Source organism: Ixodes scapularis, unplaced genomic scaffold, assembly GCF_016920785.2.
Source record: "Ixodes scapularis isolate PalLabHiFi unplaced genomic scaffold, ASM1692078v2 PGA_scaffold1__304_contigs__length_218370807, whole genome shotgun sequence".
NCBI lineage: Eukaryota > Metazoa > Arthropoda > Arachnida > Ixodida > Ixodidae > Ixodes > Ixodes scapularis.
In genome coordinates, this window is record NW_024609846.1 from 192165294 (window position 1) to 192237382 (window position 72089).

A 72089-nucleotide genomic window follows, 5' to 3' on the forward strand; every position below is an offset into this window, starting at 1 on the left:
ACTCAGGCTGCAAAAACCTTCGACATTGGGGTTGAAAGATGCAAGCCCATAAAGAAAAAGAAAAAGAAAACACAGTGTGGCCAGTCAACAGGTTAAACAAATTATGGATCAGAGTCTTGGTCACCTTGTCCCAAACACTTCTTTTTGACTCTTGAAGTGTGAGTTGCATCCGAGCTGGTGCTTGCAGGTAAGATGGAACGTTTGGCGTCCAACCGGTCGCAAGGCATGTCGGTGTCTTCTGCCGATGCAGAGTCTGTGGATGAAATGCCGGACGTTGCTGACACTGGAAGAGTATGCGTGGGAGGGCGGGTCACCCTGACTAGGGGTGACCCGCCCTCCGATGACGCGTTCCAAGTCGGTGTTGAGGACATACGTCTTGAGAGCAGTCGGTGGCGGCTAGGGCTGACAGAGTGGCCTCGGAGCTTGAGGCTGCATATTCGGCCTCGCCGGACGGGGGGCTGGAGAGTTGGTCTGCTCAAGGTGGTAGTGGTACCCGAGTAAGAACCGAAGGGTCGGAGTCGACAAGGCTCTCGGGGCTCTCGCGGGCTTCAGGGACGCATGTGGGTTGCGGCCCACGTGGCCGGTCGTCTCTGGGTCGCACGGTTGTGTAGCTTTTCCGCTGGGTGCTAGGCGGTGGTCGCATGGCCATGGCCGCACCGGAGGCCGAGCACCGTGCAGCCGGCTGTTGCGTGGCCGTACACTTCACATCAGTTGCAAAGCAGGGTTTTGCACACGGGTCGAAAATGGCCCTCCGGGCCGCACCGGCTGAAACTCATCCGTGACGCGGTAGTCTACCATCACCCGGTGGCCTTGGACGTGAATGAAGTTGGAGACGGGCCATCTTGAACTTGACCACCTGCGTGCCCGATCGGATGTCTGGTCGGTTGTGGTAGGTGACATGTCTGAGGCCCTTCACCTTGGCATACTGCCCGAGGACCTGGACGAGGGCTTCCTCTGACACGTGCTTCGTCGAGATCTTGGTGTTGCAAAGCCTACATTCCCTGGACTTGATGCAATTCACCCTGCAATGCTTTCTCATCTACCATTCTCCTCTAGTTTTTTTAACATGATCAGGGAGAAACGAAAATTGCCTAGTACGTGGAAACAGGCTATTGTCATCCCAATCTTAAACAAGGAAAGGACAGTAGTAAAGCCACGAGCTATACAGGCAGATTGCTCTTACTAGCTGTCTGGGGAAAACTTTTGAGCAGCTGGTTAACAACAGACCTATCTACATACTAGTATGGAAGAAACTCCTAAAAAAATTTCAGTGTTGTTTCTGCGCTTCCAGGTCTACTGTTGACCTCCTGGTAGGCCTTGACACGACGGTATGTGAGGCTTTTATAAATAAGCAGTTTTGTCTCTGTATTTTTCGACCTTGAAAAAGCCTACGACACCGCCTGGCGATACGGCATACTCCAGGACGTTATCGCGATGGGCATAAAATGGAGAACGCTCAACTGCGTTGCTGACTTTTTGTATTAGTAGCTTTCAGGTACGCCTGGCAGCTACAATCCCGAACCCTTTAACCTAGGGGAGTGGCGTGCCGCGGGGTTGTGTCCTGAGTGTCACTTTGTTCATTAAAGATAAATATTATATCTCGAGTAATTCCGTCCGCTATCTTTCCTTTTCTTTAAGTACCATACATATCTTCCAGTGACGGACTATAAAACTATGCTACGAAATAAAATAAAACATTCCTGGCAAGTAGAGTAATACTTTGAGCCTTATAATAAGCTCTATACAGTTAGCCTGTTTTAAGTGAATGGAGCAGTGCCAGACACTGGGAAAGGTTTTACGAGGTCATCTTATGCCAACTATGGATAGGTCACACGTACTGGACTCATAGCTACCTTTTAGAAAGCGAATACCCACCGATGTGCGATAGTGCTCAGAAACCCTAAGTGTACTTTATATCCTTTTAGTGTGCCCACAAATTCATGATAAACGCCGCTCCTGCTTTGATATTTTTTTTCAGAAAAAAAAATACGTTTCTTCCTGTCACTTTTGCTTAAAGGGGCACTGACACCCGAAAGGTTGTATTGTTTTTATTGTCTAAAACGATGCAAGTTGCAGTTATAGACACGCAAAAAAAAAACGCATCGCGACAAAAATGTTTTCGCGCGCGCGCGCCTTTTTATTTTTGGCGTTTGATTCTCCCGCCTCTCGCCTCCTCGCTTATTTTGATTCGTGACGTCAATAATCATGAAGTTTAGAAACTTGTAGGCGACATCTTTATAACATTTAATAACGGCAATCCTAAAACATGTTTTTTAACGCAATAGCGAACACACTACGGCCCTTCTTTTTGAAATACCAAAAATCGGAAGTTCGTTGTGGTGCCGTCTCCTGGGTTTGTATCCTTTCGCGGGAAACAGGCGACACCGCTCAAAACCGGTTCGCCGGCGCTACCTGCGCTCGCTCCTTTCCTCCTTGCCTTGGGTCGCCATGGCAACAGCAGGGAGTCGTGAAAGAAAGTGGACTTTCAGGACTCTGTAATATTTGACGTCAACGCACCGGCGCGGATAGCGCGGGAACTTCGAATTTGGCATTTGGAAATTGTTTTTTTACTTTACAAATACTGAATTCCCAAACTTCGAATTTTGAGGGTAGAGTGGATTCTCTTCTCGGGGAGAGGGATGCATAAGCCAACCCTCCCTTGCACTGACTGAGGCCGAGTTGGCGTTTCTAAAGACAACGACACGTGTCAACACGTAAACATCGTGATTTTACAGTTTTTAAAGGGGCCCTGCAATCATATTTAAGCATCTACCTTTTTTGCGGTTTCCACGTCTCTTGAAGTTCGGGCAAGCCAGCGGGCACGTAAAGAGTAACTAAATATCAGTGCGTCATATTTTAACCGGACGACGGGGAAACCTCCTCCACCTACGAGGGCGACCCGCGGTACCGAAAGCGCGCAAAATGTGACGTCTTTGGTCCTGGGCTTACTACTGGTCAGAGCCGCTAAAAGCTTCTTTTTAGTCGAAATACAAAATATAAGTGTCGCGACCCGTTTCAATTACTTATAAAAGTAGTTTTTGTTCACTATTTTAGATGAGAAAAGAAACAAATGCAGTTTATGAAGAACGGAAACAAGAAATGACCCGTCGACATACCCGCCACCAAGCGGTGGAAAAGGCGGCGCATACTAGAAAGAAGTAGTGGGATCAGGCGCCGACACGGAAAGGTCCCGGATGTACCCGGCAGCGCTGCGGTCGTATGGGGAGGAGGGTCCGACCGGCTCCGAGCCTTCCGAAGGCCGTCGGCGAGATGCTTTGTCTTGCGGTTTGGCCGTTTCGCCGTATGGCAGCGCGAAGTGGCTTCCATTCTGAACTGATCTTTACCCCGTGTTTGCTGTCGTTTGTGGCCAATGAAGTGCCATGCCGAATTAGTGTTTAATCATGCAGCAAAGGCAATGAGAGCCGCTCTGGCTGCCCGCTGCATACAGCCTGTCCAGAACATGCTTTAGTAGCACCCTCTCGCGCCGTCGACACCGAATGCGGCAGCTGTGAGCGCTCGCGATGAGCTCACTACCCCTCCTCTAGTTCACGGCCGCTCAAGCAACCAAGGACGTCATGAGGGAAATTATTTTTTGCTTGTTTTTGTAATTTTGATTTGCCTATAACTTTTAAAATAAAGCGAATTTCAAGAAAATAAAAGTTACACTAAGTTACTACGTTCAGTGCGCTCAGGTTTGGTGCAAATAAAAATTAGCAAAAAAGTGCTTGCAGGGCCCCTTTAAGATGTGTAGTTTGACAACAAGGAGCTGCGGTGCGCATGAGCGATCTGGGGGGGGGGGGGGGATGCTTTTTGTGTTTTTTGAGGCTCCAATAAAACCTATCAGTTGCGAGTGAGCGCTCGACCGTCGTTTGTGTTTCTTACTCTGTCCTTGTCTTCTGTGCGCTTTTAAAACCAAGATGAATAACTACCAACTAGCCCAACATTCCACTCTACGGCGAGTTGAAGCCATCTTATGGCGGACGTTTCACATTATTTTAAAGGACCCATGAAACGAATTTTGGGTTGGGATAAATCATTTTCGATTGGGATTTTACTAATAGCACATCGTTCAGCGGGCCAAAAGAAAAAAAGATAGAAAGTCAAAAGCCTGACTTTCATTGCGAAAATTTGAAAACGCAGCGGACTATTTCGTACCTCCTCCCCTTCGTAACATCTCTGCCTTTTTACTGTGATACATCCGCGGTCCCAAAACCGCGTCATCGGGTCCAAACGCACGTCACACAAAACCGGACCTCACATCGTTCCTTCACCCTTAAGCTGACATTGTGGTGAAAGCTACGCGCTTGCCGGACCAATCAGCCGCCTCTCTTTCATCACCTGACCTCATTCTCTGCTCGTGGCTATGTGGGTATGAGCGAAGGAGCGTGATCACGTGGCAAGTCTGGCTTTCCCAACGAGCACGTAGCTTCCACAGCACTGTCAGCTTCGGGGTGAACGGGTTGGGGAAAGCAACTTTTGTCTGAATTTTGAGCGACGGGCTAATCTTCTAGGAGGACAATGGCTCTGTCCGGGTACACAAACGAGATCCCGAGCAAGAAGGGCCCCCTCTTTTCTTCTTGAACTGTTTGCTGGAATGCGCGATTTATGAGTTGAGGAGGAAAGCTAAACAGAAAAGAGTTGGAAAAGTGTTTCATGACCCCTTTAAGATTGCCGAGCCCATGTGGCGGAGGCTGAAGAGGTCTAGTCTGTGTTTCATATTAAGTCTGGCCGTAGCCAAATTTACAATCCTATAGAGGCACTCAAACAGCACCAAAGGTGAATCATCACGGCGCTCGTCTACGATGTGTGTTCTTTCCATCACAATCTAAACACAAAAAAAGCGCAGTATCATGCACGTATTTGGTTTAGCCGGTGATAGACAATGTACAGACGACTGGAGCCATGACGATGCTTTTCTGGCGCCTCGTGATTTGCGCCACCAAATGGCTTCCAGACGACCTACTGTAAACAAAAGTATGGTGTTGTACCGTATAAAAGAGGGCATCACAATTATGTGCGCGCGGCTGTCGAAAGCAGTGACTTTAATGTGTCATAATGGCAAAGGGCGCCGTTCCATGAAGAGCTTCATCCGCGATGCACGAGGTTTTGTGAACGCGTGCTTGAGCACCTCGGTTATTTGATGTGTAAACTGCAAATCAGACAGAAGGGCGAGCATCAATTCCTCGTCCAACTAGGCACATCTGGAAAAGACGTCTTTGAAATAATTTGGCAGGCTTATGGGGAAAGCAGGAGGACACTTAAGCTTCGCCTTTGAGAATGGAACGCGAAAGCCGTACAAGCGCGTCTGCGTAGGCAGTAGTGCGTCTGGCTCGCGGGTTCGAATGCCACCTAAAATTTTACAAACTTTTTTCTTTAAGTCAAATGGATTACTTTGTAAAGTGAAATCATTTGAAACAAGCGGTGACCTTTAATTTCGCATTACATGTAATGTTTTAATCACTTTGCTCCACGTGTGACGTCACGTTAGACGTGAGTGTTGTGGGTTTGAAATTCTCGAGCGTGTGGCGTCATGACCATAGAGACCGATCAGGATTATCCCGTCCCACCGACGCCGACATCGACGCCGGCTTTTCAGGGACACGAGCACCTTAACGCTCTCACGTTAAAAGCAGTGAGTCGTTCGAGGAGTTTTGTGTGACACCTACGCTTTAGGAATGGCAGAACATCACTAAAAATGCGGAGGGGGTGGGGCGATCTTACTCAAACTTACAGTGACTTGAAGCAAAATGTTATATATCCTATAAGCACAGTAAAGATTAGAAAGCAAAATATGTTCACACAAACTTCACAATTACAAAAAAGGTAACACCATCTGTCCAAACAAAATATCTTGCATTTCCTTAATGCTTAACTCCTCCGGGATTGGAATTAATGACAAGTTTGAGACTATCTGTAAATAAAGTGAAGTTCAGTTTTGTCTCGTAATAGACCGATCTCACCAAGCGTTTGGCGTATGCGTGACGCCGCCATGCCTTTAGTTCAGAGGAGGCACGCGACCATGCACGAAACGAAATGTACAGTCTCACGTTCTGCACGAGCGGAGTTCCAGCCAGGTGGCTGCATCTACAATAAGACTAAAGTTCCCCGAATGTATCACGTCAGCAGTGGCATAGACAAACTGACTGGTGAGATCCGACTGTTGTTATTATTTTTTAAATCTACCATAAAAGGAACTAGTGCGTTCAATACTTTATGAGGAACGGCAAAGACAGGTAGAATTCATATCAAACATTTGAAGCTGCACTGCACGGGTTGGGCTTTCTATTGTTTATTGATAAAAACAATTATCGTAAAAGTAAGAAACAGGTATTTTATTTGTAAAATTATATCTTGGAGTTGTGTTCTAGTGAATACGTTTACGATATTTTCAATTCGCAAATTATGAAGGTAATTGAGCTTAAAGTGAGGATTTGTCAATAATGCACAGGGTATTTTATCTCGCATTTCTGCAGGTTGCTACGAACAAAATCTATTATAAGAGACATCTCAAATAGCGGTTATCATTCTTCCCGCAAAATGAACTCTGAAAAAGTTGGCTTCCAACTGCTTTTTCTTTAATTTTTGTTGGTTAGATTATATTCAATTTTAGCTGTAAGCCGTACAACCAATATTGTAATATGCTTTGTGAAGCGAATGCAACTTGTTGGGCATTTATTGCGCAAATAATATAAATCGTTAGGTGTTATGGTACGAAAAACGGCAATAAAAAACTCAAGAGTACAATCAATCAATCAATCAATCAATGTTTATTTTTCTCTTGTGCTAACCAACAGCTCGAAAGCCTACTGGGTTAAGCACACACAATTGAAATACACCCAAAATACAGAGTAAACAAAATAAAGAGTTGTGAAAAAAAAAAAAAAAAACATGCAAGCACACAAACGTGTATATATGCCAATTAAAAACACATGCATCAAAATGATCGTTCTCCAAAAGACAGGTTTGTACTAAAAATATCGACGTCAGTAAATTGCGTGTTTAAAACATGTTGGATACGCGAAACCGGTGATGCGTTTCGAATGAGGTCTGGGTAAAAGACGTACTCTAGGATTTCTAGAGTTCGTTCTAAGTGGTATGCGAAAGTGAACACAGATGAGGAGAGTAGGGCTGTCTATTGCATTATGAATTAGCCTATGTAAAAACTGAACATCCCGAATGGACCTTCTTTTACCTAAGGTGCCCAATGTTAATTTTGCTAAAATCGAATTATATTCATAAAAACACTTTCTTCGAAAATATCGGTCGTAAATGATGCGCACAAATCGCTTTTGTACATGTTCTATACTTTCACTTGCTGTTAACGATATGCAGTTCCAGACTACAGATGCAAATTCTAGTTTCGAACGTACATGGGTACTATATAATAAGAAAAGATTGTTAGAACTGCACCATTCTACCACTGAACGAAGATCGTCCTGCAGCAAAGTACAGTCAGTGACTGAGGTGACCTCCCCAAACAACTTCACGTCATCTGCGAACATAAGTAATTGAGAGTGTTTTACGGACGACACCAAATCATTTATAAAAATAAGAAACAACAAAGGTCCAAGGTTTGAGCCTTGGGGCACTCCTGATATAGAAATGAATGGACGAGACAAGAAGCCATATACCCTTACACAGTTCTGCCTTTTATGAAGATAACTCCTAAACCAGGTATTGTACTCAGGACTCAGGCCATAGTCCCTAAGTTTCAGCAATAACAGCTCATGATTGACCTTATCGAAGGCTTTGGACATATCCAGATATATTGCGTCTACTTGGCCCCGAGACTGAATAATTCGAAAAGCAAAATTTAAAAATGTGCACAGATTTGTCTCGACGGATCTGCCTTTGACGAAACCGTGCTGTACAAGAACAAACTTTTTTTTAAATAATTATACAAACGATTGTGCACCAGCTTCTCAAAAACCTTTGAAAATGCATTGAGAAGGGAAACAGGACGATAGTTACTAACATCACAAGAATTACCTGACTTGAAAATCGGGACTACTATTGAATATTTCCATTTTTCTGGAAAGACACCACTCTGTATAGACAAGTTAAACACTTTTTCAAGAACAGGAGCAAAACATTCGGCACATACTTTTAGAACGAAGTTGGGAATACCATCTGAACCTGTGGACAGTTTAGAATTCAGCTTTCCAATAGCTAAAAGCACTTCGTGAACAGTACATCTAGTAAAAGGTAAATAGTCATCAAAAGTAGTATTACATGTCATGGGTAAAAGGGTGTTGACATTGGAAAAGCATGAACTGAAATGATGCGAAAACAACTCACAAACAGATTTTGGGGACGTTTCAATAAGTTACCCGTTGCTCAGCGTTATATCGTTAAAGTTCTTCGTGGTATGCTTTTTCACATAGCGCCAGAATTCTTCTGGTCGCTTGTTCAGGTTACGCTCCATCTGCCTGCGGTAGTGATATTGGTCGTTAGCAAGAAGCTTTTTTGTTAACTCACGACAGATGCTAAATTTTTCATACCATAAGCCGAGCCTCGTTTTTTTATATAATCTGTGGTAACGTAATTTTAATCTCAAGTAATATCGCAAATCTTTGGAAAACCACTTAGGGTACTTCTCTGGGCGGTTGGTGCGCTGGGGAACAATCAAGTTCATGGCATCATTGACTACCGCTGTGAAACTATCCACCATCGAATCTACGTCAGAGCATTGTAAGACATCAGTCCAATCATATTGTTCAAAATATTTGTATAAACTAAAGTAATCGCCAGCGCTGTACGCGTACCGTAGTGCACCAGACGAAACCCTTGACCTTAGAAACATAGAAAACGAAACCGTAAGGGGAGGATGATAAGCATCAGGGGTGACCAGCGGATCGTCTACACGAGCCACTTTCGAAGTAGGAATGTCAGATAAAACCAGATCAAGAATGTTACCGGAACAGTTCACGAACATGTTGTGTTGTGTAAAATCATTAAAATCTATGAAGTTAAACAAACAAGACGCTTTTTGACGTGTGCAGGAGCTTTCACTGTTAATACGACCATTAATCCAGTCAACTTTCGGTAGATTAAAATCCCCGTATAGTTGCACGCGATATTTAGTAACGTCTATTTTATTTTCAAGAAAATTAAAGTGGCTTACAAAGAGAGCCGCATCTGAAGCGGGAGGGAAATAATATGCTCCAATTAGAAAGTTGAACCCGCCACCAGACGGTATCTCGACCCAGACGGATTCTTGATAGGTTTCCAAATCATTTCGCCTATGTGCATTCAGTGATTGTTTGCAAGCGAACGCTCTGCAGACGAAATAGTCTGCATAGGTAAGCATAGAAGAAAATAGACTAGTCACAAGTATATTTATGTGTAAGAAATATTACACATGGTTGAAAAAACCCTGATACTGCGGGTAAACGTCACAACATTAAAAAGTCTCTAACACAGCTGAAATTTTTATTTTCCGAATCCTGGTTATATAGGCATTTCGATACAAAATAAAAAGGAGGGAGGGTGAGAGCCTTAAATAATGCCTCTTTCCATCAACGTATCATCTGACTAAACAACAAGGACAACAGACTCTGCGTCATGCACTTCTCTTATCTTTGACCTCTCGCTTCCCGACCACTAAACACACTGGTAACCCCAAGCCCGTTAACACACATACAAAAAGGTTCGACCCATCGTCCCTTCTACCCGGAAACCTACAGACATAACCCTTGAAGATAAGAACTTTTCACAGCCTAAGAAAACACCAAAGTTCGTTGTCCAACCCAAACGACGGCTCATTAACTGCGTTCCCGTGACCTAATATTGTTAATGACTCTTTTATCAACCGCTTATGGTCATCTTTTTCCCGCAACTCTACTGAAGTTAAATCCCACAACGGTACACAGTTCCTGCATCCGATCAGATGTTTTGACGGGTCTTTTTTCTTCATACAACGTTTGTGTTCTGTCAACCGCTCATTTATACACCCCTTAGTTTTTCCAATATAACAAAGGCCACAATCAATGGGTATCTTGTAAGTGACACCCGTGGCACACTCCACGTCCTTCTCTCTGTTTCATCGCGCAATCTGAAACAGTCGAGGCAAAGGGGGTCAAACGGCTCAATCTATAATGTGTAGAAAAGGCAGTGCCAAGAATAAACCTGCTGGCTAACGCTTTGATGTTGTGAGATATTGTATGAAAATATGGAAGGGCTACTCGCTTTAAAAGTCTAGAATTTTTCTGAATTGACTTCTTTAGAGATATCGTATACACCAACTGCATTAAATTATGATCCTGAGGATATCAAGCAACCTCGAAACATTTTGTCACACAACGAAGAGAAGAGCCAAAAAATGTGAGCCAGACTTCTGCACTGTTGAATTGACGAGATTCCGAATAATCCCCAGTTTAACATGCTTATAATGGCAGCTATTGAAAGGAAGAAGATGCTTTGCTACTAACTTTCCGTACTCCCAACAAAGGTCTGATATAGTCCTAAGTTGAAGATCGAGATATTGTAAGCGGTCGTCAGTCGGTCTCTCTTGCGAAAACTTTAATTCGGGTGCTGCTTCGAACACTACTTTCTCCGAAGAATCCGCTAAGGAGCCATCTCTAGATCAAACCGAAATATCGTGTACGTACCTCCACACCAGAATTTCCTTAGGGGACCTATGGCTAAAAGACTCTAGAAGACGCAGATCTAGATCTCTTAGATAAACATGAGAAAAAGCTGGGGCTACCGCCGTTCCAATACAAACACCCTGTTCCTGGATGTATCTTTGACTTATGTTGCACCATCGTAGAACCTAGGTACACCTCTAAAATCCTAAGAACATCCTGAACCGATATCCTTGACTGCGACTGGAAACCGACCAAATGTTCTTCCAAAAAGCTGCTTACCCTAGCCAATTAAGTCTTAGGTTCTAAAGAATAGTACAGATATTTCATGTCAACTGAAAATATTTTGCACCTCTTCCCGTGGAAAGGTTGCATGTCAGCCGCTAAATCATCAGAACACCGCAGCGACAACGGGGATCGTGTATCCAAAATTGTAAGAGTCATCTGAAGAAATGAGGGCACTATTTTCTGCCATGTGCCACTCTCATTTATGACAACTCTGAGAGGAAGATCCACCTTATGATCTTTACTGAAAAATTTAATGCCAACCGTGTCTTTAGAAACATTATTAATTCTGGTGTTCAAAGCGGCTAGATCTCTGTCCTTACAAACCCTCACAATTTCCCTTTTGGACTTTTTCAAACCATCGTCAAAAGGTCTAAACAACCCCGACATGGCTTCGTTTGATTTCCTCCAGAACTCCAACATTGGTAACACTGAAAACACACCCGACTTATCAGTTTCTAAGAGAACTGCTTCTTTCTCATCTAACTCCTCCTTGACTGATACGATCTTGCTGAAGTCCGTACGGTCGCTTTTGTACAAATGGTCAACCAGATCCGACATCATTTTCAAAGAAGACGCCATCAATGCAGTTTTTTCCGCCGGGTCATAGACGGCGCTTGACACTGTGTGAATCGGAGATACAATATCCATCCTGGACAGTTTTATATATACACAAAATTTAAGGCCGTTAGCAAGAATGCATTAACAATATTAGGTCACGGGAACGCAGTTAATATGCCGTCGTTTGGGTTGGACAACGAACTTCAACGTTTTCTTAGGCTGTGAAAAGTTCTTACCTTCAGGATTTATGACTGTAGGTTTCCGGGTAGAAGGAACGATGGGTCGTTCTTTCATTATTGCATTTGGTGGTGGGGAAGCGAGGGACCAAAGATAAGAGAAGTGCATAACACAGAGTCCGTTGTCCTTGTTGTTTAGTCGAGGATACGGTGGTGGAAAGAGGCATTCTTTGGGGTTCTCACCCTCTCTCTTTTTTTCTTTTGTGTCGAAGTGCCTATATAACCAGGTTTCGGAAAATAAACATTTCAGCTGTCTTAGACACTTTTTAGTGTGGTGTCGTTTGCCCGCAGTCTCGGGGTTTTTCAACCATGTGCAATGTACACCAGCTCGTTTGCGCCCTTGCATTTTGTTGTTTAAGAAATATTTTTTCTACGATAAAAGTCCCATTCATATTTACCCTACGCAGGACAATATTCAACAAACAGTAGCCATGCAGATATGATGACCAAAAGTTGCGATTAAAGGAAACTGTTTGTGTATGTGCGAAATAAAAAAGTTTACTTTATTGAAATATGCTACTACATGAACACTCACAGTATCATATGCAACATTATTAAAGTACAGAGTCACTTGAAAAAACTGCTTTATTGCGGATCTAGAAAACATTCGACAGCACTAAAGAGGTTAAGCCATCTTCAGATATTGCTTTAATTTAGTCAACTACGTCACACTTGCTTGTAATATGTAGATATTAACACCAATGTTTACGCAAAAAGTCCTTCGGACAGCGCATTCGTCTAACAAATTCACGCAACAAAATTAATTTTCTTAACCGTTATTTTAATTAAAGCATTAAGAAATGTTGTTTCAGACTATCATTAAGTAACGCGCCCGAACAAATATGTTTCATAAAAATGTAATGATATATCGATACACATCCTACGATAAGCACCTGTAGGAGGCTACAGTCTATTGATATTGTTCTAAGCCCCTTCTCCTGACACGAACGAGCTTAAGAAATACCAAAATCGAAATGTTTTATAAACTCAATATATAAATCTGTGTAGCTATATTTTGTTCAAAGAGTGTGCACGTAGCGCTCTGCGCAACGTGGTGTCGAATTGTGACTAAACACATTTCTTCCAGGACCGTTGTACGGATTCCTCAGCGAGTTGCTACCCTACCACGTGGTGCTGGTCGGCTCCACAATGCTGACTTCTTTTGGGATAATGCTCCGCTACTTTGCCCCATCTGTATCATTCATTACTTTCTTCTTTGGTGTTGTACAGGGTAGGGCCTGTTCTTACAAACCCCTATAACATATTTAATTATGATAAAACACCAACAATAAGAAGCTCAAAAACGACAGGAAAATGTGCAATCGCTTAATGTCCTGTAAGTCAATAAGCAAATAAGCATGCAGACCTCACATTCGAAGACAGCTACTTGTTCTTTTCCCTGGTGTTTTCTTCTAAAACGTTGCATCATGTAGATCCTCGCAACCCGTTTGTACAAAAAGTCACACGGACCAAGAATGTATACAATATATAAGTAATTATTTAATTAGCTAATAACTAGTTACACATCAATCAAATGTACACTGCGAACAAGAGGATGAGCGCCCATTTTTATAGAACGTTTGTAGTTTCCCTAGTTAAACAAGGTTGCGTCACCAGATGGGGGCTCTTGTGAAGGAGTGCAGATTTGCATATAAACAATGCGTGGGACAAAGCGGAATCTAGAAAAACAATCGCTCTACTTTAACGGTTTCTTTTCCTTCAGGCATAATTGTGTCATACATATCTCAGTCATGAAATTCACCCATAGAAAGTGAAGTTTGTGTCCCACAATGCCGTCGTTCAAAAACACCTTCGATTTCAAGTGCATTCCTAACAGTAATATATTTTCCCGAATGGCAGGAGCAGGATCGGCGAAAATCCCGTTTCAAACGAAAATCTTAATTGGGCAAACTGGTACTAAACAGCATAAAGGACGAGCGTCGAGACAGCTGAATAGCGGGTGGCGATCTGGCGGCATTACACAAAGCGAGAGCGAGACGCTTTCGTCTACAGCTGCTTCCGCTCGGGTTTCAGCAAACGTTAGTTCTTATTGTCTTTTTGAGTTTGAGCATGCATGTAGAATTCAAGGCCTGGAATAAAATTATCATAACATTTTAAACTGCATTTTTTCTATACTTCACAGTCATTGGGGCATCTATAAGTTTGATGGGCTGAAGAGCTTTGGCGGTCTGACGGCCTGAAGGGTTTTGTAAGGCTGAGTGATAAGGATCTGCTCTTGTACTTCGAGTACTTGTACTTATCCTTGGTTCTACTTGGCATATGTAAACTACCATTTGCCTATCTTTGTTAATAGTTTTCACATGCCATCATCACAATGTCTCGTATTATAAGCAGTTTGTGCTGAGCGATGGACTCTAATCCCAAATAAAATAATAAAATTGTACGTTTTTGTTTAGATGGTGTAAAGTCGGTCTGCCTTTGAGGTGTGGCAACGCTGGCTTATGCTGTAGATAGAAATTTGGCGAGTGCAGTACCCTTACTAGCCTGAGGTCTTTACCTTGCATCACGCAATAGTGATACACGACCGCACGCCGGTACAACGCACGTCCAAATCACATCGGGCAGAGGGTCGGGGGAGGGGGGGGAGGGGGTTCAACCCAGGATACTTGGGTTCTGGAACACGAGCTTTCGCTCTCTGAGCATAAACTAGAGGGACGCACAGCACGTATAATCTCTGTCAGGTACTTCGTTCCGACAAACATTTATGTCTATGAAAGATTTCAGTCGATCTCCACTCAGAAACGTTGTCTGGTAGAAGAAGATCAAAGGGCATTCTTATTTTTGTGAAATAATTTACGGTGCTTGGGCTCGACTGCAAGAGGTTTATAAGGCAACTCCTTTTTATCTGTGTTCGTGATCGGGAGATAATGACACCATGTGGCCCTTCGTGTTGACAAAAATATGCGGGATCAGCACTAAAACCCTTACTTTTACATCTTTGGGTACAGCTCACGAGTCATAAAACAATACTAGAGATGTGGTCGTTCAGTATTCTTCGCAAATAATTTAAGTTTGTTTAGTCATTTTTTATGCCGGTACCTCAGCTGTTGTTTCACATTAATAATACCACTGGTTGTCTTTGGGGACTCACAATAAAAGCATATAGATAGTGTCTAAGTTACAACGCCTAGACAGAGCAGTATATACTGCCTCTTTTATATTTTCATGACCTTCGTTTGCAGGTCACTTCAAGGACCACATGGGAAAATATGACGGCCTTCTGCATGTCTTTTCCGCCACCAGTGGGATCCTCTGTCTTATCTGGCTTGGAAAGACCATAATCAAACGTCGACACATACCGACCAAAACTAGAAGTGAACACTCTCATGTAATCAGAAATGCTGAATTAAAGATCTGCGAGTAACTTGCCGAGTGCCTAAATAAATGACAAGAGACAGAGACAACATAAACACAGTGATGAAGACTACATCAAATCAGATAAGTTGAGCGGAAATCTAGGACAAAACTTTTGAATACGTGTACCTAACCTTAAAGGGATACTGAAGCGAAACTTGAAATACACCTATTATGGTCAGAAACAGGTTCAATATGATCAATGATATTCATAAATCATAATCGCGCGTTTGTATTTTGAACGGATGGCTATATTTTTCACCCTGATGGGCCCGATTGGGCGCGCGCTCAAAAATCGGCCATCGGAGAGCGCGATGCGTCTTGGGATAGTGGGCGCATTCGTGACGTCACTTGTGCCGGTCGGGAAAGGCTACGGCGTGAATGTTGTGGTTACGAGCGTTGCCACTTGGTGGCGCGTCGACGGTTTACGACCTGTGACAACGTGGCCGTTTGAGATGTGCAAGGGCTGCACGCACGCTGCACCACGGGACCACGGCAAGTCGGCAACCACGGCAGCACTGACTAAACCAGCTCTGAGGCCGGATTCTCAAAGCGAATTCACGACGAAAAAAGTGCGCACGACAAATTTGAGAGAAAACCCGTGCTCTCGAAACGAAATTGTCGTAACCTTTGCGCAGGTTACGACAGAATCCTACGACAGCTCCGAAGCTGTCTTACGCACTTTTTACGATCAAATCAACAAGGCCGACAGCGTCGCTCAGTTACTTGGTATCGGCCACCAACGGACATTTATTTTTCTTCGTGCTCTTCTCGTGCGTCCCGACTTCAACCAGCAAGAAAAAAGGAAGGAGTACTTAAAACAGACCACGACGATCAAGAACGCAGGATCCACAAACACACGAGAAGAGCTACAACAGCCACGATTCTGCCGACCGAGCGAGCTCGGCAGAATATAGGAGGCCTAGCAGCAACATCGACTCGGCGCACCGTTGCTCCGGCGGTCCTTGGCCAAGACCGTCTGTCCATGACCGGCTGGCCTGCTGAATGGAATATGCCCGCGCGACCCTTGTGGACCCTTACCGGATGAGTAGTTTGATCCCTGAACTAAATTTCGGAGGTCAATATTTTCCCCTTGTCATCTCGATCTCCTTGTTATCCGAGACAGCGGTGACGAACGCTGTCGTCGAAAAGGGACTCTCATTGATTCTATCTCCTTGTTTTGCGTGATATAGAGCTCAAATAAACGCCATACGGATTACCTTGGCAACTCGGTATGTACACTCTGTTATTAGTATGCCATTTTATTCTGACTCGACGCTACGTCAGTGTCGAGCTACGCGATGTCGGTCTAACCTTTCTTTGCCGAGTGTCATGTCAGTATCGAGTTGCAATCGTAAAAGATCGGTCCAGAAGCGCTTACCGAAGCGCGGTCTAACAGAGCGAATCCAGCACTTCGATCAAACGCGCGTGTCCGCTCCGAGTGTGAACAGGTATTTGGCATTTGCGTGGCTCTTGCTGACACCCTCGTAGTTCAAACATATCCTTTTTAACGTCGGCTTGCAGCTCGCGACTCGCAGCAACTAATACCGGCCGTGCCAGAAGCATGCTCGGGCCGTGTCGTGCAAGGAGCCGCAACGAGAACGAGCTCACTGTGGCCAACTACGCTTTGGTTTTCTCCGCCAAGGCTTTGCGAACGCGTTCAGGCCTAGGCGAATTCTGCCGGCACGCCGTATTGCCGCAGAACGGCGCTGCTATTTTGGCACAAGTGATGTCACGAGAACTTCCCCCCATCCACCAGATGAGAATTTGAAATCGTTTAATTATGTTTAAAATTAGTTCTCCTGTGTTTTACAGCGCAATATTTATATTTCCGAGGTGGTGCCTGTCCCTAGCCCATATTTATGCAACAAGATCGGCGCTAAAATTTCGTTTCACTACCCCTTTAAGTACATCTTAGGAGCATCGATTTTTACATCGCACTATTTTTATAGAAACATTTCGTAAAGGCGACATTTTAAACTTGTTCTTCATGGTATGGTTACATTGTGCCACAAAGGACTGCTCTTTTGAATTCTACGTGCATTTTGTTCGATAATCATGTGTGCAAAGCAGCCGAAATCTGGACATGTAAATTTCAGTCAAATTTCAGATTAACAGATAAACATATATAAGCTCCGTTTTAAAGCAGTTAGTGTATCATATAGATGAAGTGCGGCAGTCTGCTAATTTCATGTATCTATATATTTGCCTTACACGTGGTAAAAACTGAAATACACTTTTCACAGTGCCTATATAGATTTAAACCTAATACACATCAGCGCACGTTTCGATAGAAAACACGCAATTCAAGCAATACTTCGCAAATTGAAATCACGAAACCTGTGGCAACGCCGTCTGATTGATATTTTCTCCCCTTCATTTTCTTTTTATTTAGTCTAACTTTATTAGTATTAGCATCCACATTAAAGCTTATATTTAAACACGCTACAAAAAGTCTCTATACTTCGTTTCACCTTAGGTCCGAGTGCGGCCGATGTTATGAGCGGAAGGGCCAATCAAATGGCGCAAAAGGCGCACCGTCATGGCGTGCTCTTTTCGTTTGATAGGACAAGCCGGCGGACGAGCACGCACAGAGAGACGGCGAACAACGGCTGGTCTTCTTAGGTGCAGAGAGCACGCCATGACGTTTGCCTTTTTCGCTCTTCGATTGGCCCATCGGGTCGTAACATCGGCCGCGCTCGAATCTTAGGTGAAACGAAGTATACATATGCATCCTCATTTGTTATCAGGGATAAAGCTCATTGTGTTTTTTTTTTATTGTTCTCCGATGTGAATAACTTCATGACACCCGAATGAAAAATCCATCAATGTAACCCTGTTTGGCAGTCAATGTTTTCTAGTGCACCGCTGACTGTGCCTGACTCTACGTCAAGCATACCCATACAAAAAATGATCTATGGACGTCTATAGAAAATCCTATGGTGAGCTATCACCTTCTGTGGCCCTCTATGGTCCGCCATTAGAAACCATAAAACACGCTATAGCCTCCTATAGGAAAATGTATGTCTTCAAAGCTTTAGAATCTCGACCATTCCGATTTCTATACCTGGCTTTAGAATAATTTATGACTACGCAGCTATAGACTCGCGACTATTCAATATTCTTTAGCGAGCTATAGAAATATGTATGTCCTTGATGCTATAGATTCGCGACTATTGAATGTGCTTTAGCCCGCTATAGAGCGGTGTATGTCCCTAAATCTATAGAATCGCGACCATTGAATTTTTTTTAGCCTCCTCTATAGCGTTTTATGTCACCAAAGCTATAGGCCTTTGACCTTTCAATGTTCTTTAGCCGGCTATAGAGCGGTGTATGTCCTTAAATCTATGGACTCGCGACCATCGAACTTTCTTTAGCCGTCTCTATAGTGTTTTATGTCACCAAAGCTATAGGCCTCCGACCATTCAATCTGCTTTAGCCGACTATAGAGTGGTGTATGTCCCTAAATCTATGCGGAGGGCAAGTTCGTCTGCTTCTTGCGCAGGGGGTAGCGGTGACGTCAGAACGCCGAGCCCTGATTGGCTGATCGCGACCCCCCATCTGAGCGTCGTCTGCTCCTTTGCAACGTCGTCTGCTCCCAACGTCGTCTGCGTCTGTCTTACCTTTCCTGCGACTTTCGGAAGTGCAGAGGCATGATTCACGCAACGATCTTACGCCAAAAATGTGCGCAAGACAAAACTTGAGAAAAATTCGTATTCACGAAACGAAATTTTCGTAAGTTTTGCGCAGGTTACGACGAAATCCTACGACAGCTCCGAACCTGTCTTACGCACTTCTTACGATCAAATCAGCATGGCCGACAGCGTCGCGGTCGCGACGACCAACGGACGTTTATTTCTCTACGTGCGCTTCTCACGCGTCCCGACTTCAAGCAGCAAGAAAAAAGTAAAAAGTACTTGAAACAGACCACGACGAACAAGAACGCTGGATCCACAAAGACCCGGGAAAAGCTCCAACGGCCACGATTCCACCGACAACGACCAAGCGAGCACGGCAGATAGGCCTAGCAGGCACTCCAACTCGGCGACCGTCTGCCCGACCGGCTGGCGTGCTGAATGGAATATGCCCGCGCGACCCTTGTGAATCCTTCCCGTCTTGTACTTTGATCGCTGACCTCAATTTTAGATTAAGAGGCCAATATCTTCCTCTTGTCATCTCCTTGTTTTCCGAGGCAACGGTGACTCTCGCCGGTGAAAAAGCGGTGAATCTCCGACAGACGCAGGAAAGGTAAAGCAGCCATCGCTTTGACTAGCAGACGTAAAGCAGACGACGTTAACTGCGCGAACCCGCCGACGCCGTTAAGGAGTGCGGAGTCTCGCCGCACACTAAAGGAGGGAAAAAGTATTTGGGGGGAACTTGCGGACACTAACCACCCTCACCTCTCGGTTCTTAGCAAACAAACCTCGGCGCCTCGGGACACCTCGCCAGTGAGTCCTTTGACTTCCCTCCTTGATGCGCGCCTGCTAGTTGTTAAACAAAAACAACGTACCGCTCGAGTTATTTCGTCTGCCCTCTCTGAAAGGCGAAGTCGAGCTCGCTCGTGAAGACCTGCACTTCCGAAAGTCGCAGGAAAGGCAAGACAGACGCAGACGACGTTGCGAGCAGACGACGTTGCAAAGGAGCAGACGACGCTCAGATAGGGGGTCGCGATCAGCCAATCAGGGCTCGGCGTTCTGACGTCACCGCTACTTCCTTTCTCATGCGCAGAACACGAAAATGAGCCCACTTGCGAGGCGTATAGAATCGTGACCATTGAATTTTCTTTAGCCGACTCAAAAGTGTTCTATGTCACCAATGCTATAGCCTCCGACCTTACAATGCACTTTAGCCGGGTATAGAGGGATGTATGTCTCCCGAGCTATGGACTCGCGACCATCCAATTTTTTTAGTCGGCTCACTGGTTTGCTTAGGCCATAGGCCCGCGACCCTCTTTTTTTTTTTTTCTTTTCTTTTTTTACTGCAGATGTACGAAAGTGGAAGAGAGTCATTCATGCGCTCGATCGGGGCGAGAATTTTCTTCAGCCAGGTTAACGGGGCGTACGTCGCCGAGGTTATACGCCCGCGATCACAAAAGCGTCCTTAGCTGCCTATAGGACTATTGCAGTTTTGCCGGCTGCTTTCCCTGCGCATTGCCTTATTTTGGCGTTGACGCCATCTCAATCTTCCGTTTTTTAGCTCTAATTATCTGTCGTTTCTAGTGTATTTTGTAAGTATATGTATTTCGTAGCGCGCCTTCTACGTTGTCCGTGTCCCTGCCATGTTTGTATTTCTTTCTGCCTGCTGTGTTAAATATATTTAATGTTTTTTTTTTGTGTATATTTCGTCGTTCTCGACGTGGCGTCAAGAACGCTGCTTACGCCACTACAGAGGTGAGCTTTACTCTTGTCACGACGGTTTATCGCGCTATAAAGCCGTCTATTGGACTCGTATCAAGTCTCGAGAGGGCGGTTTTGAATGCCGGTGCACATGTCATCGGTGTAGGCAGAGCAACGACGTAGCAATCGCGACGCGAGTGCTGACTGCGCCTCGATCTGGCCGGCCGCGCTCGCTCTGTGGAAATTTAAAGGGCCCATGAAACGATTCTTGGGTTGGGATAAATCATTTTAGATTGGGATTTTACTAATAACAGATCGTTCAGTGGACCAAAAGAAAAAAGGTAGAAAGTCAAAAGCCCGACTTTCAGAGCAAAAATTTGAAAACAGAGCGGTCTATTTCGTACCTCCTCCCCTTCGCAACCTCTCTGCCTTTTCACTGTGATACATCCGCGGTCCCAAAAGCGCGTCATCGGGTCCAAACTGACGTCACACGCAACCGGACCTCACTTATTCCCTTCACGCCTAAGCTGACATTGTGCTGGAAGCTACGCGCTTGCCGGACCAATCAGCCGCCTCCCTTTTATCACCTGACTTCATTCTCTGCAGCCACATTTGCCACGCTCACGTAGCAAGTGTGGCTGGCCGAACAAGCACGTAGCTTCAACAACACTGTCAGCTTCGGGATGAATGGGGTGGGGAAAGCAACTTTTGCCTGAATTTTGAACGACGGGCTAATCTTCTAGGGGGACAATGGCTGTGTCCGGTTACACAAACCAGATTCCGAGCGAGAGGGGCCTCCCTTCTTTTAGTCTTCTTTAACTGTTTGGTGGAATGGGCGATTTATGAGTTGAGGAGGAGAGCTAAACAGGAAAAAGTTGGAAAAGCGTTTCATGACCCCTTTAAGCTTGGGACTCTCGAGCCCCGTTAGCTTACTGAGGATGCAAGACACTACTTGGTCGTCGCGAATCCTTTGCCCTTCGAATGGCTTCGAAGCCGTTCCAGCGCCCGGCGTATACCCTACGCAGCGTCTTCCAAACACCGTTCGCACTGCATCGGAACCCTCCGTCTGCGAGCGCCGGCGATTCGCCGTCGCGGGGATTATGTTTGGGGGAGTTCATGTTCGCGGTGTTTCATGTTCACCGCAGGAGTTCACAAAATGCTTCCATTCAAGTCGCAACGATAAATCGTCGGCGCTCGCAGACTGCCAGTAGGCTCCAGAAAGGTTGCGATGCTGCGCGGGCGGTCGCTGACAGGCGCTGCTGCCTAGCGTACACCGAGCACTGGAACGTTTTCGCCGGCGTTCGCAGGACAAAGAATCTCAACGACAAAGCAGCGCCCTGCATCATCAGCAAGTTAACGCTGCTCAACAGTCCCACGCTCCAGAGTCCCACGCAGTCGTCTCTCATTTCGCGATTGCTGCGTCGTTGCTCTGACTAAACAATTCACAGTTCTCTCGAGACTTCATGAGCGTTAAATCGACGCGCCTGTAGCGCGATAGAGTGTCGTGACAACAAAAAAGCTTACCCTGGCAGGGGCGTAAGCAGCGGTGCAATGTCCGTCAAAGCCCATGTCGAGAACGGCGAAATATACAAAAATAACAGCCGAAAAAAAATTAATATCATTAGGCACGCGCTACCCTAGGTGCGTCCTATTATCTTTTTGTTCTGCGAATTCAAAAAATCAGCAAGCGCTGTGGCTAATTTTTCGTCTTTTTCTTTAAATTATGAGACATTAAACTCATTGGAGCTTCCTGGAACACACATCCCCACCATGAGTCATCATGGTGCTCAGAGATTGTAATTGATGGCAGTGATATAGACTGAACTCACGGAGGAAAAACATATTACGGCACAAATTTCTTAAACCACGCAATCATAGATGCCACAACGATGCAAAGATTCCCAAAATCGACGTTTAAAAATGCGAACCTAACAGTGTACACATAATTCAGAAGTGCTTGGTAAAAAATATATGTATATATATATATATTTATTTATTTATTTATTTGTTTGTTTGTGGACATCCTGCGCAAAGAAAAAGTATTCGCCATTAATTATTCATTTTGAATTAGAATGTGGGCTAAAAGGCGTAAAATATGATATCTTCAAACATGCCTCGTTTTGGCTCACTTCTGGGAAGTGCAGCTTTAGAAAGAAGTCCAAAAGCTGGGGGGCCTTCATGGAGCTGTCCTGTTCACTCGGTAGTGACAGCAGAGTAGACGCTATGCGTGTTTGAGGCCAGTCATGTCTCCGGTTAGAGTCCCGTGACAACTGTCTCGAAGCTGGTGATAACGCTGGACACGGCACCTGCCTTAAGCCCAAGGCCACACACATAGCATCCACTGCACTATCAACCTTGGCTCGAACTGTCAACAGGATATAAGTGACACATTCTCTCGCTGTGTTCATTGTTGGCATGCCCCTGAAGATTAGTCTTTGTGATCGCACCCCCGTTCTGGCCTTGAAGGAGCTCGGCTTTTAAATTCCTCTGTTTTCTCTCTCTCCCTAAGCTAAAAGCATTGCAGAAGGTACGGACTCGGCGGACCAATCAACCGTAGACTTTCTATCGCTTCACTCCGCTCTCTGTGCGCATGTAACGGAAGGAGCGTGATCACGTGGTTTGACGGATGACGTAACAGCCGCTGCCAATCCCGGAATGAGGCTGCTTGCGGACCTAGTTTCGCGTGTCGTGCGGCCCGCGGGGCTGCTGTGGATTTCGCTTCTATGTTAAAAGGTGTCCCGATGGAAAAGTCCTACCCGTGTGTCGGCAACAAGCGATTTCTTCAAAGAAGCCCAAGACATTCTTGTGATGCGTTCAGTGTTCGGTTCGGCAAATGACAGCTTGTGCTACATCGTGGTGAATCTTCACGGATCCCTTCCTTCTCGGTTTTGTGTTTGAGTGGTTGGTCTGCAGTGCCCGTGTCGACGTATATTTCGGATTACGTCTTTCAAGTCCGGTATTTTGAACGTAAGTGCGCTGCAACCTACTCGGCGACAATTGACCGTTCTGTAGTGTCTATCTCCTGGCAGGGCCTATCTTCTGACAGCTGGGATAATAATTTCCCCGTAATTCTACCGCAGTCGCCTGCCATTAGCTCTCTGAAATCATGTGAAAATTGTAGTTAGAATACTGACATTCTTATTCTCTCTGCGTTTTGTGAAAATACGTTTCATGGACACCTTTTCGTGGATAGACGCTTCATGGACACACGTTTAGTCGGCATTCGTTACGCGAATTGCACGCTGCAGGGACATTTCGTCGCGCCTGTATTCATGAGGCGCGTGCTCACCGACTCAGCCCACCCGTTCACGCCACTTCTTGGCAAATCATTACAAAAAAACAAAAAAAAAACATATTTTGAGTTGTTTATAAACGTCACGTGTTGATGAAACGATCTCGATGAAACGTCTTTTGATAAACTGATTGCAGCGCCAATGAGTGGCGACTGGCATTAGAATTTCGGGGGGAAGGGGGGGGGGGGGGGGGGATTCGGCCGGCTGCCGGGGGACTAGACACTACCCAAGAATTGCCTTTGGTTCTTGTTTGCTTTACAATATTCTCAGTTGTATAACAGCTCAGTAGTACCTCTTCACATAGTAGAGATTGCTTAGTGTGTGCTTATCTACAGAATGGGCTGTGTGTAATAAACTTCTAGGAGATTTGAAAACAATACCTTGTGTCTGTTTACCTCTGCTTTTGCAAACACCTGAGTGAGTGCATTTGTTTATTGTTGTTGTTTTGTTGAAATGTTAGCTCTTTGTTTTAAATGGGGCTATGAAGTTCGGCACGTCCCACAAGTTTTTTTTTAAAGATGTCCAGTGACAACAAATAATTTGTTTCACATTTCATACGATTGCGGTAAAAAGAAAAACTACAGGCAGCTGTGGCACGGTGGGTATAGAGAACCATAAGACGAGCTATAGAATGAGCTATAGCGGACCATACAAAGGGCAATAGACGGCTGAAGAAACCATAGGAAAAGCAATAGGCAGCTATAGCACGGTGTCTAAAAAGATCCATAGAGTAAGCCATAGAGATCTCTATAGCAAACCATACAATATGCTATATGCGGCTAAAGGGACCATATGAAATGCTATAGAAAGCTGTAGCACGATGGGTATAGAGAACCATAAGACGAGCTATAGAGTGAGCTATAGCGGACCATACAAAGAGCAATAGGCGGCTAAAGAAACCATAGGAAAAGCCATAGGCAGCTATAGCACGGTGTCTAAAGAGATCCATAGAGTAAGCCATAGAGATCTCTATAGCAAACCATACAATATGCTATAGGCGGCTAAAGGGACCATATGAAATGCTATAGAAAGCTGTAGCACGATGGGTATAGAGAACCATAAGACGAGCTATAGTATGAGCTATAGCAGACCATACAAAGGGCAATAGACGGCTAAAGAAACCGTAGGAAAAGCCATAGGCAGCTATAGCACGGTGTCTAAAAAGATCCATAGAGTAAGCCATAGAGATCTCTATAGCAGACCATACAAAATGCTGCAGGCGGCTAAAGAAACCAAAAGAAAAGCCATAGGCGGCTATAGCATACTTTCTAAAGAGACCCATAGACTAAACCATACCGAATTCGATAGCGAAATTTCCATTGAAAAAGCTATAGACAACTATAGGGGAGACCATAGGGAAAGCTATAGACAGCCATAAAAACGGCTATAGCTAATTAGGCCAATTTGCTATAGCCGGCCATACAAAGGATTTTCTATAGCCGACCATAGACCATTTTTGTATGGGATATGTCTGATTGGCCAACAAGTTAGTCTAACCGACAGTCAAACTCCAGTCAGACTCCGCTTGCCGGCTTTCTGATGATTTTCTGGCGGCAGTCGGCCGCCGCGAAGTGCCATCGAGATGTCTTGGTGGCGATTCTGATTGTACATCGATTGTCTCTGACTGTACGTCAAAAATCTTTGACGTGCAGACAGACGTACGGTCAAAGGACGTAAAGATCGTTCGGATACCACTACTACGTCAAATCTATGAATACGAAAAATAATCTATGCACGAGAAAACGATTTCGGGACGTGAGCACATAAAACCGCTGATGTTAGAGATATGACAGGCAACCGACCGACAACCTTGATCAGAAGCCCGCCGAAACGCCGCACACGCCACTTTCGCTTCGCCCATAGAGGCTTCGCCGAGCTTCCATGAACGATCGCCCTCGACTCGTTTTGTTTGGCCGCTTGTTCCAACCTGTCGATCCTGCCCGGGCTCTACAATGTCTTATGTTTTAGTAGAATTTCTACTCGACAAGACCCAGCCTGTTGCGAGTTCCGACGATGTGAGGGACTTTAGCAGTGTAGTTGAAGACGACAAGGTGTACCAGGTCTAGTGGGCCGGAGACGCGCGAACAAAAGGATCGTTCTACGACGCGAAAGTACTCAAAATGGCAGGTGAGTGGAACTGAAGTACGGCGAGTGATGTACGAGTGCTTTGCATAACATGCTGAAGGTTGTGGGGATCCGTCCGGCCGCCCCACCCTGGAGTCCCGTCTTTCCCGCATTTCCCCCGCTCCTTCGCCCGTTCTTCCCGCGCCCTCCCAGGGCCGAACATTTCCACTCACCCGGATCCTTGGACTGGGGAGCGTCACCGTACGGCGCGTAATCCCCGCTCTTGGATCGTGCGGGGCCCGTGGCAGGGGCGTGCGTGTGCACGTGGACGGGTCGTGCGGGGCACGTGACCGGTGGTGGGGTGAGGATATAAAAAGGGGAACGGAGACAAAGGAAAGGTCTCTCTCTTGCTGCCGACTTGGGGATCAACGAGTCACGGAGGCGAGCTCGGACGGCGGTGGATGCTGGCGCGGGGAGTGCGGGCACTATGTCGAGTGGCGGACTCGGCAAACGGACCGGACAGCGACCCTGGACGACGACGTCCCGCGGTGTGAATGACCACCGCTGGGACTAGGAGAAGCTGTAGTGGCAGCGGACTTACCCCCGGCCTCGATGATGACCGTCCCCCGATCCCGAAACCCCCCAGGCAATGAGTGAGTGAATAAACCCTTTTGCCGAGAGCGAAGTATTGCAGTGTCATATTAATCCGGGAACAGGGTCTGATGGAATCGGAGTTAGAAGCCCGCATAAACTGGCGCCGTAACATGGGGCCTGATTTTCGATCAGGCAGGCATTTCGATTCCCAACCTGTTTCCGGTTGAATTGTGGCACTGTTTCGCGTTTTTTTGGGGGGTCATCTTTGTCGCGGGCGCGCCGCGCGAAGTTTCGTTGCGGGAGGGCCGCACGGAGGCCCTGACATTATCGCCAGTCTGACTAGGTGGCATGGATTTTGACCGCTGTTTTAAGGGATTAACCCTTTTCCCCAGCCTGTCAGGAATTTGCTTATCCCCGTTACGAGAAGCGTCCCGAGTATTCACTGTTCAGCGCACCGTTGGATGCTGGCAGGTTGATCCTGCTGCGCAAGAGCGCTGTGTGCGTCGAAATTACCGCACTTCCCGAGCCCTGTAGCGTCGGGCGTCACCCCACCTATGACTCCGGCCGTTCACGTCCGCTGGGAAAGATGCCAGCTCACGGATTGGGGATGTGATGCGCCTAACCGCCTTTGTTCGCATATCGATGTAATGGTTTGCAACGTTTGTTACGGATCGGACGCGTTAGAGAGGCATCGCTCTGGGTGGACAACGCTCCCATTGCGGATGGCGGTTGCATGGACTGTGTTTGGAAATTATTCCTGCATTGCATTTTCTCCGGGAGGAGACTAGCCCATACAAAAATGGTCTATGGTCCGCTATAGAAAAACCTTTGTATGGCCGGCTATAGAAAATGCGTCCAATTAGCTATAGCCGCTTCTATGGCTGTCGATAGCTTTTCCTATGGTCTCCCCAATGGTTGTCTTTAGCTTTTTCAATGGAAATTTGGCTATCGAATTTCGTATGGTTTAATTTATGGGTCTCTTTAAAAAGGATCCCATAGCCGCCTGTGGCTTTTCTTTTGGTTCCTTTGGCCGTCTACAGCTTCTTGTAAGGTCTTCTATAGAGATCTCTATGGCTTACTTTATGGATCTTTTTAGACACCGTGCTATAGCTGCCTATGTCTTTTCCTATGGTTTCTTTAGCCGCCTATTGCTCTTTGTATGGTCCGCTATAGCTCATTCTATAGTTCGTCCTATGGTTCTCTCTACTCATCGTGCTACAGCTGCCTATGGCATTTCCTATGGTTCCTTTAGCCGCCTATAGCTTCTTGTATGGTCAGCTATTGAGATCTCTATGGCTTACTCTATGTATCTTTTTAGATACCGTGCTATAGCTGCCTATGGCTTTTTCTATGGTTTCTTTAGCCGCCTATGGCTGTTTGCATGGTCTGCTATAGCTCAACCTATAGTTCTCTATACCCATCGTGCTACAGCTGCCTATAGCATTTCCTATAGTTCCTTTCGCCGCCTATAGCATCTTGTATGGTCTGCTATAGGTATCTCTATGGCTTATTCTATGGATCTTTTTAGACACCGTGCTATAGCTGCTATGGTTTTTTTATTATTTATTTAGCTGCCTATTGCTATCTGTATGGTTCTCTATAGCTTCTTCTATATCTCGTCTTATGAGTCTTTTTACCATCGTGCCATAGCTGCCTGTAGTTTTTGTTTTAACCGCAATCATATGAAAGGTGAAACAAATTATTTGTCGCCACTGGACATCTTTAAACAAAACCTTGCGACACGTGCCGAACTTCATAGCCCCATTTAAAACAAAGAGCTAACATTTCAACAAAACAACAACAAAAAACAAATGCACTCACCCAGGTGTTTGCAAAAGCAGAGGTAAACAGACACAAAGTATTGTTTTTAAATCTCCTAGAAGCCCATTCTGTAGGCAAGCACACACTAAGCGATCTCTACTATGTGAAGAGGTACTACTGAGCTGTTATACAACTGAGAATATTGCAAAGCAAACAAGAACCAAAGGCGATTCCTGGGTAGCGTCTAGCCCCCGGCAGCCGGCCGAATTACCCCCCCCCCCTTCCCCCCAAAATTCTAATGAAAGTCGCCACTCATTGGCGCTGCAATCAGTTCATCAAAAGACGTTTCATCGAGATCGTTTCATCAACACGTGATGTTTATAAACAACTCAAAATATGTTTGTTTTTTTGTAATGATTTGCCAAGAAGTGGCGTGAACGGGTGGGCTGAGTCGGTGAGCACGCGCCTCAGGAATACAGGCGCGACGAAATGTCCCTGCAGCGCGCAATTCGCGTAACGAGTGCCGACTAAACGTGTGTCCAGGAAACGTGTATCCACGGAAAGGTGTCCATGAAACGTCTTTTCACAAAACGCAGGGAAAATAAGAGTATCAGTATTGTAACTACAGTTTTCACGTGATTTCAGAGAGCTAATGGCAGGCGACTGCGGTAGAATTACGGGGAAATTATTCTCCCAACTGTCAGAAGATAGTCACTGCCAGGAGATAGACACCACAGAACGGTCAATTGTCGCCGAGTAGGTTGCAGCGCACTTACGTTCAAAATACCGGACTTGAAAGATGTAATCCGAAATATACGTCGACACGGGCACTCCAGACCAACCACTCAAACACAAAACCGAGAAGGAAGGAATCCGTGAAGATTCACCACGTACAAGCTGTCATTTGCCGAACCGAACACTGAACGCATCACAAAAATGTCTTGGGCTTCTTTGAAGAAATTGCTTGTTGCCGACATACGGGTAGGACTTTTCGATAGGGATACCTTTTACCATAGAAGCGAAATCCGCAGCAGCCCCGCGGGCCGCACGACACGCTAAACTAGGTCCGCAAGCAGCCTCATTCCGGGATTGGCAGCGGCTAATGCGTCATCTGTCAAACCACGTGATCACGCTCCTTCCGTTACATGCGCACTGAGAGCGGAGTGAAGCGATCAAAAGTCTACGGTTGATTGGTCCGCCGAGTCCGTACCTTCTACAACGCTTTCAGCTTAGGGAGAGAGAGAAAACAGAGGAATTGAAAAACAGAGCTTCTTCAAGGCCAGAACGGGGGTGCGATCACAAAGACTAATCTTCAGGGGCATACCAACAATGAACATAGCGAGAGAATGTGTCATTAATATCCTGTTGACAGTTCGAGCCAAGGTTGGTAGTGCAGTGGATGCTATGTGTGGCTAGGTGCCGTGTTCAGCGTTATCACCAGCTTCGAGACAGTTGTCACGGGACCCTAACCGGAGACATGATTGGCCTCAAACACGCATAGCGTCTACTTTGCTGTCACGACCGAGTGAACAGGACAGCTCCATGAAGGTCAGCTTTTGGACTTCTTTCTAAAGCTGCACTTCCCAGAAGTGACCCAAAACGAGGCAGGTTTGAAGATATCATACTTTACGCCGTACTTTTTTTTGCGCAGGATGTCCACAAATAAATAAATAAATATATATATATATATATATATATATATATATATATATATATATATATATATATATATATATTACCAAGCACCTTTGAATTATGTGTACACTGTTAGGTTCGCATTTTTAAACTTCAATTTTGGGAATCTTTGCATCGTTGTGGCATTTCTGATTGCGTGGTTTAAGAAAATTGTGCCGTAATACGTTTTTCATCCGTGAGTTCAGTCTATATCACTGCCATCAATTACATCTCTTAACACCATGATGACACATGGTGGGGACGTGTGCTCCAAGAAGGGCCAATGACTTTAATGTCTGATAATTTGAAGAAAAAGAAGAAAAATTAGCCACAGCGCTTGCTGATTTGTTGAATTCGCAGAACATAGAGATAATAGGACGCACCTAGGGTAGCGCGTGCCTAATGATATTAACTTTTTCGGCTGTTATTCGTGTAAATTTCGCCGTTCTCGACATGCGGGTTGACGGACATTGCACCGCTGCTTACGCCCCTGCCGGGGTAAGCTTTTTTTGTTGTCACGACACTCTATCGCGGTATAGACGCGTCGATTTAACGCTCATGAAGTCTCGAGAGAACTGTCAATTGTTTAGTCAGAGCAACGACGCAGCAATCGCGAAGTGAGAGACGACTGCGCCTCACTCTGATAAAATGTGAGCTTGGGACCCTCGAGCAGCGTTAGCTTGCTGATAATGCAGGACGCTGCTTTGTCGTTGAGAATCTTCGTCCTGCGAACGCCGGCGAAAACGTTCCAGTGCTCGGCGTACCCTAGGCAGCAGCGCCTGTCAGCGACCGCCCGCGCAGCATCGCAACCTTTCTGGAACCTACTGGCAGTTTGCGAGCGCCGACGATTTATCGTCGCGACTTGAGTGGGAGCATTTTATGAACTCCTGCGGCGAGCATGAAACACCGCGAACTTGAACTCCCGCGAACATAATCCCCGCGACGGCGAACCGCCGGCGCTCGCAGACCGAGGGTTCCGATGCAGTGCGAACGGTTGTTGGAGGACGCTGCCTAGGGTATACGCCGGGCGCTGGAACGGCTTCGAAGCCATTCGAAGGGCAAAGGATTCACGACGACAAAGTAGTGTCTTGCATCTTCAGTAAGCTAACGCTGCTCGAGAGTCCCAAGCTTACATTTCCACAGAGCGAGCGCGACCGGCCAGATCGAGGCGCAGTCGGCACTCGCGTCGCGATCGCTACGTCGTTGCTCTACCTACACTGATGACATGTGCACCGGCATTCGAAACCGCCCTCTCAAGACTTTATCGAGTCCAATAGACGCCCTTATAGCGCGATAAACCGTCGTGGCAAGAGTAAAGCTCACCTCTGTAGTGGCGTAAGCAGCGGGTTTATGTTCGTTGACGCCACGTCGAGAACGACGAAATATACACAAAAAAGAGATTAAATACACTGTAAAAAATGGACCGTAAAATTTACGGTCAAATACCAGGCAGCTGATGCTGCCAAACTTGTACCGAAAAAATTACGGAGAGCGGTAAATTTAATTTACGGGCCCTTTTAACGGCGACCGTAAAGTTAACAGACAGAGCGCTGTTAATTTTACAGCCCAGTTTAAAACATGTACCGTATAATTAACGGTCTCTCAAGAATGTACCGCAAAAATTACGGTTGGCTGTTCATTTAGCTTACGGTGAATTTTAACGCCGACCGTAAATCCAACAGTCACAGCGCAGTTAATTTTACGGCCCTCTGCGTACCGTAAAATTTAGGGTACGCTTTTGTGTACCGTACCGTAAAAAGTACCGTAAAAATTACGGTGCGCTTCATTGACAAAAATAATTCTTGGAGAAGGGGAAGAGGGACATAGGATAAACAGAAATCTCCGAAGGCAGCTAGGTGGCTGTTGCGCAACCGAAAAATCCGACTGGTCCTTTGTTCCTCTTGTTCCCTTTCTCCAGGGATTATTTTCGTCATTCTTGTCCAGCTCGATTGCACCTTTGCATTGAATTGCGTTATAATCAAAGCGCTTTATGGCCTTTCTGGTACCTTTTTATATCGCGGTCATGCCTTGTAAACTGCAATAAAGCGGAGTCACATACATCCAAATTTTCATACGGTTAAGTTTTCACACAAAAGCTTTTGAGAAGCGCGGTGCTCGGTTTTAGATTTACAGAACATTCTGGGTCATTTCTGTTGCATGTTTTCCATTCATCGTAGTTAAGGCCAATATGTTCTGTATTGCAAAACTGATTACGATTTGACTTTAGGCATGCATAGTAAAGCCTGATTTAGATAGTTGCGTTTGACTGCGTTGCGGCCGCGAGGAACCAGCAGCTCCCTGCTACTTATATTGCGTGCCAAGATGATTCTGTAAATTGGATTCCACGCTTCATACGAAGCACAGATTTGCCGGTGATTCGCTTTCGGTTCTCGCCGCAACGCAGTCAAACGCACTCAAACGCAAGTGTCTGAACTAGAGTCTGAACCGGCCTTAAGAATAATTTCTATCAAATATGTCCTCTCAATTTAGTGGTGTGGAGGTGTGAGCGGTGAGGCCTGCTGGCCATGCAGAATCTGATATTCTTTTCCTATCGAAATCATTTAAAAAGGAGAAAGGCGAGCAACACAGAAATAATTATATATTGTCAAAGTGGAAAAATGTTCTTAGCTTTATTTGCAACTCCACTCAAACTCCGCCATGTCTGCGATGAGCTTGAGAACTTTCTTGTGGACACATGTTTTGCTCTTCTTCTCTCGACGATTTCCCCTATCAGGGTTGACGCCCACGAAACACCTGGAAGAGCAAAGTACAAAATTGCATGTCTATGAGCTAACCATACTACGACAGGTCAGAAAAAAATTAATGAACACCGAAAAATTTCGATAATGACAAGTGCATTTCAAGCAAGGGTGCCATCGTTTTGACAAGCCTGAATTCTGTTTCAGGAACGGCATAGGGATACAGTTAATAAATGAAGAGCAACTGTAATAACACAAAACTTGTTATTTATTGCACCATAACAAAAGCACACCATATCTGAAAAAAAAAAAAAAGATTTCGTCAAGACAGTATGCTTAGTACATTCCTTGCCGAATGTCTGCTAAAACCAGTACATCAAACTTGCAGCAGCGATAAGCGGTTCAATAACAGAATCCAAATAAAAACTAAAATAAAAAAGACACCTGCCAGCAGCAATAACATTGAAAATTAAGTAAAAGTAATGAGAGCTATTTCAGAAGGAACATCCATAACTACGATGGCCATCTTTACTGTCGTTTTGCTATATTAAATCACTCTGGAATGTCTAACTGGTCCTATTTTAACTGCTCGCCACAGCGCTATATTTTCATAGCAACCGCACACGCCACACGGAGTGCACCGCCAATGGGGTCATGGTTTTCACTACTCAATTTGTCTCCAGGAGGGTGCACTTAATGCACGAAGTCTATTGAACTGCTATAAAACAGGCACAGGGCCAAGATAGTGAAGCTGTCTTCGACTACATATATTACGTAATCCGGGTACTGCTTTGCAGAAAAAAAGGTTCGCTGGAGTGTTCAATATAGTAGAAAATTATCTAAATATGACGCTTAATAAGTCAGTCACAATGAGTGCAAACCATGACTGTCTAGTTTGTTGAGGTTTCCATCTTCACGCTAAAACATTTTGAAATGTGAACTTTGGCAAAGGCTAAGTACCAGCACACAGCTTCTGTAGGCGCTTTTGCTGCATAAATGATAATTATACATATCAGATTAAAAAGAGACTAGTCTATGCCTAGGGCTTTTGGTGCAGTTTGTGCTAGTCAGAGTGTGCGGAAAAGAATGCAGTTGAATATTAAAGCTGCCGTGTGGTTCCAAGGATTTCAAAATACCTCTGAATAAACTCTAAGGTGGCGCAGATCTCCTCCGGGCAGGCGACGTTGAAGACGTAGTAGGCACTGAACAGTGAGGCCAGGTATCTTTCAAAGAGGTGAAGGTCCTCCATGACGATGGTTCCGTCGATTGACAGCGAGTAACTTTTCGTTGTGTAAATGCTATCTCCTACAAACAGAAAAAAAATATTTGTAATCTATAACTGCACATCTATTACCGAGCCTGAAGCGCCCAGAAGTACATTAAAAGACTAACAAAGCGCAAAATAATCAAAAGCCATAGCGACAAGACGCTTTTGAATTGCGGCTGATGGAGTCTCACCATGAGCAATGATGCATGGCGAGATGGGTGTTGCTCCTTGCGTCACGTCGGTGGCTGCCTTGTCTTTCTATAAAAGAACAAGATGCAATGAAAAACGGTCATCCTATAGCAATACACTGGGGATTTTTATACCTCACTGTGAAGAAGTAGCAGTTCCAATTTTTCGCCGAAGTATGTCACCAGAAGCAGGATTGCACACATCATGTCTGCTTGCGGACTTTCGGGATGGCCCGCACGTCCTTGAAGAACGGTAAGTAGTTTCTTCTTCTCCAGTTTCTTGTACTGCATAAACTCCATTATCTTCTGAGCTTTGCTTGGCAGTGAATCGTTGAGAGCACTTTCAATGTCAACGGACACAAGTCGTCTGAAGTGTTGAAATAAACCAAAGGGCTGGAAAAGGAAAGGCCAAGCCTCCTTGAGGTCCTCCACGTTCATTACGCCAGAATCAATGTTCGCCCTCTGCAGTGAGTACGTGCTCTCCATAAGATCCAGTATATCGTACTTTTGGTTTTCTCGATGCTGATAGAATTCCTTGAGCTTAGCTTGTTTTTCCTTCAAAATATCATCGGCCTCGTCAGGTCCGCACGGGCTTAGGCATCCGTACTGCCTCTTCTTTCTTTTTTCTTCCCTTTGAGAGCCAGATGGCTTTTCTGGGCGAACGCTGTTTTCCACCCTTGAGACGAGCTGATTTAGCAGGGACTCGTGTCCAGTTCCGACGACGCGCCCATCAATAACGTCTTTGAAACATGGGTGGTCCTTGACTATCTTGCGTGCGATTATGTCCAGGTGTTTTTTCAAGGGTCGACTGCATTTCTTCATGGCAGCCTTGACTATGATTCGGACCATTTCTCTACGATGTTTAGGTTCTGGTCGTTTGTAGGATTTCAGAGCAGAGTTCAGGGCTGAAGGCATCTCTGTCCATGGCACAACGAAGTTATCCGCCCATTCCGGATCCAGGTGTGAAGTCGGTGATTCTGTGCTTGAACTGGGTAACGGCGTAAGATCGCAGGATTGCGGTTCTTGTGTATCGTGAGAAGCACTATTAAGTAGTCCTCCTGTATAAAAAAAAAAACACAAAAAAACAAGCTCAATCTTCTATTGATGGTACAAAGATGCGAGCATACGAGAGCTTTCTTTCATGGCTTCAACAAAACAAATATGGCAATGCTAATTTCGCTATTAAGAAATTAATAAAAAAAATGGCTGGTGTCTTTGCTATGTTCTCCGCAATTAATAAATAATCTGTTACACGTGAAGAAATTATATGTAGATTTAAGCTTCTGCATGACACATTTATTGTACTCAATTCATTCATTACTAATATTTTTCGATAAACTCCGTGAGTTACTAATACTCTTATAAACCGTTAATATTAGTTTGACAACGCACACCAATGGGTTTCAGCGCGTTTACAAGGAACACCTAATCACAATTTGTATAATTATTTTGCAATAAAAATATAACAGACGGGAAACAGCTTACCCTCAGCACGGAAGCTTGCGAGCAGTTTTCGAACTTGAATTGGCTTCAGACACCCCTTTAAGTCTTCTTCACTGACATAGGTCAAATCATTGCTCCTCTCAACACCAAGGTTTTGCAGCGTTTGCATCACGCCAAGGGTTTCTGCTTCTGTTAGGCTGCCTAATACACAGAGCACTTTTTCCTGGACTGAATCCATTCTAAAAAAAAATGGAGTGTTTGGAAATCAAGATATACCTTCCATCAACATCGTAAAGTGGAAGAGGAAGGTAATCCCCTAGAGATGCCACACTTATGCAGAGGTACTCAGACGTCTCGCTAACTTCGTAATAGTGGAACTGTGACATGAACCTTCCTGAATACTTTCGTAGCATAAGAAACACATACTCCTTATTCACTACTAAGCCCTGAAGGATTTCGCCAAACATCGGATCATGTGATTGAAGTGCCACAAACATGCCATGGGTGTACGCTGTTCCCATGTAGACCACTTCGTCGGTCACAACGGCCCCAAGCATTGTTATTCCCAAGCTCCTAATACACGTTTGCAACTCAATGCAATATGTCTGGATTACAAAGGGCGTGCTGTTGTTAAAGCTAACCGTGGGACCGAACAACGTCTCAGAATGCAAGTAAGCTTGTAGCATCTGGTGCCGTTGCGCTAATGTCTTGCAGAGGGACTTGAAGTTTTTTAATTGTCGCACACAGTTCTTGAAATAAGAGTGCTTCGATTCGAACCTCATCGTCCACATGTTTATCAGTGGACCAAACGCCAGCACCAAGCCAGGATAATGTAACAGATAACGGTGCTTGGGAACCAAAGCTTCAAGAGGAAAGAGCTGAAGCCCGTTGGTTATGTACTCTTCGATTAGCACTTGAAGGTACGCAACGGTTCCCTCAGTCAAGCTTGGTGCAGTGACAATATCTACGATCTTGCGAAGAGTTAGAAAAAGAATCCAAACAGGGTCATTTACATTCTGAACTTTGTGACCAATGTACACAGAAAATAAGCGCAGCACATTCCATGTTGCAATGGCATCACCTGAGAGCTTGACCCCTTTCTCGTTCACCTGTGGTGGCTTACTGTTAGCATCACCATATTTGTAAGGAAAATAAGCAATTTGACTGTTTAAGTACGCGTAGGAAAACCACTTACGCGAACAGACAAAGTACCTTATGCACAACAAGAGGTCTTTTGCAATGATTCCCTCAAATAGATCGTGTGCCAAACAAGGAGGTAAGGCTGGCAAGCAGACATGAAAAAACTGCAGCTCATTGAAAATGCTGTTGTTTTTTATACCTCGAACTGGAATCCCAAAGACAGCAATGTCTTGGATTGCATCAGTGTAGTCATCAATTGTGCGTAGCTCTTGGACTTGAAGAGGACTACGTAGAAAGTCAGGTCTCGTTGTCAGACAGTACCGACAAAAATAGAGTGACTTGCTAAAGTTTTCCATAAAACCACCTATGAAATGGCTTCCGAGGTTATCACCCAAAATACACGCTACCGTGCCTTTTATATTCACGCCATTAAGGGTGAGTCCATTTTTCTCAAGGTCGGCAAGGTCCCGTATAAGGGAGTCAAATATTTTCTCATGGCCGAATGCTCTCACGTCGCTTTCATTAAAAAGTAGTGCTAACTGAAGGTGATCTCTCGTGGAACGGTTATGTTTTGCGAAATTAGCGAGCGTAAAATACACGCCAACCACTTTGTGTACCTTCCGAGCCGATCCCAACGGGTTGGCCACTTCAAAAGCGTCCTGGTAGATCATAATTTGCAGTAATGGGTTATTAGATGTACAAAGCACGTTCCTCTGATAAGAGGCGCCGTCACAGAAGTCTTCCAAAAGACCATTGGCGCGTGACCCCTTTCGAGGCTCCCTCAAGACCTGGCTGACAGATCGGTTTTCCAGGAGCACTTTTAGAGTTTCTTTAATCGGGACGTACTGAGCAAACCGTTCTTTTTTAGCACGACTGCGTCCCAAGAGCACGCTAACGGGTTCCACATAAGGGAATTGTTTCCTGAAATACGCAGAGCGCATGTGTGGTGTACGGAACACGGTCGAATTAAGTTTGCTCATAACGTCCATTGAGTAAATGTCAGACATAACGCTGCCAGCAACATCTGAACCAAGCAGGTTTTGAAGAGTCTCAGCAAGCGGGCCAAACATGTACTGTTTATTTAAGAGATGTACGTGCTGAAATTCATCGATGATTTTTTGTATCGTTGACTCAGGCAAAAGCAGCTTTCCTTGTAACTTCAGGTAAAACAGAGCGAGTGTATATTCAACGCACTCTGCCTTCTCTTCATCAGGCAAAGACCGCAATAGGTCGTGGGTATTATTACTGCTAGATATTAGGTGAGGCGCACTCCCTTCATAATTGTCTCCACTGGTTGACGGAGCCGCGAGATCCTGAACCCGAGGCAGATTTTGAAGCGCCGCGTCGTCGCCCACCATACGCGTCACTCGGCGGTGCGCCCGGCTCAAATGCGCCGTAAAGGACGACTTCACTCAAAACCTTTTCTCGCAGTTCGAGCAAGGACACGAAACCAGAACTCCATCCGCGATATGAACTTTTAGGTGCTTCACCAGAGCCGCCTTAGTCTGGCATTCGCTCAAGCATGTGGACAAATTACACCGAAAGCTCGTTAACCTCTCCGAAGCTGACCAACCTTCTTCAGCTTTTAAACCCCTGTGGCTTCTTAAAATATGGCATCTGAGCGCAGCATAGGTTACAAACTGACGACAGCACCTTTCGTCGACACACGGAATAACCCGAGAACCGAAACTATGGTCCTCGAAATGCCTAGCGTAACCTGCTAGCGTGTTCGAATGAAAACTACAAAGTCTACAAGTAAACATTTTAGGAGCAGTTGGCATGCCACAGTTGCACTATATTAACAAAGGTAGCAAGTATAACTGATGTCCAAATACCTGGTCTTGTTTGTAGTATCCCCCGCTCAAAATTTTTGAAAGAAGAGCGACACCAGACGAGAGCAACGTCGACACGAACGGATTGGCGTTTACTTCGCAATTGCGAAACCTCTTTTCCCGCCTTGTCCCGACGGCCCTAAAGCACCTAAAGACTCTGCCGAGCCTTCTCCTTCTCGCTATTCCCTCACCCCATCGCGCACCTAACTAAGCATAACATATTGTAAAAGATTTGTAGGAAGCGAAAGGGCGAATGGAGCTTCCTCCTCCCAGCCGTGGACACCATGACGCCGTGGACCAACACCTCCTAGAAGACAAGGCCGTAGCGCTCTCCTCGTGACGTCGCAAAGGAAGGCCATCGGGGGCGCGCGTCGAAGCGAATGCAACGCCCGTAGATCGACCGTCATAACGCGTTTTTAGTCACATACGCGTGTCATATTAGCTAAAATGAAAGCTGCACATAGCAACGGGTATAGACAACATTTTATTACACGAGCAAAATATTACACCGCTAAATAATCGGTACGAAATGGCACGAGGTATGCGTATAAGACGTCTAAGAAAAACGTGATTGTTTTAAGTCGAAAACATTGAGTCATGGCATTATTGTTGTAGGAATGCATATGTTCTACAGTAATACTTCGACAAAATGGCGAGACACGCAGTGATTTGGAAACAGCAAAACAGAACAGTTAAAAATCAGGTAGACGTGGTCAACGCGGACAAGGCAAGACAAGTGTTTCCCACGATCATGTAAGCGACGTTATTGCGTGCAGTCACTGAATTCTTGCATCATACCCCGGCCACATGGCAAAATTAATGCAATTTCGATCGAATGACATTGTGGGGTCGACAAATCCGCTTGCGGCGCTCGTATAACCACTCAAGACCGCGAGCTGATTAAATCCTATATCACTGAATGAAAATATATTAACTTTTCCGTGTGGCAGGGGTACTAAACTTACTACTTAGTCTACTAATTTACTTCTCCCTATGGGGCTCGAGCTGCCTTAGAACAACACATAACATATTTTGTATATAATAATACTATTACCTTAATACAGTTAAGATTCTAGTATAAACGCGGAAAAGGCAATAAAATAACTTTAGTATAAATAAACACAGAACCACGAACAACGCACTTTCAAAAATCACACAAACTTGTTTTTCACCTTCCAGTGAAAACAAGATTAGCGCGCATATTTACAAATGCCGACGAAACTGCACGCGAATCATGACAAAGAACAAAATTGCAATCTATCATGCGATTAAAAAAAAAGAAGAAAAACGATTGCAGCATCTTACTTGCGTTTTACATGACCAAGAAAGCCCGTAAATAAGTTCTTTCTCACCTGTCGATCGTATCCATACGTCCCACAATATCCGTGACATACACATTTGAACACGAACTCCAAGAAGCCTCTCTCTGTCGAGAGAGGTCTATCGATTAATCGACCAGTCTTCGTTCGCTAGTTGTTACACATGCCACTCAAACCGAAGCAGGACTTGTTTCACGAATCCACGTAAATGCCGTAGTATCAAGCGAACACAAAAAAACTACCGGAGACTACGGTGATGACAGAAATACGACGGGAAACAAGTCTCAAAAGTACCACACACGAGAGCAGCGGCGACGAAAGGCTTGACGTTGTCGACCCATCTCTTGCTCGTGTGCGCTCCCTGCGACAATGACTGGATTTCTTTTCGGTTTCCTTCCCTTCTGAGATGTCTCAGCGTTCCTTTTCAGACAGTTAGTAGCTCACACACAACGCAAATTTACCAGAGTCGGAGCCATGTGGCATCGGCAGCATCGCAGCCGGTCCTTTCGAAAAGTGTGGCGTGCTGCGGAACTGCAGGTAGTCCCGCGGTTACGGGGATACTCATAAATATAAATTTGGTACTCTCAACCTTGGTAACGCGTTGTATATTACGTTTATATTATATATATAATAAATTGCACAAGACTGCGCCTTTAAAACGTATATTAATGCCGGATAAACGCGCATGAACACCACCGCGCCGAGGTACATTTTTTTCACGTCGATAGCGTATTCTCACGTAGTTGCGCCATGGACTTCCTTCCTCCGCCATTGTGACGTAACCTCTCAGAGCGCTCTGGCCTTCGTGGACCGAGTCATGGATAGCGACGCGCATTTTTTTTTTTTTCTTTTGGTTCATGTGCTTTATGCTCCGGGTGTTGTTTTTTTTTGCTACCTTTCTCTCTCTTTCTTTCTTTCTCGCTTTCTTTCTATTGCTTTTCTTTTTCTTTCTCGCTTTCTTCCTTGTTCTCTTGCGGCGCCCACCATGTTTACGGTCTATTTTAGTTAATATATTTGTGCGGCGCAGTGACAGTATTTATTGCGTGTAATAGGCCGTAAATTATACGGTTATTTTTTACAGTGTATATTTAACACAGCAGGCAGAAAAAAATACAAACATGGCAGGGACACGGACAAAGTAGAAGGCGCGCTACGAAATACATATTCTTACAAAGTACACTGGAAACGACATATAATTAGAGCTAAAAAACGGAAGATTGAGATGACGTCAACGCCGAAATAAGGCAATGCGCAGGGAAAGCAGCCGGCAAAACTGCAATAGTCCTACAGGCAGCTGAGGGCGCTTTTGTGATCGCGGGCGTATAGCCGCGGCGACCTACGTCCCGTTAACCTGGCTATAGAAAATTCTCGCTCCGATCGAGCGCATGAATGACTCTCTTCCACTTTCCTAGATCTGCAGTAAAAAAAAAGGGTCGCGGGCCTATAGCCTAAGCAAACCATTGAGCCAACTAAAAAAATTGGATAGTCGCGAGTCTATAGCTCGGGAGACATACATCGCTCTATAACCGGCTAAAGCACATTGAAAGGTCGGAGGTTATAGCTTTGGTTACATAGAACACTATTGAGTCGGCTAAAGAAAATTCAATGGTCGCGATTCTATAGATATAGGGACATGCATCACTCTATAGTCGGCTAAAGCATATTGAAAGGTCGGAGGCCTATAGTTTTGTTGACAAAAAACACTATAGAGACGGCTAAAGAAAATTCGATGGTCGCGACTCTATAGATTTAGGGACATACACCGCTCTATAGCCGGCTAAAGAACACTGAAAGGTCAGAGGCCTATAGCTTTGGTGACATAAAATGCTGAGTTTCGGCTAAAGAAAAATCAATGGTCGCGATTTTATAGATTTAGGGACATACACCAATCTATAGCCGGCTAAAGCACATTCTATAGCGGCGAATCTATAGCATCAAGGACATACACATTTCCATAGCTCACTAAAGAATATTGAATAGTCGCGAGTCTATGGCTGCATAGTCATAAATTATTCTATAGCCAAGTATAGAAATCGGAATGTTCGAGATTCTATAGCTTTGAAGACATACATTTTTCTATAGTTGGCTATAACGTGTTTTATGGTTTCTTATGGCTGACCATAGAGGGCCATAGAAGGGGATAGCTCACCATAGGATTTTCCATAGACGTCCATTGACCATTTTTGTATGGGAGCGTCTCCTTTTGACCGCATGCTAGCTCCCAGTTGGCCTTCCTTGAGCTGTCAGCGCGGTTTTTAGGTTCGGTAATTGAGAGCATCTCAAGGTAGGGATGCGCTCTTGAGGTTCCGACCAAGATCGCTTTGAACGAGTACCTTGTGGTCAGAGGCTACATTTAGGGGCTAAGCCCCATAAATCGTGCCGGATACGCGATGTCTGGTGCGCAGATATCAGAATCCAGAAAACCACCGAGTTTCCGTGTTCACTTATCAGTGGCTTTGTGTAATGCTCCGTGGAGTTCAGTCTGACGCGATGGGCATGACCCGTGCGTATCTGGTTGTGGAGTCGTGAGGTTGATTCCGTTTAATTGTGCGCACAGTTGATTCCGGATCCTCACACCGCCATATCGATGGTTGAGCCTCGCGGCTCAACCATCGATATTGTACCGGTTCTCAGCCGTGTTTGGGTTCGCGTTGGGACGCGAGGGAGGGGGTGATAACTCGTGCAGAGGTCTGGATTAGAGGTAAATTATAAATTTAGGGGAGAAAAAACAGCTAGGTGGGGAAAGAGCTGAAAACCTGCACGAGGCGAGGGGCGGTCTTGCGATGATGTGACGAGTTGTTCATAGCTTTATCCTGTACAGATGCGTGGTTGACCCGGAAAAACGTACGGTTCACGTCGGCGGTTATGTGCCCGGGAAGCCTAGAAATTATGGCAGCGGCATGGCCGTCGGCGGCCCATAACTGTTGTGCGTTGGGTCAGCCCGTCGCTGTACAAACTGCAGCCTTCGCATGAATGGGTAGCGGGTGTTGGAATGCGGCGGTAAATGCGCTAGACACTTCGACCTGCGGAAACTGTTTATGAAGAGCAAATATAGTTTATTAGCTCGTCCATTTCCAAGACCGGCCGGTTAGATTATTTCGCATTTCGGTATCGCGCTCGTCACGCGGAAGTTGAAAGGTTCGCGTGTGGAATACTTACATTGTTCGAACCCTGCCTGTCTTTACAGTCGCAGGAAAACTTTTCAGTTTTGCGGCGTGTTGACTTGGTTGGGGGCGAGCTTTGTGCGTAACCTACTGCATTAGTATGAGGGCACTTTGCTCATATCGAGAACATCGAAGAGTCGCGAGACGCGTTGACGGCGTACTTTCATTGCTCGATCCCGGCCGGCCTTGACATCAGCTGGAAGACTTTTTAGTTATGCGGTGTCGGGGATTGGCCGGGGGAGAACTCGAACATGCGTCGATGCGCTTGTCGCGGTTGTCGAGCCCGTGCGGGTTTCGGTGCGGACCGCCGTTACGCGCTTGTCGCTCCTGTTGGGTGGTCGCCTCCGAGCAGTGAAGCGGTAACATCTGGTATACTTGCCCAGATGTTACGGACATGGCCTTGTAAAAAGGCTGTCCAATGAGGTCTGCAGTTCGCACGATCCAGGTACTGTTCCCTTTGTACTGGTGCTTGAAGCCGGTACCACGGTACAGCAGCCTCTCAGTAAGGTGATTATCCCTTCTGATGACGGCTTGCTGCGTAGCTTGGACACGTGGACGGGTCGTGGTGGGCACGTGATCGGTGCTGGGGCGAGGATATAAAAAGGGGAGCGGAGTCAAAGGAAAGGTCTCTCTTTTGCTGCCGACTTGGGGATCAACGAGTCACGGAGGCGAGCTCGGACGGCGGTGGACGCTGGCGCGGGGAGTGCGGGCACTACGTCGAGTGGCGGACTCGACAAACGGACCGGACAGCGACCCTGGACGACGACGTCCCCATGACGCGGTGTGAATGACCACCGCTGGGACTAGGAGAAGCTGCAGTGGCAGCGGACTTACCCCCGGCCTCGATGATGACCGTCCCCCGATCCCGAAACCCCCCAGGCAATGAGTGAGTGAATAAGCCCTTTTGCCGAGAGCGAAGTATTGCAGTGTCATATTCATCCGGGAACAGGGTCTGATGGAATCGGAGTTAGAAGCCCGCAAGATTTAACTGCATATGCAGCCGAAGCATTCTTTAGAGCGATACGCTCATTGTCGGAATCTCGCGCTGCAATACTAAAATGCTCCTGACTCGGTCCGAGAGGTTTGGGCTAGAAAGTTTATACCTTTCTATCTGGCATAGGCTATTGGCCTTACCGCTGTGTCGCACCTCATTATTATTGTTTCATGAAGAGTGCAGGCAAAAAGCATCCGCGAGCGTAGCTCAGATATGTCTGCAGCTCGCGATCATCCGTGCAAGCCAGGGCTGTCTGTCGTAGCATGCATGCTTGCTCGCTAGCTTCAACGGAGTCGCATAGGTTTTGTGAATTAAAGTGTATACGGTCGTCCCGAAAGGTTCAGACATCGAGGGCGTTTCTTTGAAACATGCTTCCGGTGCATGTGGTCCAGTTTGTAAACGAATGTCCCTTTTGCCCGAAAAACGCAAATTTCAAAAGGGGGAAAAAACAAAGGACGGGTACACACTTTTCCTGATTTTTTATGTCATGAATTACATTCATTTTAAGGATTTGTGAACCGTTTCACAGCCATGCAAGATGGCGACCTCGGCTTGTGAACCGTTTCATAGCCATCCAAGATTGCCACCTCGGAATTTGAGCTTTTTATAGAGAGTAAAGCTATACGCACTCCGGAGTGCACTTCGGACGGAAATGGCTATACACACTCCGCTAAACTCGTATAAAACTAATGGTCAAATGCAGTCTCCTAAGCGATGGCATAGCATAGGGAGAAAGAAGAAGACGCCGTTCCAAACGGACGCTTTTCAATGTTCTCCAAGGAAAACTTACCGGCCACAGGCCGGGGAACTGTTGAGGCTTCGGCCGGTACTAAGGGAACTACGACCGAAGAATACCGGACCATCCTGCCACATTTGCCAACAGGAGAAATGGTGAAGAACAGCGTGGTGTTGCACTGCGACCCCGGCGGACGTCCATACCGGGCCGAAGATTTCGTACGACCGTTACAACAGGCTGGAGTATTGTCGGAGTTGGCGGGTCTCGGAGCCTATCAGATGGGTCACGTGTGGCTCCTCAAGTTGAAAACACCAGAGGCCAAGGAGAAGCTGCTGCAAGCCGCTGAAATCCAGGTGAAGGGGCGTCGCTGCTTAGCGATTGACCCATATCGGAGAGAGGTCAGGGTGAAGCTGCATTGGGTGACCTTTGACGTGCCCGTCGACACTGTCCGCCGCGCTTTCGAACCGTACGGCGAGGTAAAGAGTGTCGTTCGTGAGATGTGGAAGGTGGACGGACTCGTGGGCGTCGAGTCTACAACGCTGTCCGTCGTCTTAACTCTCCGCCAGGACCTAACGCTGGAGAGCCTGCTGCACCAGCTTCGATTTTACGGGGGCACGGTCCTGGTAGTGGTTCCGAAGCGTGCGCCCGTTTGCCTACGTTGCCGACGCATTGGGCACATACGTCGTGAGTGTAGGGCGCCTTGGTGCTCAGAGTGTCGTGGTTTCGGGCACGAAAGCGCGGACTGCACCCGCAGGTATGCCCGGGCTGTGGCAGTGCACAACGATGGTGGCGGCGTCAACGAGGAACTGATGGACGAGGTCGAAGCCGAGGAAGCTGCAAGCGTGGCTGGGGGTGCGAACAGTGAAGGTGCACACGGTAGCAACAGTCAAGCACCTACTGAGGCACCGAATACCACGGATGAGGAACGGCAAGGAAAGTCGGAGGCTGAGCAGACTTCTTTGACGACGCAAAGTAGCGAAGACAGGACTGTGCCTGGATCTGATACAACAAAAACCTCCGAGGGCGAGAAACACGGCAACGCCATGGACTTCAACTCGGCGATGATTAAGCGAAGACACGAAGGGGCAGATGCGGCTGTGGCTGGACCAGGTGAGCAGCCTCGGAAGGGCTCGCAACAAGAGGGGGACGACGTCAAGAACAAGAAAAGTCGCGGGGGGTCTCCAAGGCGGTCATCGTCCTTGTCTCAAGGCAGCCCGCCGCCCCAGTAACTGTTTGTTATTGAAGCATGATGCTCTTTGTGCGAACACGCAAATGACCACACCAGTCTTTGAAAAGACATTGCGTGTAGGCACGTTGAATGTTCGAGGTCTAAGTGATAGGCGTAAGCAGTATCAGCTGAATCGCCTGTTTATTGACCAAGAGCTAGACATAGTTGCAATACAAGAGACAAAGGTGGAGAGCGACGAGCGCAATCAGAGCATGTTAAGACCCTTTACATCGCGGTACTGCGTTTGTGTAAGTCATGCAGTAGGAACTTCCGGAGGTTGTTGTTTGTTCTTAAAGGATTCAATCGGTATAACTGTAGAGTCTGTCGTCACATGTCTAAGGGGTAAGCTTGTGATTTGTGATTTCACATACTATTCGACACACTGGCGTGTTATTTGTCTGTACGCGCCGAAGTCTGCAGTGGACCGCAAAATCTTCTTTGAATTTGTCCGTGGCTACTGTATGTGCGAACGTAATGTTATTTTACTAGGAGATTTCAATTGTGTCTGTTCAGCAAAAGATAAGACCGGAGTGACCCCGTACAGAGATGCTTGCACGTTGGTATTGAACGACATCGTCAGCGAGGCAAGTCTTTATGACGTAGCGGAATGCATCGGTCACGTGGGAACTGTTCAGTACACTCATTTCCAAGGAATCAGCCACGCTCGGTTAGACAGAGTTTACATATCATTAGAACAAGTGCCAGTTTGCCATGAATATCAAGTAGTTCCGGTATCGTTCAGTGACCACTGCTTAGTTTCTTTTGTTTTGGGAAGCACGCATAGGCGACCAAAGTTTTCCTGGGAACTATGGAAGTTGAACTGTCGACTCCTAGACGACGAAGGGTTTACAAAATTCGTACGAGGCCTTTTAAACAAGTTAGAAGAGTTTCAAGCAACTACGCAGCAGAATGGGAGGGTTTTAAAGAATAGTTTAAAATGATAGCCATAGAAAAAGCCTGTGCTGTAAAGGCACTTCCAGACATGAGGAGGCGATCCTGCGCAGAAACTTTCAAACGCTCATCAGAGAAGAAAGTAAGTCACCGGGCGAATTCAAAAACGATATACGTGAATTGAAGGAAAGAATGGGAGTCCTTGATCAAGAGCGTTATCACGGAGCTCTTATCAGAGCACGAGCAGAAAAGTTCGCTGTAGGGGAATTTCCGACAAAGAAGGCGTTGGGCATGGAAAAACGTTATGCACGAAAGAACACTATCAGCGCAATCGAAAAAGATGGAAAGATTATGAAGGACCAAACGGATATTGAACAAGCGTTTTTTGAGTATTATTCAAACTTGTTCGCGCACAGCCCAGTGAAAGTGACAAAATTTATGGAGGAGTTCTTAGTGCTTTTGCCGAAGCTAAATGAGGAGACAAAGGAATTTCTTGAGATGCCGATCACCGTAACAGAAATAGTGAAAGCGATAGACGAATTGAGCCCTGGAAAAACACCTGGACCCGACGGAATTAGTGCAGCTTTCTATAAGACCTTTAGAGATGAAGTTGCGCCAGTGCTACACAATGTCTTCAACGAGGCCTATGAAGGAAAAAAACTACCACCCTCCTTTGTGAGGTCTCACACGGTGTTAACACCCAAGACCGAAGATAATGTCAAATTGCGTTCGGTTACATCCTATAGGCCAATCAGCTTAACAAACGTAGACTACAAAGTACTAATGAAGATTTTGGCACGACGGCTTCAAGGAGTAATAAGAGAAATAGTTGGTTCACACCAAACGTGTGGAATAAAAGGAAGATCGATAACAACAAACATTCACACCGCTCGAAGTGTACTAGAATGCTGTGACGCAACGAATGGAAAAATTGCAATGCTCCAGATTGACTTGGAAAAAGCATTCGATCGTGTGTCACATGAGGTTTTGATGGCGATAATGGAACATGTAAACGTAGGCTCCGTAATTATAGAAGGTGTTCGTATGGCGTACGAGGGATGCACGACAAGCCTGGTTGTGAACAAGTCAGTTGGTAAACGTATTGGCGTCCTCCGGTCCGTGCGACAGGGTTGCCCTCTGTCCCCGCTTTTGTTTTGCATATACATAGAGTCTTGCTGCTTGAGCGTAGTTAAAAGCAGCGTCATTGATGGCATTAAGCTACATGCTTCCGAGGTGCGAGTACTGGCCTACGCAGACGATATCGCGTTGTTCTGTGCAAACAGAGAAAGCGTACGAGAGGTGATAGCATTAGTAAAACGTTTTTGCAATAGAAGTGGTAGTGCCGTAAACTGGGAAAAGTGCATAGGTTTTTGGCATGGGGAGTGGGACGTGAAGCCCAGTGTGTTTGAAAACGTCAAATGGGTCTCGTCACCGGTAAAGTATTTAGGAATCCCCCTTGAAAGCTATCGGGACAGCAACCCTTTTTGGAGGGCCCAGGTAGTCGAATTGCAAGGAAAAGCTGAGAAGTGGAGAGGAAAGGATCTCTCGGTATTTGCCCGATCCACTGTTTGCAATGTGTTCCTAATAAGTAAATTGTGGTATGTGCTTCAGGTTTTACATTGTTCCAGGGTGAATATCCAAAAAATGCATCGGGTGTTTGCGGTCTTCATTTGAGGCTCTTCCTATGAGCGCACTAGCCGGACTAGTATTTTTCGCAGTGTGAGTGATGGAGGCCTGGCTCTATCTCATTTGTTTTTGAAGCAGCTGGTAAATCGTTTCCTTTTCTTACGTAAAGTCAAGGACCCGTTTTTGAGCACAGTTTGTCAAGTGAGATTGTGTAATGTTCTGCCTGAGTTCATAGTATCGTCAGAGTATGGAAATGGTGGGTGTATTTTCGGTTATATGCGCGAAGTGGTGGGAGCGTACAAATTCCTAAGAGCACGCTTTTCGTTGGAATATCTGAGTGAAGTCACTAGGAAAAAGCTGTACCAGGATCTTGTTTACGTTACCCTGCCGGTTCCACTCTATAGAGCTCTGTATTCTACAGGTTCGGGACAGGATGTCCTGAAACGTGTTAAGAAAATGTCCGTCCCAGCGTGCATCAAAACCTTCTTTTTCAAGTTGCACACCGGTACTCTGCCTGTTAAAACGTGGATGGTGGAGAGGGGTATGTTTGTCGCGTGGGGTGACCACTGTTTTTTGTGTAAGAAACCCGAGTCAGTTGAGCATGTCTTCTTGGACTGTTGGGACGCTATATTTTTCTGGGATGTGTTGCAGCGTACTCTAAAAAAGGAGTGTCCTCTAGATTCCCATGGCATACGGTTCCTAGCAGTCGAAAACGAGAATTGTGTGCCTTTCGATCTTTTCGTGTTGCTCGGCCTTCACTGCATATGAAGATGCCGCATGGCGGTTCGCCATGCAGATGTTGACACAAGGCCTGTGGGGGACTATTTTCCCGAGTCTGTCCGCTACATTGTCGAAGTTTGGAAGGTTCGCTCAAATGTCCCGGAGTGATTACCAACAATGGAAGAACTGTTAAATGTAAATTGTTTTTAACCATGCCACGTCAGTCGGTAAGTGATTGACGGAATCTTTTACAGCACTGTACTTCTTGGTTGCACTATGTCAAAGTCGGCAATAAAGAAAAAAAAATATGGCATACCATAGGGGTTAAGGTGTCCGTTTTGTACGCAAGTGGACGCGGGTTCGATCCGCGGTGGACCTGCTTTTTGTTTTTCTTTTCTTTCTCGAACATTTTTTGTTTTTTCGAGGCATTTGGCGATATTTATGAGTGCGTATAGCTTTACTCATATAAATGCTGCGCTTGTCAATGAAATTCCCTTGGCAGTGGCAGTCAGACATCATCTGATGGAGCATCAGGGCCCGTTCCACCAAGGCTGCTGACTGGCAGTCAGTGTCCCAAGTTACGTATCTTTATAGAATTTTCGATAGGGCATCGTTCTTTGTTATCAGACAAAGCGTGTAATCTCATTTACATCGCCAGTTTATCTAGTTAAGAGGCTTGTGGGGGTTGTGGAGTGTGTTGGGACCTCAGAAAGCCGAACAGGGGCCCTGATATACACAGCGGAACCAAGAGAGAGAGAAGCGTTGTGATAGAGGTTGGCGGGGCCGAAAGACGGCGACATCGCCGCCTGTTACAATTGGCCAGCTCCGCCCCGCTGACCAATCGGAATAGGCGGCGATGTCCCGGTTTTTTGGCCCCGCTTGATCCCGCCGTGTATATTGGGGCCCCTGCTGACAGCGCATTAATGAAGCTCTAAATGCTTAGCTATGCAAGTGTTCATTCCACTTCTCGTCGCCAAAATATATTTCAATAAACTTTGGCGACAAGACTGGGTCATTGTTTAGTAGAATCGAAGGGAAAAGTCGTCGTCGGAAGGCCTTCGGGTATTTTCAGGGTCCCGGGCCTGAAACGCTTGCGCAATTTTGATCTAGCCGACTGTGATTTGTCAATCGGTGGAGAACGAGGAGACTAATTGTCGTGATTGGAGGATACAGAAAGGTGCGCCATATCAAGGAAATTATGTGGAAGAGTGGCTTATATAAAATCAGTTCTGTCAATAAAGGTTAGTTAGCTGTGTTTCAGACGTGTTTCGTGTCTTTTTTCTTCATCATCACCGTTTTTATATGTATGGGACATAAAGGAGCTTGCCTTCTTGATCACTTTGATTTGAGTATATGGTGTTTTTATTGGTTGGCGGTCCCTGGCGCAGATTCAAGTACGTCTCACTCATTTTCCAGTTACAAGATCCCGTCATGTTTAATTTTATTTTAAAAGTTACAATCACGTATTGAAGTATAAAAATATCTTACCGCTGGTATCGGTGTCATAGAAGCGAAGAATAATTTTTCTTCGCAGGGCCCATGCCGAATTTCTAGCATATGCGTATTTTGAAATCAATTAACAATGAAGGCATACACAGTGGTAATGTGAGGAAACAAAGCACTTAGAACAGGCAGCAGAAACTCGCTAAGCAGTATGTTATCTCCTGTTAACTCTTACCTTGAACTGAACCGTAAACACTATACAAACCGTTTTTTTTTTTAGTTTACCACAGTGCTGAACGCATGCTGTTAACAATAAACAAGTTTTAATTGCTCACCCATTAACTCGCGTGCGTTGCGATGAGCCCAATATATGCGTAACGGTCTGAGTAATTTTTGTTATGATTGTATTTCGAGTGTCACACAAGCAAGTATTTGTATTTTTGCTGGTGCACTTAGTAAAAACATAGTAGCATAAAACCAACAAGGATGTTTAGCATATTATCACTTAAAGGGGCGATGCAACGATTTTTGTATTTTGCGCAAATGCCACTTAGAACGGATCCCTGACGTTAATGACCTGTGAAATACCCGTTCGTTTTTCACCACACGCAATTGAAGTCGCAGAAAAAAAAATAATGAAAAACGAGCAGAGTTCACCCCCTCAACTCGCAGCCAGAACAAGCAGCCACATGAGCTGGAGCCGATTATATGCCGCCAATGTTGATCATAGCCATGCGCTGGGGTTGGCAAGGCACAGGACACGTGCTGAGTTCTGGACATTGTTATGGTTCGGCTGTTGCCGTCACTGCAGCGATTGGACACAAGACACTACCCGAATGCTTCTCGAGCTATCGATTATCACGAGCCCAGATCGAGTGTCCACGCCATGCTCGGGTCCAATCTATCAGCCGCATTTACATATCATCTCTGGGCGGTACTGCTACCGCCCAACGACGTCATTAAGTTTTGCAAAGAAGAGATTGGTTGAAAAATCTCGGCTTTGTCCTCGAAATTACAGCGCAAAAAAGGAGTTTCTTGGCCAGTGGTGTTGCGTGCAAGTACCCTTGAGTCCTACTAGTACCAGTAAGCTCGTGTAAAGTGAAAAAAAGTCCAATTAAATATCGTTGCACTGCCCCTTTAATAAGAACAAGACAGTTTAAAAAAAAAAAATCAGTCTCGCATCCAAAAATAATAATTTCGAACTTAACATGGTAAAACTCAAATATGTTGTAAATTAGTTGCAAACGACACCCAGGGTTAGTGTTATCTAAGCAAAAAATAAACCAACAGGCAGTCAGCATTTGAAAAACAAGCGTGTTTATACAATGTGGTTAGTGTTTAGAATTATAAAAACATTACTAAACATGCAGAGGACCATCGAATGCACAATATATTTCTATTACATAAAGTGTGTATATCAGTTGGCCTACATGCTCGAAAATAATTCCTAAAATAATCCGCTGTAACAAGGGTTTAAAAGAGACCTTAGCATTCTTTAACACGCTCAATACTCGATCAGGTTGCTCCAATGCAGTTTAAATCAACTGAAGCAAACTCATTATGAATTACTGAAATATATAAAAAAAACTTTTAACCGTTTAAACAAGGTAGGTTTTAAGCGTGCTTACATACCTGCAATGACGCCCAACTCCCTCAAAGGAAAATGACACTTATTGTTTCTTGATAATTAAAGAAATTTCATTATTTAAAAACGTCCTGGTCACGAATCAGATATATGCAACAAATATCAGTCTTCTAACACGAGCTCAACTGCCATAGATTATGACATGAGCTTTGAAGAATAACACTTGTTTTTGTCTCCTTCAGACAAGGACATGAAAGAAGTACCACAAAAAAATAGAGAACACACCTTGCCAAGGAAGCAGCAGTAATTCAAGTAATTTTTCACGCGAAACGATATTACATCGTGAGCAGATAATCGTCGCATTGATTAATTATTGCTCAAAGTAACATCGCTTACAAAAACAAATATAAGGTGAGCGTTGCTGCCCTCCAGAAATCCTAAGATAGCCGGGAAAAATCAGATCGGTAACCAGACACAACAATTATGTTTCTTCGCGTGGACTGGTAACTCTCAAGAGGCTGCGTACTTGGAACTAAGTGCATGCATATTCGACTTACCACCCAAAGTAGCCTGTAGCCCACACACTCCAGTTCCATTGTAATGTCAAAGAAAGACTTTGATCGCTAGTTTTTATGGGAAATCGGCACAACGTAACACAAAAATGAACACAAATTTGTTGCATTTCGTACACCTTTAAAAATATGGTGTTCAGGTACAATCAATCATTAGAGAACAAAGTAAGTATATCGGCGATTATGTCTCGGTATTTCAAAAACGTTCAACACCCGGGGTACATAACAAAGAAAGAGTTCATTAAACGTTAACCACGTTTCAATCACCTCATTTAAAGCATCGAGTAAAAACGGAACGCTTTCACCGGGTTTGAAGTGCACCATAATCGACAGGCGAATTCCATCTCGAATGTACGGTCTTAGAAAACTCACTTCCACATAATTTTTAGGAGAGACTTCTAGATCCCTTCTATACCCTACTTTGAAACGCATGTAGTAATCAACCTTCTCGTAAAACGATAATCTGGTAGATTTTGAATTTTGTCAACTCTTAGATCATCTGAAAACAAAGCAATGTTGTTGACAAACTTATTCTTAGAAGTAGCCGCGAGTGCATCTCTTTTATAATAATCGGGTAATAACATTGCTTCAATGCAAACATACATATGAAACGATATCAGAATTAATGTCTTACGGGATTAAGCATTTTAATCTCAGCGGTGATTGATAGAAGCCAGTGGGGTTATGTTCAAAAACAACATACAATTTTGTTAACCTCATGGTTTGTCTACAGGCTTGCCAGTCTTCTTGTTGTTGCAAATCCCCTCTGAAGCCGTGCTCTCCGAAATATCCAGACGGTGCACAGTAATCCGTTGACAGCCGCCAGTGTGTGTAGAACGCCGTCGTACTTTCCGAAGTAGTCTCTGAAGTAACCTTTTTAGAGGGGAAGAATTCACTGGAGTCATTCTGCTTAACTCTTGTGTAGTCTATAGAGAGTTTTGTCTAAGACGAACAACAATATAAAAAGGGGACTTCAAATGATCAAATACTTCGGGAAACGTTACAAACTGCAGCGGACTCTGGGTTAGGCATGCAAAGTTACAACCAGAAGATCAATTGTAAAAATATGCGAACATTTAAAGTAATATTTAGGTTGAAACATTCGAATGCGCTGTAATATTTTATTAAATTTCTATTATTTTATTACTAAGCTAGTTTGTTCAAGTAAAAACCACTTCATTACATTAGATGTTCACCCCAAAGCGATACCCAATCGGACGTAACCTTGCTGTTCTGTGCCATTAACTATGATGGAGAAGAAGCGCACAAAAGTTACAAAAAGTAACCAAATAGTGTTACTCGTTACTTTAAAAAACTAAGCGCGCCACTCGTTACTGAGATTCTAAAGGATCGAGTTACCTCAACTCAGAAGTAGCTTTTACTTCCTCGTTACTTTGAATGTGTTGTTTTGCTAAAGGAGTAGAAGTTTTATAAGTTAGAATTATTTAAGTTATTAATGCATTTATATATATAATGAATTCACACATAATGCTTTATGATGATTGTCATGTGCGTAGAAAAATTTACGTGACAAAAACAGTGTGCACTCATTTGGAAGTACTAGATGGTTGCTGGTGCAATAATCTCAGTTTTAGCAGAGTAAGATTCTTAGACTGAACGTTCTTAGACAACGGAGGCATCAAGGCGGGTATGACTCGTTCCCAAAAGTGGTGCCCATGTTGCTTTACTTATTTCGTGCGTAAGTGTTTCTTTCTTTTTTTTAATGGTGTGGAAAGTGTCTTTCCCTGGAGGGATCGTGTTGAACTCAAATTCCGCAAGCTTCATTATCTGGCCACTGATCTGAGAAAAAGGCATCTCATTGGAATTTGTAAGCTTCGTTTGTGTGTTTTTTCTTCGCATGGTGCCGAAGTGTGAGGATAAAGTGACAATGGTTGGCCGAAAGTACTATCTGATTTGAGAAAGACCTAGGTCAAGGTAGAGAGTCGTTCCTTGGGGCGGGAGGACTAAGGGCAGGAGTTTCCTCAGAAATTAAAATTAGGGGAGTTGTCTACATTTTCAGGGGGATGGGAGGTTGGGGAGCATTGAGACTAGAGGAGTCGTTGCGAATTAAGGGGGGCCTTCAGAAAATCAATGGGGGTGGACATCCCGCTCCTAGGGGGTGTGTGGGGAAATCACTGACTAAGGGAAGATTCACAAGCAGAAAGCTTTGTGTATGTATTGAACCTATAGTTGTCACCAAACTCCCGGGTTCAAATGTTTCACCTTACAAGAGCACGCTTGAATACCATCTACGACGTCGTATGACCACATTAAAGTGAAAGACTATTTCAGTGTAAAAAGCTAGACACGGTAGATGCAAAAGTGATGGCAGAACATGTGCCACTTGTAGTGTTGGGCGGTTCGTTGACCGCTATCAGAGCACGACCATCACGGGCAAAGTCTGGTGAGTAACTGACTGCTTTATTCGGATTGAACACAGACGATGAAAAGAAAGAAGATGTATTGAAAACTAACGCGATAGATCGGACAACACAGAGAAGAGGTGAAAGATAAACACAGTAGGACACAACATCCCCTCCCCCCCCCCTCCGAATGAACATACATCAATGATAAAAAAAAGAAAACAATCAAAGACCTTCTCACTATTACATTACTCTCTACATGTACATACTCTATTTATCCAATAAAAAATCAAATCACTTCTCAGTATTACATTACACTCTACATATACACATTCTATTTACGCAATGAATGAGCGTTACCACACAATGCATTCGTTATTCCATCCAAGCCACCTTTGGCCAAGGCTACATTTTACACATTCATACTAAACATGTACTGTTCTTAAGCAAACTAGGTAGTCTAAACGCTTAAACTAAACATAAATCGGTCTCCAGGTCGGTCACTTTCATCCGAAACACAGGACTGCGAGTTATAGACTCCAGTCTACAAATCGCTCTGGAGGCCAACGGTTTTGGTTTGATCGGCGAGGAGCATCCCCTTGCATAGCTTGATCGGATGCACTCAGACTATATCACTTTATGGGTCTCCCAGAGTAAGCATTCATTTTCTTTTTGCCGACAACATACTCACTCTAGCCGATCATGTTTTTGATTGGCGAGCATCATTGGACGGTAGCGATCACGTGACATAATTACCGCTAGACTCACCTCCATCAGCACTTCAAGCTGCTTTAATCGCCGCCATCTTGGGTGCAGCAAACAACTACACACTCACACGCTCTGCTGTTCATCGAACGCGCGTACACGCGCCGTCTTTTCCACGTGGTTACCGACGTCAAAAGCAAGGAGGTTGTGTACTTAATGGCACAATGCCTGCTTGTCGCCCTTCCGGATCTCGTTTGGAAAGAACTCAACTGCAAGACGGAGGAAGAAGGCTTGGCTGGCCATAGTAAAACGAAAATATTTCGAGCCCACTGCAACAGGCAAGCTGTGTTAGACGAGTGCCGATTACAGCTGGTTCATTCCGCGTATTGCTCGTTGCCCGGTCGCGGTCGGCAGGCGTCAGCTGTGTTCGGTTTCGCACGAGCGACGCTCTTGCGATTTGGTAAGTGACGGGCTAAGCTTAAGCAGGTGTTGGGTCAGATCTCTCGCTGTCGCATATCGCGTCGCTCAATTTTAGATGTGTAGCAAACTTAGCTAATGCATCAAAGGTCGCGCGCATGCGGTTGCCTCCTCGAGTGACGTACCGAGCGAAAGCGGATCCTTGTGACTCTGGGAAAAATTGCTTTCATGCAGTTTGTACTCTTGCTGCTTTCGTAGCTTCATGAAATGGTTCTGAGTAGTATTTAGATCGCAGTGTTTTCCGTTCAGATTGCCTCAACGTGCTGCGTCTTTTTATTACATTGACTTCTAGGATCACCTCGAAGAGTGTAAATTCGATACGCACACAGCCGATGGCAGAAAACTCCTCAAACAAAGCGCAGTCTCTACGATTCTTGGCGCTGGACTTGTGATCGCAACCAACCAAAAAAGGGTCAGAGAGCAAGTTATGTAATGTTAATTATCTACGGAAGCTACTCACAGCACCACAAAAGCTTTTGTGCAGCCCTTTGACCAGTTTAAATAAAGCTCTTTCAACACGCTCCAATTGCCTCATACCCCCAGCGACGCGTGGACCCAAGATGCCGGCGCCATGGTTTCGGTTGAGCGCCGCGCCGCGGTTTTAAAACAAACCTTCGGAGTTTCGTTACTCTGGGAACCCACACAGTGACTCTAACTCAGACCATTTGGAGACTCCAGGTCTTCATTCAAGACGGGTTGCTGGAAAACTGGTAAATGAGGGGGTGTTTGTGGACGTTACGCCACGACCTCATTCAACTCAGGTTCCTGTCAAACTGGGAAAATAGGAGGTGTTTGCGGTCGTAACCGCTGATGTTTCCGCGAAGTATTCTCCCTGAATGTGTGCCCTTGCCACTCATGATGAGGATGACGGTTCGTTGAACAGCCCCTCGTAGTACTGCTTGCAGGCGCCCATTAAAGTATATTGTCACTGCCTGTGGCAACTTGTAGCCAATACGTTGCTAAGGTGGAGCCGCCACCGTAAGCTTCGGGGCGTTCCAGACGCGTCCATCATGAAGCTTGTAAGTCCATCGAACCACGCGCTCAACAATTCGCATGGGAGGTTGAAAAGCTTCTTCTCCCTTTCTCACCTTCCCTAGTTTTCTGACGCGCCCATCCACCGACCTGAAACTTCGGGATTTTCGCCCCTCGCCGTTAATCTGTATATCGCTTGCTGCTCTCCTGCCCTTTCTGGACTCGACACCGCAGGCGTTGTAACTCCTCTAATAGATTTTGCAGGAACTGCGATGGTGACATGCCGATTATGTGGAGCCGGTTGCGTGACTTACGTCCGTGCAGCACGAGTGCAGGAGACAATTCTGTCGTGGTATGAGGCGTACAGCGATACATTTTGCGAGCAATTCAGGACGGCAGGGTGGATCGGTCACTTCTCTAGGGAAGCGCACTGTACAAACGATTTAAAAGTGCGATTAAAGCGTTCAACTTGTCCGTTGGCTTGTGGATAGTTGACGAATACAAGATGATGTTTGATACCTCGCGTAGCTAAGAAGTTCTTAAAGTCTACGGAGGTGAACTGGGGTCCGCCGTCTGAAACAACACTTTCGGGGTGACCTTCCCGAGAAAAGATGAGACACAGGAACCCCATCACTGCGCTTGTCGTGACGTTTGAACAAAAGTAGACTTCCGGCCATTTAAAAAAATAGTCCACAAGTGTGATCGCGTACCGATAAAGTGGCGGTGAAGTTTCAAATGGCCCAACAGTGTCGATGCCAAGCTTCGACCATGGTCGCTCAGGGAGAGGCACAGGTTGGAGAGGTGTTGGCGATGTCTTCGCACTTTTGTCGGCAGACCCGCAAATGCCGCAGGACTAGACCGCTGTTTTCACCTCCGCAATCATGCGGGGCCACCAGTAGAGCTTTCGAAGTCGGGACGAAGTCCTGCTGATACCAGGGTGGCCCTCGTGCGCTCGGACGATGACGGCTCCACTCATGCTAGAGGGAACAACGAACTGATCGCCACGCAACAGAAGACCATCGTGCACAGGAAGTGTGTCCTTAGTGTCATGAAAGATGGCTTCATCGGGAGCCAACGCCCGCCGTGGTGGCGACTCCAAGGTGACATAGGACATTACGGCGGCCAACTTTGGGTCGTCAGCCATCTCTTCTTGAAGTCGCTCCTTTGATATGCACTCATCATCCACATCGGTGAAGAACACAATTTCTTCATCAAACGCTGTTCCTCCTTCGTCTTCCGCTACCGGAAGTCTGGAGAGAGTATTAGCTATTTGGTTTTCAGCGCCAAGCAGGTACTCTACATGAAAGTTGTCCTTGAGGAGCCTGGTAGACCAGCGAGTGATATGGAGTGACCAATGTCCGGTTCCTCGTGTGGCCAAGAGAGCAACGAGAGCCTAATGGTGTGTGTGTAGAGTGAAGTGGCAACACCACAGGAGGTGTTCAACTTTTCACTGGTTTACGGACACGTAAGCGCTTCTCGTTCGCCCGAGTGTACTTCCTTTGAGTAGCAGGAAGCGTTCGTGACGCAAATGCAACCGGGTGAATTTCCAGTCCGTATCGCTGCTGCAACACTGTGCCAATACTGTAAGCTGAAACATCCGTAGTGACGATGATAGGCAGCGCAGTGTGAAACACCTCCAACGTTTGTGCAAAGGACAGTTGCGCTTTTACCCTCTGGAAACTTCGATATACTTACTCGTCCCAGATGAACGGGATGTCCATGTGCAAGTGTTTTCGCAGCGGTTTTACTTCAGAAGCCAGGCACGGGACAAAACGAGAATTATATTCAACCATTCTTAGGAATGACCGCAGCTGAGTCAGGTTTGTAAGAGTCGATGCCGCACGAAGAGCGTCGACCTTTTCTGAATAGGTGAAATCCCGGCAGCACTAACTTTGTGCACCAGAAAGGAAATTTCTGTGACGTCGAAAACACATTTGTTGTTGAGCTTCACAGCTGCTTCGGAGACGTGCAAGAGTACTTTTTGCAGGCGCTTTAGGTGCTTCAGTTATTTCTTGCCAAAGACTACATCGTCATCTGGATAAAAGAGCACTCCTTGGCAGCCCTGCATGATCCTACCCATCATCTGCGGGAAGGTCGCTGGTGCTGAAGCTAGTCCAAACCACAGTCGCTTAAAGCGAAAAAGTCCTTTGTGAATAACAAACGCTGTTAAATCGCGACGTTCCGGATGAAGTGTAACCTGATGGTATGCTGCAGCAAGATCCAATTTCTAGAACCGCTGCGCTACATGCAGTGAGTGAAGCAGCTCTTCGATGTGAGGAAGCGGGTAGCTGTTGATAAATACCGTTTTGTTAACTTGGCGAAGATCCACACACACTCGGATAGTGCCCTTTGTTTTGGGACCACAACTATTGGTGATACCCACTCGTAGGCGTTTATGCGCTCGATCACCTCAGCTTCCTTAAGACGTTTAATCTTCTCAGAAACTGGCTGTCGAGCAGATAGAGAATGCGCCGAACCCAATGTTTAACGGAAATCACTGAGGAGCGGGTCTTCACCTTGCAGACCACGCTCTTGACTCGGCCGAATCCTGGCGTAAAAAGATACTCGAAGTATGTAAGGGATTGTCACAGGCTCGTCCGGGGTTGGTAAGAAAAGGGTCGGGAGACAGAGAGTTAGAAAAAAAAACAGGGCATATATTTGCATACACAAAAGAAATATGAGTATGGAAGGAAAAAAATGCAATAAGACTACAAGTAAAGTCACAAGAAAGAAATAAGCAGTTCGAACTATCGTGTCAGAACGCTAATTTCTTTAAATGCAAAACGAAATGCTGTTTTGTTCTTTGGGGCTATCGTCCTAGAGATTCACCGGCATAAGTCGTGACGAGGCTCGGTTCCTGGCTTCTGTAGCCGCTCAGTCCAGGGACGGTGTTGAGGTGGCGTAGATGCTCATGCCTCCGCTGTTCCCTTTACACCGTGCGTAGCGGCGGGTTCTGGTTCAGGTCGTCGATACCGGGACACAGCCGGTCAGATCCTTCAAGCAGCTGCCGAACGTCGAGGCTCGTGCTCTTCAGGCACCTTTTTCGCACCCGTCACTTCGTCCTTCACGTTCTTCCTTCCACAAAACCATGACAGGGATGCTGGAAGCTTCGGAGGTGTAGACACTGGCTTAACTGGAAGGTGTGCGTGTAGAGCGAGGCTTGCCTCTGCTGGAGGTGAACGCCGTTCAGTCCACTCTTCCTCCAGTGCAATTGACGAGGCGTCCAGCTTCGGGTTGTGGCTGATTTTAATGCCATTGACCTGGGTATCAGTGTGTGTGAGGACAACGGTGGAGGTTGTTCGGCCATACTAGCGGAAGCCTCACCGGTGTCACCGGTCTCGGTATATAAGGAAGACCGTATTGCTACGCTCATTCGTATGTCGAGCGCCATGACTGCGTCCATGACCAACAAAGAGGTTCCGCGGTCTGCGATATAAAGCAGAAGTTGCGCGTGCCGTTCTCTGAATGTCACAATCGCTTTGGAAGCTCCAAGGTTTCGTATGGGCTGACGAGTGTACTTCAACAGTGTGACTTGTGGAGAAACCACGCGGGCGTCACTTGCAAACCATTGCGTGAACGTGGTCTTATTCATTATTAGCGATACAAATAACCGGGTGTCAAGAAGAAACTTCACTGGCGTTCCAAAGACCTTGCCACAAATGTAGATTCTCGCCTTCAAGGATTCACTAATGTGACATACAATGTGGGGGTCGCAATTGTCGTTGTCGTGGGCATCGCAATCTGAGAGGACTTCCTCCACTTGCCTGCGTTGTGATCGGTGACGATCTCGACGTATACTCCAACGTACACGGCAAAGATGACCCTGGCGACCACAGTTGTAGCAATATTTTCTTCTTGCGGGACAGGTGTCGTAGCTATGGCATTTGTGTGGGCCATTCCAACAATTTGTACAGAAGTGTGTCCGACGGAAATCTTCTTGCTGTCGTGAAGCCTGTAGGTTTTGGGAAGCGTCTCATGGGAGGTGGAACTGTATTTTGGAGTCCCGACGATGCTCGGACGCCTGTTCATGTGGTTGCTGTATGCAGGAATACGGGTTTCGCCCGCTACCTCCGCAGATCACGCATGGTTCCAAACAACGTGCTGTGTACGTGTCTCTTGAGATGGCACCCGGCCTTGCAAAGGGTTGTGATGATGCCCTCTGTGGAGATGTTGGCGATGGCTCATAATATGAGCCATCGCCGACATCGCTGTGGAAAACTGCTCTGATGTGGAGTCTGCCGGAGTGTCCTTCCAGGAGAATGCCCTTGGCACCCTTTTGGACTGCCTCTCACCAGGTAGGCTCCGGGCTTTGACGCGGCTCTCCGCTGTCTGTGTAACTTGGCAGGTCTGCCCACTGGATGCTGACGCGGTGACGTAAGCCCATTCACAAACTTCGCGTTGTGACCGTTTAAGGTTTATTATGGTTGCATTACTACGTCGAACGTAAGAGATGCATGAAGGACCATTTGTTCTTTAATTTTCGTTGATGCTACCCCAATCATGAACTGCTTCCGGATGCCATCTTGCGTTGGACTTGTTCTCGTAGCCTGGACGATTAACGTCCATAATGCGGACAGAAAATCGTAAAGAGACTCGTCTTTTTTTTTTTTTTGTCTACGCAAATGGGACTGAATTTCCTGCAGCGTCACATTTGTCGGCTACGAGAATTCGGCTTCCAGCAACTTCATGGTCTCTTTGTAGACATCAGGAGTAGTGCTTACAGTTTGCTCGCCACCTGCTGCTGCTAACGGTGCTGATGCCTGTTCAACAGCAGGTTCAGGCGTTGGTAGTGAGTCACAAAACTGCTGGCCGGCCTCGCCGAGGCAGTTCAGCAGCACCGCTTGACGCCGTTCTGCAGGATACTCTCGGGCGCCCGTTGCCAGCAAATAACGCTCGAATATTTTGATCCACCGCTCCCATGGAATGGCAGAGTTCACAACGTTGCCAAGAATTCCGAGGGAGCTTTGCCGCCCGAAACCATGATGATGCCAGGTGGCTTTTCAGCAGCCCGCGTTCCGTTCGAAATGGTCGCCATCGTGATTTAAATCGTGCGAAAAGATGGTTCCACCGGAAAACGCAAAAAAACTGTCCAATACAGAGGGTACCGTTGAGGTCAGGCTGTAGTCGTCCCTGAGGCTCAGTCCAGGCAGAAAAAGCTTGTTTTAACCCTCGTTGCCAAATAATGTAGCGTTAAGCGGTTCGTGGACCGCTATAAGAGCAACACCATCGCGGGCAGAGTCTCGTAAGTAACTGCTTTATTCGGACAGAACACAGAAGAGGAAAAGAAAGAAGATATATTAAAGACTGTGGGAGCGAGAGTCTGCCACAACGGCCAGAGGCCGCTGCCGGCCGCCCAAACTGGAGAACATCTGAGGCGCGCAACAGCGCACGTGGGACAGGCGCAGAAGCCTACAAAAGAGGGCACACGCCCACAGAAGCGGGGAGACGGACCGTGGTCACGGAGCCGTGCAGTTCGAACGCTCCGGCAATGTTTCAAGTTGATACTAACAACCCATTCCAGTTACTCTAATAAATGTAGTTTCTCGTTATGGAAACCCCGGCTTCGTGTTGTTCCTCCCGGATGGGCATGCAGAAAGGCCACCCTACCACAAGACCAACGCGATAGATCGGACAACACAAAGAGGCGAAAGATAAACACAGTAGGACACAACACCACTGGGATAACCAAATAAACCTCGTTGTGTTTGTTTTAGAATAATTATCCCCGAAGAAGGGAAACATTTGCTGTTGTAAGTTTGAATGGATATGTTCAGCGATAACCTTGGCTATTCTGCAGTACCTTGTGAACATATTTTTATCGTCTAGCAGGCGGTGTTTTGCCGTCAACATCGCAGGCGCGAACTGAAACCAGACTGGTAACTTGAGCCGTACACGTTCCAATTCAAAATTTACTTAATACCATTACTTGGTGCTCCATCGACAAGTAACGAAAATATTTACTCGTTCCTTAACTCAACAAATAACAAAATTATTGCTTCGTTACCGAGACAAGAACGAAGAAACATGTTACTTTTACCGCGTTATGTAGCAGACTATATAAAAGCTCCCTAGAAGTTGGCGTGTCTCATGTTTTTTGTTGTTTGTTAGCTCACGAGTGTAAAAGACTACCAACATGTGTACCCAAAACTTTAGATTCAGTGCATATTTCCATACTTGAACGAAAACGGCAGTAACAAGATGTCGGCCTGAAACTCCCTCCTTAATTACTGGTAATGTTTTAGGGGTAGCAAGGGGCCTTCATCACGGGCTAAACCTTCCATTTCAACGTGCACTTCTGTGCTTTGGATGGTTTGACCCTCTGGACGCAGCCATTTACTCGTTTGGAGAATCCTCCGAATAATAGGAAGTTAGTCACCAAGAAATGAAGGCAGACGTTTAACGCCTGCGCATTCTTCTCCGCTATTAGTACGTCCTTTTTCTAAATTCAGTATTGCCACCTCAATCACTATAATCAACTAAGTGCATATCCTATGTACATGCTACTGGCTACGTTTTGATGGCTGACGAAGGAATAATTAAAATACATTAATCGATACGGAGTATGAACATTCCAGATGTTAGTTAGCTGTATTGATATACGATGTCAGCGTAACAAGTACTCATTGCAGGGTGTCACGTGACTCCTTCAAGTGCTCGACTTTGGCACAACCCAGACAGCATATGACAACAAAATGGGGTGAATATTATCATGAGATTTATTCAAGTAAGGTCCTCGTCTAGAGTAGTAGTTTTTTGACGCTATCAAGGCTGAAACGAATTGAGGAAGAACTCTACAGGGAAGAGCACCGTGCTTTTCTTGCATCAGCTGCTTACGAATGGATGCTCAGTTTCAATTCTATTAGCAAACACAACTTTGGACTGACATCTGAGTCAATAGACGGCACTGAATTTCTGGAATGGTATATCGTCTCGACTTCTGTGTCATTTTTGTATGGTGACTATGATAATCTAAAATTTTCATTTCTTAGTGAAAGGTCAGCCCGGGTGTTACACTTCTTGCCGTTTTTACTACAGTGTAATCTTAGACATCATACGAACTTCTGGCTGTCATATTTCTAATTATACGCAAATAAACGCATACAGATAATTTTATATGTATAAGCTTTGTTAAAAGGTTCTAAGTATTGTCCTGAAAATAGCTTGATGCCGTCGACCACCATTAGAAATAAAAAAAAAACACAATAATAATGCTGAAAGCTTACCGAAGAGAGCGGGTTTCGTCATCAGTATCAAGCCTGAGATGAAGCCAACAGCCCCCATCGTCATTGGCAGAGAGTATTCCCTGAAGTCTTTCAGAAGTAAAATAGGTGGCAGAGATGCGATGAGTCCTTCACTCAGACCGAGAATCAGCGACGAGAGTAAAAAAGATTCAAAGGAGGAAGACGACGCCAGCGCTTCACAGGCGACTGCCGTCCCCAGGAAACTCACCGCCATCAGTGTTTCCAAACGCACGTATTCGCGATCCAAAGCGAATGCCGCGACGCACCTGAGCGCGAAGTCTCCGGCTGTGTGAACATGCTGGAGGTAGATACCTCGAGCAGGAGGTACTCCTCTATCTTGAGCCAGGTCCACGTGAACAACGACGAAAGTCACAATGACATACAGCTGAACCGCAACCGAAAGGGCGTCGACTAAAAACTTGACTGTGAAAATAAAATTCAGATTATGTTTTAAACAGGAAGGCTTCACTCTTTTAGAAACGAGATTTCGGTGGTTTGAACTCGATTGTAGAGCTTGTGGTGCGGCAGCCGTCTCTTCGTTTGTTGGTTTGTTTGAATATTGACTGCAAAATGTTCCGCATTCTAGAGGGGGTTCTACAACCTTTGTCAACGATGACTGCGTTACTTCGCTTCTTGAATAGTCGCCCAACTCCTGAGGCTCACATGAAGATAACGTAGAACGCTGACATCTTGATAGCCAAGGTGGACTTCTGAGAATAATTACCGCTGGAAGAGTGTTTAACGTCATCGCTCCAAGGAACAGAAACGCTTCCAACGTTCCGTACATGGTGATCCAATAACTGACTAGCTGCGGTATAAAGAAAACGCTGACTCCTGTTGAACTGAGTGTCAACGAGCAGGCAGTTGCTTGCCACCTTTTGAAGTGTTGACACAAGATGGTGAGAGTGCTCATTGCAATTCCCGTCAAGGATCCTCCTGAAATAAGAAAAACTTTCCTGAGTACGAAACAGAAGTATTGGCATGCACATATTGCGTCTTCAAAACATAGCGGGATATCTGTAGGGGTGAAACTCAAAATACAAGCTGAAGATCAAGAAAAGTATTAGGCATACACAAACTTATTAGGATCTTGTAGAACACCACTAAAACAGGATGCTGCATACCTACCTTTTAGCTGTTAAATTTTATAAGCTTCGGTTGGGGTCAGTTTATCTTTGAGGGCAGCTAAGTATACATTGTTCGCTAATTTAGCCGGAAAATTGACGCTAAATTAGCGGGAAACGTTCCTCGCTAAATTTAGCTGGGAAATTGACGACGCACGCCATCAGCACCGGTTCAGTTTCCTCGCTAAATTTAGCAAGAAACATGACGTCACATGAATTCGCATCACGTCACCCATGAACAAATGCAGTTTCTCCGCTAGATTTAGTGGCTAAATTGACGAGGAGGACGAAAAGAGAAGACGGGAAGGGGGAAGAGAAGAGGAGGAAGAGAAGAAGGAGGGGAGGAGGAGGAAAGGAGAGGATGAGAAGGGGAGGACGAGGAGAGGAAAAGGGGACGGTACACAGGAAGAGAGCTGCACTCTAGCTTCAAATTGCAGATATTTGGAAACGCCTAATATTTTTTTAGTGAGTAGCTCTTAGCCGTCTGTTTCAGGGTTTCGCGGCTTCGCCATCGGCGTCGGCGTAACCGCGCTAAATTTAGCGGGAACATTGGCGTCACGTGACCACAACACCAACCCAATTCCCCGGAAAGTTTAGCGCGGAAAATGACATCACAATGAACAAATTCAGTTTGTCCGCTTGACGAGGAGGTGGAAAGGAGGAAGAGGGAAGGAGGACGAAAAGAAGAGGAGGAGAGGAGGAGGGGAGGAGGAAAGGAGGAGAAGTGGGAGGAGGAGGAAATGAGAAGACGAGGAGGAGAAAGGAGGAGGGGCATTCAATTCCTTCCCCTCCGTACCCTTCCCTCCTCCTCCGCAAAAGCTGTGCTCTATTTTCGTATTCCAGAGATTTGTAAACGTCTAATTTTTTCAGAGCGCAGCTCTTAATCGCCCGTTTCCAGGTTTCGCGTCGTCGCCATCGGCGTCGGCGTAACCGCGCTAAATTTAGCGGGAACATTCGCGTCACGTGACCACAACACCAATTCAGTTCTCCGCTAAATTTAGCGGGAAAAATTACGTCACATGACTTGCGTCACGCCACCTATGAACAAATTAAGTTTGTCCGCCAGCTATAGCGGGAAAATTGACGTCACGTGACCTCAATAGCAATTTAATTCCCGCTAAATTTAGCGGGAAAAATTGACGTCACGTGACTTCTACACCATTTCAGTGTCCCTGCTAAGTTTAGCTGGGAAAATGACGTCACATGACTTGGTGTCACGTCATTTATGAATAAATTCAATTTCTCCGCTAAATCTAGTGAGAAAATTGACGTCACCTGACATAAACAGCAATTTAATTCTCCGCTAAATTTAGCGACAATATTGACGTCACGTGACTTGAACACCAATTCAATTTCACCACTACATTTAGTGGGGAAAATGACGTCATATGACTTTCTGTCACGTCACCAAGGAACAAATTCAGTTTCGCAGTTAGGTTTAGCGGGAAAATTGATGTCACGTGACCTCAACAGCAGCTCAATTTCCCGCTGAATTTAGCGGGAAAGTTTACCTCACGTGACCTGAACACCATTTTAGTTTCCCCGTGAAATTTAGCGGGCGAAAGGACGTCACATGACTTGGTGTCTCGACACCTATGAAAAAATTCGGTTTCTCCGCTAGATTTAGCGGGAAAAGTCACGTCACGTGCGGAGGAGGAGGAGGAAGGGATGGTACAGAGGAGGAGGGGGAGGGGAGAGGAGGACGAGGGGAGGAGAATGAGAGACGAGGAAGAAAAAGAGGAAGGAAGAGGGGAGGAGGAAATTATGGGAGGACAAGGAGCAGAGGAAGAAGGCAGGAGGAGGGGAGGAGGAGCATACCCTCTCCTCCGTACCCTCCCCTATTCCTTCTCGAGAGCTGTGCTCTAATTTCGCGTTATAGAGATTTGTAAACGTCTTTAATTTTTCGCCTCATAGTTATTCAAAATGTATAGCTTTTAAATACACTGAAAAGTTGATCTCGAGTTTATGCGCATTTTATATTTTTATAACTTACATAATTTCATTTCATTTCATTTATTATCTCTTAGAGGCCCCGCCAGGGGCATTACATAAGGGCTTTTGACGTGTGCAAGATATTTAAGCAATTGTAAAAGAGGTGACGGAGAATTTGGACCAGCTCCATTTGCGGTTGCACGCTCACTCAGTGTTTTGTGGCATACCGAATTCTCATTGCATGTTTAGTTTTAATTTTGAAAGCTCACACAAGCGAAGGTGCTATTTAATTCGAGCGCGTTCTTTCACGAATACTCAAAAAACTAAAAAATAAAAACATTAAAAACGTACACGGACGACCACAATCTTTCTTTTTATTATCAAGGAAGTTTCATTCTGGTGACAAAAATCCACGCTCCACTTGAAATGTTTACACAGTTAAGGGGGGAGGAAAAAAAATGGAGGATTGGAATGACAAACCGAAGGAAAGGGATGGAGGAGGAGGGCGAAGTTCTGTGTCAAGGTGACCTCTGTCCCTTCTAAGTTGAGTTTCGTGATTTTTCCTCCTCTGGCCAAAGGAATTCTCTTTCCCGCCTTGATAATGTTAGGGAAGCCGATGGGACAATTATTCTTGCGTTCACAATGATGAAAGCCTCGATGATTTCGCGTCCGCTGCGTTGACGGTGAGTTGCTTAGATTTTGAAAAAAAAAGTGTGGTCGTCCGTGTATGTCCCGAATGATTTTTAATGCGAAAGCATTAACTGGTCTCATGGAGTGAGCTGACGTCACCAGCTTCAAGCGCGAAAACGGCTCCTAGTTTCTGCGATCTTGTCTTCACTTCCACTGGCTGGCGCGCGTCGATAGGCTCACATTGGCCGCTGCGTCATGGCCTCTGAGATCCCGAAGCACGAGCGCGCTAGTACGTAGCAGACGACAAAGGGAGCGTGTTGTGGTAGGGGTCGCTACTATTAGGTTTTATATATATGAGAGAGTAAAGAGGCAGACGAAGTTACTTGTTTCGTTCCACCCGGACCAGGCGCGTGTGTGTGTTCGTTCCTCTCTGGCCTCGACGGTCGCCGGTCTCTACATGGTGTCAGAAGTGGGCGGCTAGCGCCTTTTCTCTTTTCAAGCGCCAGCTCCAGCCTCGGAGGAGACCGCCATGGCCGAAGGGGAGGGCGCCGCCGCCGGTCCGGGAGCGTTGCCAGTTGGTGCACTCAATTTACGAGCACCGCCCCAGTTTGACTTCAGCAACCCCGGAAAATGGAAACAGTGGCATCAGCAGTTTGATGACTACGTCTACGCGTCAGGACTCTACGCCGCCAGCGACAAAGTCCGTGTTCGGACCCTACTATACTCCATGGGGCCGCAAGCGCGGGACGTTCCGACTTCGTTACACGTCGACGATTCAGACTTCGACAACTACGATCTCATCGCTGAGAAGTTCAACGCGTACTTCGTTCACCCAGTGAATGAGCTCTACGAGAGCGCACGCTTCCACAGACGGTTGCAGCAAGCGGGTGAGTCAGCTGACTCCTTTTTTACGACGCTCAGCAACATGGCAAAAAAATGTAACTACCCGTCGCGAGAAGTCGAGGAGCGGCTCATTCGCGACCGTTTTGTGGTGGGCTTGCGAGACACAAAGCTGTCGGACAGACTGTGCCGAAACACGAAGCTTACGTTGGACGAAGCGCTCATTCAAGTTCGCCAATACGAGGACGCAGAGAGGGAACGGAAGCTGCGGGACTCGTTGGCATCTACAGCCATGGCAGCTTCAGCTGAAGCGAAAGCGTTAAACATTGACGCAGCAAAAGTTGCGAAGAACCGCCTGCCAAGGCCGAAGCAAGCAAGCGGTGACGCAGCGAGAGCATCTTCATGCGGCTTTTGCGGACGTTCTCCGCATCCGCGCTCAGAGTGCCCTGCTAACCGTGTGCAATGCAACAAGTGCCACAAGAAGGGCCACTTCGCAGCTGTCTGCCGCGCCAAGAATAAGTTGGCTTCGCTGGAGCTTGGTGCCGTCCGTTGTCCGTCCAAGGCTAGAGCGAAGTTTGTAGACGTGAAGGTCAACGACGTACTGCTGAGCTTCAAGGTTGACAGCGGAGCGGAGGTCACCGTCATCCCCAGTACGTTTTCGGGGATACCAGCTCGCCTGGAGCCTCCAGAAGGGGAGTTGACAGGACCCGCCGGTCAACCGTTGGACGTGCTAGGAACGTTCGTCGCGGCCTTGGAATGGAAAACCAAGCGCGTCAAACAGAAGCTCTACGTTGTGCGTTCGCAAGTTGTTCCCTTGTTGGGATTTCCGGCAATTCAGGCGTTGGGCGTGGTCAAGTTTGTGGATCACCTTCCGGAGTCTTCTACCGAAAACAGTCCTACCGAGCTCGACGGGACTTTGTCAACACAGCTCTTTCAGGGACTCGGAGAACTTCGGGAGCAGTACACAATTCGTCTTCAGCAGAACGCGGTACCGTACTCGCTGCACGTTCCGCGAAGGGTCCCCATCCCACTACGCGCTGTCGTAAAGTCTGAACTAGACAAGATGGAGGCCCAAGGGGTAATCCGAAGAGTAACCAAACCGACACCGTGGTGCGCAGGCATGGTAGTGGTGCCGAAAGCTTCGGGAAGCTACCGCATATGCGTGGACCTGACTCGACTGAACCGGGCAGTGCTTCGTGAACGTCACATCCTGCCGACAGTGGATCAAGTGCTTGGACTTCTGGGCGAGGCGCGAGTCTTCACCAAGCTCGACGCCACCTCAAGTTTTCACCAAGTGAAGCTGTCAAGTGAGTCCCAGGAACTTACAACGTTCATTACCCCGTTCGGACGGTTCTGCTTTTGTCGGTTACCTTTCGGGATTACCTCTGCGCCGGAATATTTTCAACGCCAGATGTCGTACATTCTGGAGGGCCAAGATGGAGTTGTCAATATGATTGATGATATTCTCGTTTTTGGCCGAGATGTCGTGGAACACGACAAGCGTCTCACAGAGGTTCTCGACCGCTTAAAGAAAGCAGGTCTGACTCTGAACAGGTCCAAGTGCAAGTTTGGCGTCACCAGTGTAAAGTTCCTTGGCGTGGTCGTCAGCCAGAATGGCATTATGCCAGACCCTGAGAAGGTGGAGGCTGTACAGCACATGGAGCCACCGGTCGACGTCGGAGGTGTCCGTAGACTGTTAGGCATGGTCAACCACGTAGGTAGGTTTTTGCCACATCTGTCTGCCGTCACGGCACCTATTCGAGAATTGCTGAGCAAGAAGAGTGCGTGGGTCTGGGGACCAAACCAGCAGGCTGCCTTTCTCAAGTTGAAGACTATGCTCTCTTCAGACATTTGTATGGCTTGTTACAATCCGGAGCACCCGACCATAGTGTCTGCTGACTCCAGCTCTTTCGGTCTTGGTGCAGTCCTGCTCCAGGATCAACCGTCTGGCGAGCGTCGGGCGGTGGCTTTTGCTTCACGGTCACTTAGTGCGACCGAGCAGAGGTACAGCCAGACCGAAAAGGAGACTTTGGCAGTCACATGGGCCGTGTGTCGCTTCGATGAGTACGTCCGGGGACTGCGGTTTACAGTGGAAACCGATCACCAGCCCTTGACTGCGTTGCTTGGCGACATGGACGTAGACCTTCTTCCTCCACGAGTTCAGCGACTGAGGATAAAGTTGATGCGGTATCAGTACCAGATTTTGTACGTTCCTGGGAAGCTCCTGGCAACGGCCGACACCCTGTCGCGAGCGCCGTTGAGCCGAACAGCTCCATCAACCTGCGACAGCCTAGAGCTGTATGTCCAGAGCGTGGTTCACGCAATCCAAGAAGGTGCGCCCGTCAGCCTCGAGGTGGTCCGTCGACAACAGTCAACAGATGGCGAGTGCACAGCACTGGCAAAGTTCTGTGACCAAGGTTGGCCTCAGAAGACCAAGGTTCCGTGTCACCTAATGAAGTACTGAAACTACCGCGGGGAACTAACCGTTTCTGACGGTGTGCTTCTCAAAGGAGGACGCCTCGTTATTCCTGCATTGCTGCGACCTGAGGTCCTGCAGGCCATTCACGAGGGACACCAAGGAGTCAACCGATGCAAGGCACGGGCTCGAGACTCAATGTGGTGGCCCAGTATTGGCGATCAAATCAAAACCATGGTCGAGAAGTGCGAGCGCTGCGCATCGACGAGGGTACAGCGGGCTGAACCTCTCATGACGTCGCCTCCGACAGAGCTACCTTGGCAACAGGTGGGAGTCGATTTATTCGACTTAAACGGCCAAGATTTTCTACTGATGGTGGACTAGCACTCACGATATCCTGAAGTAATGACACTGCGAACCACGTCAAGTCAAGCCGTGATTTCTGCAGTAAAAAGTGTCATGGCGCGTTTCGGGATCCCTGAGGTACTTCGAAGTGACAACGGACCACAGTTTGCCTCCCACGACTTCGCCAGATTCGCGGAAGACTACGGATTTAAGCACGTCACTAGCAGTCCTGGATTTCCGCAGTCAAACGGAGAAGTGGAGCGTACAGTCCGGACAGTGAAGGACCTTTTGGTTCAAGGCGACGATCCGTTCTTGTCACTTCTCGTCTATAGAGATACTCCTGGCGTCTTGGGTTTTAGCCCTGCTCAGCTGCTGATGGGTCGACAACTCCGGACTCAAGTACCCAAGGCTGCCGAGAAACTCCAGCCGGCA

General features: G+C 46.2%; 1 protein-coding gene and 1 pseudogene across 1 annotated transcript; both read right to left on the bottom strand.

Moving 5' to 3' along the window:
- Positions 1–32395: 32395 nt before the first annotated feature.
- Positions 32396–34834, bottom strand: LOC120844104. Its single transcript, XM_040215731.2, has 4 exons — positions 34055–34834; positions 33969–33989; positions 32758–32762; positions 32396–32519 (listed from the first exon to the last, which is right to left on the bottom strand). Exons 1-4 carry the CDS (start codon positions 34832–34834, stop codon positions 32396–32398), a joined length of 930 nt encoding a protein of 309 aa, XP_040071665.2.
- Positions 34835–60193: 25359 nt separating this feature from the next.
- On the bottom strand, positions 60194–62003 carry LOC121835890 (annotated as a pseudogene).
- Positions 62004–72089: the final 10086 nt, after the last annotated feature.

Excerpts from the sequence above, each read along its gene's own strand:
- LOC120844104 (XM_040215731.2), bottom strand. The coding sequence starts at position 34,834 with ATGCCTTCAGCCCTGAACTCTGCTCTGAAATCCTACAAACGACCAGAA. Across the intron at positions 33,990-34,054 it reads TGCTACTTCTTCACAGTGAG|AAAGACAAGGCAGCCACCGA; the intron begins GTATAAAAATCC and ends GTTCTTTTATAG.